Here is a 72089-nt window from a genome sequence, read left to right as displayed (position 1 = left end):
GAAGAATAGGGGAGGCCGAGTAATGGACAGCCCCTCAGGTAAGATCTGAGTTGTTTGGTTTCCTGGGAGAAATCGAGTGCTGTTTTCGCCCATAGTGGGGATCAGCTCAAGGTGGTTAAACCTTTTACAGTGAGCTTTCAGGCTCTGATACCACTTGTTGGTCCCTTATAACGTTACAAGTATAGTTCCAAGGGGGGTTAGGAACTATTTAAATTTTTTCTTTAGGGTAGACTTCTTTTTCTTACAAAAAAGGTTTTAACAGCGGCGCTGAGTGAATAGCAAGACACTGGCTTAGTCAACTGGTGACTAGGTCAGTTTCTTTATTTGAGTCAGGAGATAGCACTTAGGGTCTATTCCTGAGCTCAGATATTCAATGCGCACAACTCAGCTTGACCTCTTTACTTGGTCAGTTTTGTTTAAGCAAGCAATATATATATATATTAAGGAGTTTAAGGTTAGAAAGATATTACTCAGAAGATTTATCCAGGTTCGGCCTCCAAGCCTACGTCCTGTCCCCGGAACACGTTCCGAGATTTCGAATTCTCTACTGAGCTCTTTAACGGTAGAGCATCAAACCTTTTACAACTTAGAAGCTGAGTATAACAAAAGTACCTTCCTCTATACCTCTACTCACTCCTAATCTCTCGCTGAGTACTATAACCGAGTACTCAGCCTCTCCTTTCTAATCTCTAGAAATGATAAGTGTTTGTCCTAAACAACAATTGCTAAGACACCTTAGATGATTGAATAATCACTCTAGACTTTTACACGAAAGATATGAAATTTGGTGTAAGATTGCTTTGCTTTTTCTTACAGAACTTTGAGTAGAATTTTGGTCACCGTAATGGCTTATTCAAGTTCTGTATAGAATGAAGCAACTGAAGGGCTCTATTTATAGAGACGTCTGAGACATCGGTCATTTCGAATTTCGAAATAACCATTGGAGGGAAACGGCTTCCTGTCGTTGTCACTCAGTCTTGCTCAGAGCTCTCGGCCAATCAGATTTAAGTATCTTCTGTCCTTGGTCAGTGTTGAGAAGCTTTTAGTCAGCTCGGCAGATTGTCTCTCCATTTTTGGTAAGGTCAACTAGACAGCGTTCTGTGTCTTCTGAACTTTACCCAAAGTGGAAACACTTTATCTGGAAGTTGTTCTTGCTCAGCTGCTGTCTTATACTCTTTGTCGATTCAACTCAGCAGCTTTGTCCCGAAGTTGTTCAACGAAGGTCTTCTAGATCCTTCTTCCGCTGAGCTACATTTTGTACATAACGACAGCGTTTTGACATACGCGGGCCGAGTTGCCTTAAACTGTTTGACTTGGGCTTTGACTTCCGTATTGGGCTTTGGGCCTTTTAATCTTTATGTCTTATAAACAATTTAACTCAACATTGAACAAACACATTAGTAGAATAAATCAAAGCATTTAAACTTAGTGTGTTTAGAATATTTTTAATTACACTTAAACAATTTTGTCAAATCAAAATTATGTGGAAAGGTGTTTCAACACCTGCATGTCCTAAAAAGCTCATAACCAACTTTACATTGGTAGGAGGAGGCAGTTTTTCAATCACCTCAATTTTTGCCGGATCGACCTCAATCACTTTTCCTGACACCATGTGTCCTAACACTATACAATTTTGGACCGTAAACTGGCACTTTTCCCAATTGAGTGCCAAATTTTTATCTTCACAACGTTCTAAGACACAGTCCAGATTTTTAAGACATTGGTCGAAGGTAGGTCCTACAACATTAAAATCGTTCATGAAAATTTTTAGGAACTCTTCAACAATGTCAGAAAACATAGCCATCATGTAGCGTTGGAATGTGGCAGGGGCATTGCAAAGTCCGAAAGGCATCCGTCTATATGCAAAACTTCCGTAGGGACAAGTGAATGTGGTTTTCTCTTGGTCCAAAGGGTCCACGTGAATTTGCATATAACTGGACAACCCATCTAGAGTGCAGAAAAATTCATGCCTTGCTAAAACGTTCCAACATTTGATCAATAAACGATAGAGGAAAATGGTCTTTATAGGTAGCCTCATTCAATTTCCTATAGTCAATACATACACGACAACCCGTAACCTTTCTAGTTGGGATTAATTCCCTCTTTTCGTTTTCCATTACCATTGTTCCCCCCTTTTTGGGCACACATTGCACCGGACTTACCTATTGGCTGTCAGAAATTGGAAAGATGATACCTACGTCGAGGAGTTTTATGACCTCGGCCTTTACCACCTCTTTCATGTTAGGGTTGAGCCGGCGTTGAGGTTGAGCAGATGGCTTGATCTCTTCCTCAAGAAAAATCCTATGTGTGGATATCTTGGGGTCGATACCTTTGATGTCATGAATTGACCACCCAAAGGCTCCTTTATGTTTTTCAGCAGCTCTATCAGTCTTTCCTCCTGTTCAACTGTCAACAAAGAAGAAATAATAACGGGTAAATCTGTGGGAAGCTAAAGAAAAACATATTTTAAATTGTTGGGTGAGGGCTTAAGTTCCAATTCTAGAGGTTCCTCCAATGAGGTTTTAGGCTTAGGTTTGATCTCACGATCAATGTCCTCTTTTCTGCCCTTCACCCAGTAACATATTTCAGGTGGAAGATCTTCGAATGGTTCGTTTAGACTTTCATCTCCCTCACCACCAAAATCTAACTCTAAAGAAGCATCTTTTATGCTACAGTTAACTTCCTCAACACACTCATCTACTAATATATCTACAAAATTAGAGCTTTTGGAATGCTCTTGAGGAAATTTCATTGAATCAAAAACATTAAATGTTACCTCTTCGTCTTGCACCCTTAGGACCAATTTACCTCCATGGACGTCTATTAGTGTCCTACCGGTTGCAAGGAATGGTCTCCCAAGGAGAATAGGGACGGAATCATCCTCTTCCATGTCAATGACCACAAAGTCAACCGGGAAGATCAGTTTGTCTACCTTCACCAACACATCCTCAACTATACCTCTAGGTCTTGCAATTGACCTATCTACCAGCTGTAATGTCATGTTTGTTGGTTTAGGTTCTTGATGCGCCTCCCGTTAAGAAGGCTCACTAAGGGATAAGTGTACCCCGTCGTTATCAAGTAATAAAATCTGGAAAGTCCAGGTATCGAATCCACAGGATTTATTTCTGCAAGTATCGAGCTACTTGGTCTCAGGTGTTATCTAGACTGTGTGGGTTTTGAGGTTGGTTTTGATTAAGTTAACCTACTCCTAATTAAGTTACTTCTACTCCTATCTAAGTTATTCTACTCCTAAGTGATCTTTTACCAATGTAATTGCCCGAAGGGACATGAGATGATACAATAATAATGAAAATAGGTTGTTTAGACAACGGAATTAAAACCTAATCTAAGTCACTTGTGTACGAGGTGATTAACCCTACCTATCCTCCTAAGGTCCCTAGTTCGTGATTCCCTTGTAAGGCCGAAACTAGCTCTAAGGCTCAGCAATTTGGGCTTAATCTTCTATAGGGTCGTCAATCCTATAGGAACTGACTAGGTCAGATTCAGCTCGCAATATGTGCCAACTTAATTTGGGATTATCGAATGAGTTAAACCAATCAGACAAAGCGTAAGACAAAGATTTAAGCAATAGAACAATTGAATAAACAAAACTATAACATATATTAAAGATGAAAAGTATTGTCACGAAGATACAATGAGCCTATGATTCACAACATGGATCAGAGGCTAGATATAATATAAAAGAAGAAAAATCCCTTTCAGGGAACCTGTCTACCAATGCAGGCGTCTTCCTAGGACTTAAGGATGGAACTTGAGCAATCCTCGATGAACAGAGCTTCGGAGGTGTCTTCAATGGAGGTAAAGGAGATGGAGGAGGTGGAGAGGATTTCTCAAGTTGGAAGTTAGGGTTTTTACAAAGATAAAAGATGTCTAATTTACAATTGGAAATTCCTATTTATAGACGCGGTTCGGGCCCTCATTCTGACCTAATTCATATCCTTTTGCAGGTGGGAAGTCGTGGGGTCAATCGTGTCTTCGTGGGGTCGGGAATCAGTCTTTTGACTGATTCCCGCAGGGCAACTCGCCGAGCTGGGCGAGCCAGCTCAGCAAGCTGGCCTTTGCAAGCCAGCTCGTCGCGAGCTGGCCTCCAGCTCGTCGCGAGCTGGCCTCCAGCTCGCCCGAGCTGGCCTTTATAGGCCAGCTTGCCCGAGCAAGCCCTTGACGGCTATCTCGGTGAGCTGGCCTCCAAGGGCCAGCTCGCCGATCTGGCCCCAAAAAGGCAATTTCGACGAGCGGGATTGCCCAAAATGCCTTGCGCGACTGCTGGATGTTCTGAAACGCAACTTTCACCCGAACTTGTTCCTATTTTAGCTTGCACATGCACGAAAACTCCAAATAACATTAATTCCGAGGCTAAATTGACCCGCCAATCGCTCATTTTGAGTAAACACTCCATTTGGTGCGACTTTTAGCGGATCAATTAGCCGTAAAAGATAATGGAAATTTAACGTACATGCCAATTTGGCCATATTTGCCTAAAATAACCAGAAAACGAGCCTAAACAACGAAAAGTGAATATAACATATCCAATTTCTAACTAACTCACAAAAAATCATATAAATGCGAGAATTGCTCGCTTATTCATGAAATAACGCTAAAAACCGTCCTAAAACCGTACCCAAAGATAGGGGTTTTTGACCCCTATCAAACCTCCTTGCACTTAAAACTTTACTTGTCCCCAAGTAAACTAAAAAACTAAACCTGCAATCACAAGCAAGCTAGAAAACCTTCTGGTTTGACTAGGTGCTTGACACAATTTCGAGCATCTGTAATTACATGCATTCGGAATTACAAAGTAGAGACACGATATCCAAAAGCCGCATTTCAATTATCACAGGTCATATGTTTAAGAAAAAGGACACATGTTCAATTAAACGAGCTTAAGGGGATAGCTAAGTAAAACACCTCACCATAGGTAGTTCACTCGATTCACACAATTTTGGTGGCTAAAGTGGTTACTCTCGGCTTATGTTCTTGCTTAGGATTACGTTGATTTTGCACGTTCATCCGAGTTCCTCTACTATGCTATATGACTCCGATGATATCAAAAACAGCCTCGAATTGGGGTTGTAATGTGGTTAGAGGGTTAAAGGTACAACAAAGGTTAGGAGTTCTAGCGCTTAGAAAAACAAAGTTTAAAAATGGCTTTAGCAAATTGCGAAGTGATTGAGCTTTTTATTCACATATTTTTTTCTGAGATGTTCTAATTTTAAGAACTGGGAGATAGGGTTCTCCTTCTTTTGTTCGTCTCTTTTCTTTTCCTTTTCTGTTTTTCTTTTTCTCTTTTTTTTTTCTTTTTTGGATAGTAATGCTTATTCACTTCTTAGCCTTTTGGCTTGCTACTATGGTGCCATAAACAAAGATAAAGCACTAGAAGAAAACAAAGGCTCAATGTGAGCTTTGCAAAAACTCGGGTTAAGTAACAAACCAAGTAATGGTTTGTAAAAATTGGGTTAGAACGAAAGAAAAAATCTACAAGATACAAAAATACAGGCTCAAAGGGGCTTCCTAGAGTAGATGAAAAAGAGAAAATAAGGTAAAGAAAAGGTTAATTCTAATGAGGCTGATTCATCGTTTAACATCTCAAATCATCGCATGTAGGTTCAACTCAGTATTAGGTGCAAAATCTGTAATCTTTCCACAAGTCAAAGCATTCACACAAAAATGTCAAGAAAACGAGCTTTTTGATGTTCGCTCTTGGGCTCAAATTCAACTCACAGTTCTTGGGTTTCAAATTTGTGCTTACTAGTTCTCCACAAACTCAAGTTTAAAATCACATGCCTTCAATTCTTGAGTTATCTACCTAAGTAATGATTTTAGCATTTCTTCAAAAGTAGGGTCTAAATGCAAACATTAGCTCATGCTTTTACAGATACAAGGATTGTGTCCTACACCTAAACTAGTTGTCATGGAATCGTAGATTCGGTTCTCAGCCCTCAAGGAAAAATAACGAAGTTTAGATTCGAAGGAGGTTTACGGTTTTAGGTCCTAAACATGCAAAAACATAAATGAAGCATAAATAAAACCCGAAAACGTTAAACTAAACTAGACACGACGCAACAAAAATTTAAAATTTATACAAATTTTTGTAAGTTTGTCTACCCATCCTCCTCACACTTAAAATATGCAATAAGTTCCAACATTGCATCTAAAAACCATAAAGCACAAGTGTAAAAAGTTAGGGTGGAGAAGACAACTTACTGATCGGTCGGGGGGTATGGCCATGGCATGTTATAGCGCTCGCAGTAGTCTGCCGCTATGTACTCGAGACCCGTGAGTCTCCGATCCATGTTCTGCTCAAAATTGGTGAACTGTTGGTCCATTTTCTGAACAGTGTTGAAGGTTTGGAGGTTGAGATCCCGCATTTCTGCCATCATTGTGTTCATAGCTTGGAATTGAGCCTGCACCCCCGGCTCTTGGTACTCCGCTTGGTACCTTTTCTGCTACAGTTGCAGCTCCTTCCCCCTCAGCCCCTTCTTGCTCTTCCTCTCTTTGTTGTGGTGGTCTCCGTGCTCGTTTTCGCGTCTGGCTGCTTGAGCTTGCTCCTGCAGATGGATCCCTATGCAAAACTGCATGAAAAGTAGATCTTCTAAGAAAATTGGCGTTAAGTAGTGTAGGATGGAAACCTTCTTCGTTAATGACCAAGGTTTTGAACTAGTCCTCAAGGAAGTGGGTCACCAAATAACCAAGCCCAATGGAGCCGCGTCTCTTACTTGTTTGGCTCCGGAAACCCTCAAAGATGGTTTTAACATTGTCAACAGGTTTATTATTTGCAACACACCACAAAATAAGCACTTCTGTGCTAGAGACCTTGTTACTCTCATTGTTGCCTAATAAGTTATGTGCTACAAATTTGTGTGCAAGATTTAAGAGTGGGTCTCGAAGAGATATTGGGCTAGCAGTGCCGGAATCATAATCTGATGACCCGGTCAATTCGTACCAGGCGTCGCTCAAAGTCATGGGTTTTTCAAAACCCGAGACTGCATCACTTAGGCTATAAACTCCCATGCAAGCTGCTATTATTGTATCACTGAGGCGATAAGGTCTACCGTTCAGTCGGAAGGAGTATTTATCAGTACCTATGGGTGTCTCCTTTTTCAGGGTACTTAGAAACTCTACAGTGTAGTTGTCATAAGCGACAATCCTTTTTGTGGCTAGGTGATACCAACCTTGGAACTTTAGGATTTCCTTGAAATCCTTGTCCAACCCTATAGATGCTAAGTTTTTTTAGCCCAAGCCCAGCTCAGCCCGACACATGGACAAGTCTATATATAAAGAGAGAGATATAATCTGCGACAAAGAGAGATTATTAGGGATCGAGATTCTGATGCTTGATCATGTTCTTTACTCTCACGAGAGTTATAATATTAGTAAATAACAAAGTTGGGTAATTTTTATGTTAAATTTTGAAGTTGAATTGCAATAATGGTAACATGAGAAACGCTAAGTGGTCAGAAGTGTAATTTACCACAATAATTTTTAGAGACTAGGTGTTGGTCTCTAATTTGGAAGCAGAATATGACATATATCTTTTGCTACCAACTCGTTAATTAGGGACTAACATCATTGGCTAAATAGACATTGAATTTAGTTAGATCCCTAAAACGAGTCTTCAATTCACAGTTTTCTTATACTGTTAGGCTCTGTTCTTTATTACTTAATTTCAGTAATATCCAGTTCAGTTCAGTTCAGTTCAACATTCAATTTCAGAATTCAATTTCAGCATCCAGTTTAAGTATTCAGTAATTTATCATTATTTATTATAATTATAATTATTTATATATAATTTATTATCATCATTATTATTATTTATCTATAATTTATCATAATTTATTATTATTATTTATTTATAGTTTATCATTATCTATAAATTAGATAAAAGTCAAAAAATTATAGTTTATTAAAGTATATATCATTTAATAAAAATAAAATAAAATTAAAGTATGCATCCATATTTGAAAATTAGAAATTGCATCCATATTATGAATTATTTCTCAAATTTACCCAATTTATCAATTTTAGGGATAAAATTGCACCATTTTAGACGTTAGGGGTAAAATTACTCCTGACCCAAAACGTTAGGGGTATTTTTGCACCTTAACCCTTAATTGTAATAAAAAGTTAAGAGTTTGTATTCATATGAAAATTTGTATTGAATTTCACAGGTTTTAAATTATATGTAAATTTGTATTTTTAATTTGTATTTTTAATTTAAATTAGACTCATTTTTATTTAGTTTCATAGGCTTTTATCGAGCCAAGATTTTATCATGCCGAACTTTTATTTGATATTCAATTTAGTTTTATCTTTAATAATATATTTATTTATTATTGATATTATTATTATTATTATTATTAGAACCATTATTATTATTATAAACTTATTAATGTCCAATATTATCATTAAAATTATTTTAACAGGAATGTTCACATGCACCTTAATGACCAAATGAATTTGGTTATTCAGTGTCAGATCTAAGCTTATTAAATCTAAGCTGTAGGATGCTTTCAATCTTCACCCTACGATTCTAATAAGCCTATATCTAACGGTGAATGACCAAATATTATATGGTCATTAAGGTCCATGTGATCAAAACCGTTATTTTAAAGTCTAATATCATCATTATTGTTAAGTTCGGTTAAGTTCGGCAGCATTCAATTAAGTTCAGTAGCATTCAGTTAAGTTCAGTAGTATTCAGCTAAATTCAGTTCAGTTCAGTTCAATTCAGTTCAATTTAGCAGTTCAGTTCAGTTTTTTTCAGCGATAAAAAACAGAGCCTTATGGATACTAATAAGTAACTCGTTATTTTTTTGTTCTTATTATATAAAACTTTCAAAAGTAGTATCTCTTGTTATAAATTGGGAACAGTAAATAGATTAGGGACGTGATTAATCACTCACTTTAAAGAAATATTAGTCCACACTATCAATTGCTATTGGGTTTTTGACTAAGTTTCCTTTAGGATTTTCCTAACATGAAATTCATGATAGTAATTTCATTAATTTCCTTATGAACGTATTTGAATGAATAAAAAATGAAAATCTGAAATTTGATGGGTTAAGGATATTGATAACCAAAAAGTTGGTTACCAAAATTATTGAAAAACTGTTTAATCTTATCCGAAAACTAGCGGTTAATAAAATTTATCTATTCCTTCTTCTTCTTTCCATGCGGGATTCCCACAACCTCAATACTAAACTAATATCCAACAACCCCCCCTCCCCACTTAGGCCTTATCTATTGGTGTTAATATAAATCTTAATAGAGTTATGCATAAATGTAGGTATCTTGCGATTTGGACCTTCACTTAATGTAATTCTTTAAAGAATAAACAAAATTAATATCGGTTTGCCGCTGTTGAGCCATAATCCCTTTTGTTATATAAGAAGGATCACACATGTAACTTCTATATAATTGTACATTCATAGCAATAGTAGCTCTTTTATGGGCATGTGCTCATCCTAGACTTCATGGGCACTTATAAAACTAGACCATACTTTCATCAGGAGTTGCACCACGCCTCGTGTCCATATAGGTGAAGTTGAATTACAACACATGAAACTTCATTAAGAGTTTAAGGCTCATCCTAGTAATCATATAGTAGCTAATTATTATAACAGATAGTATATCAACGAGTTATCAACAACATGTTTTTACCACATTGAACCTTTACATATTGGTAATACTACATATATGTTAGGTTTCTGTTGTTGCTGATTTAATCATATGTGTCTTAAACCAATTACTTTGGATATTTTAGATATTATATCCATTGGAAGTCCTTTTTGTGAAAGAATCTCTCAAATTATTACAAGATCTAAAATATACAATAATTATAATCCCATCTACATATGAATGTCTTAAGCTAATATGTCCATACTTTTCATTATAAATCTTGTTATAAGCTCTAGACAAAGTATCTTCACTATCGTTGTTTAAAGAAATGGTTGACATTGGTTGTGGGCATAACTTAATGTCTAATAGCATATTCATCAGTCAATTGACTGATGGACTTTCTTATTACCTTCTTTTGGAGCTTTAGGAGCCATTCACACAAAAAGAGTAAAGAGAAAAAATGAAGAAAAAAAGAAGAAAAAACTTACAGGTTTGGAAATGGCCTTTCAAGACATGAAGCAGAAGAAGATGTGACAAGCCTTTTTGTTAGAATTTATAGCAAATGAAAGATGTTGAAACATTTTCCAGACATTATTACTTTGGGATAACCAAAGCATTTGGTAATGATGGATTTTAAAAAGGCGGTTTGCGTATGGAATTAATACGACGTCATTAATGTCAGATGCATTTAAATAATGTCCTCATTATTAGAAGAAGAAAGCCCTAAAGGACTTTCTGTTGGTCCCATGTAATTAGTTCCAAGGGGGGGTTAGGAACTAATGTAATTTTTTCACTTAATTATGCTGACTTAAAATAATTCTCTAAATTACTTTACTCAGTTTTGGTCAGCAAGGCCGAGCAAGATGTAAGACAGTTTTGGCCAGAGGCTGACTATAACCGTTTTACTTGTGAGTTGGGAATTAACACTTAAGGCCAGCTTCCAACTCAGCACTCTGATTACTCAGTGTCAGCTTATACAATTTATATCCTGAGTAATTTAAGCAAGCAACATATACATATATATATTGAGAGAAGGAGTTAGAAATTACTCAGCAGACTTATCCTGGTTCGGCCTCACCGCCTACGTCCAGTCCCCAGAATCCTTCCGGGCTTTTTCAATCCAATACTGAGCTCTTTAAAGGTAGAGCACAAACCGTTTACAAAGCAGTTGAGTATGCAAGAGTACCGTCCTCTATTCGTATACTCAACCCCTACTGAGCGCTATAACCAAACACTCAGATTTTCTCTACCGCTGAGTACTAAAACCGAGTACTCAACACCACTCTCTCAATCTTTACAATTGATACAAATTTGTTCTTTCTAGATGAAGAACACTTTAGATGAATATAAATTCAATCTAGACTTTTACACAGAAATAGGATTTGGGTGTAAGTATTTGCTTTTCTTGTTTGTATGTGCTTGTATGTATGCTTTTCTCTTTTGTATTTCGGCAAAGGATCCAAGTGAAGAGCTTGTCCTTTTATAGTGAATTCTGAGGCTGCAATCATTTGAATTCGGATGTATCCGTTGAATTCAAATGGTCTTCTTATAGAAGCTGAGTGACAGAAGATATGTGTTGAGGCTCAACATGGACAGACCCAGCAGCATCGGCATGAGATTGGTTAATGTCCTGAAGTAGTGATTGAGCTGAGTCAATGATTCTTCGCCCAGACTCAGTTGCATGCAAGTAAGCGTAAGTCCCATCAGGATGATGCTCAACGGCCGGAATTGGAATAGCACCGACAAGAAATACGGGCATGTTGAGTGGTTTGTAGGTCAGCATGTGCCAGATGAAGTTTTGCTCGAAATTGGAGGCTGATGAGGCAGAGTTGACCTTAGGGAATATGAAGTTGGTCAGGATGTAATGAGCCATTTTTTTATTCTGACCCATACATGTACTGGCTATTTCCCCTTTGTGAGTCATCGGTTTACAGAACTCAACAGGGTAGTCAAGTTTGACGTTTGTGGTTCTGAATTCTTCACCTTTGTTCGGCAGCTTTAGCAAAGTTGCTAGATAGGATGGAGTTATTGTGATGTCCTTTCTTGTGACCTTGGTGACTAGATGGTCGGCGTTTTCCTTATCCACTTTGAGATTTGAATAAAATTCTCTTACTAACCGGGGGTAAGTTTTACCGTACAGAGAAAAGAATTCTGACCACCCGTTTTTAGAGATCCATTCGCAGAACGGCTTCTCAGCTGTTACAAAACTTGGGGACAACCATCGGCAACGAAGTACCTCACAATTCTTTACACAGTTGTAAACTTGAAGAAATTCCTTTTCCTTAGGTTGCTTGTCTTTCTTTTCCTTCTTCTTTTTCGAAGAGGTTGCTTGGTCAGTATGAGGATTCTTGCTTGGAGTATTGACCTTGGATTGGTCATGCTGACCTTGACCTTGAGACTCACTGGAGGTCTCTATATATTCTTGCTGAGCAGGAGACGAAGGGTTTTCATCGGAGCGATTTTGGTCGTAATCGCCGTCGGAGATGTTTTGAGAATCAGACATGATTTTCTCAAGAATTTTAGAGAGGTTTTGGGATTTGAGAGAGAGAGAGAGATTGAATGCCAGAAATTTGAATGTAAAGAGGTATGAGTGGGAATTCGTCCACTATTTATAAGGATGCCAAGTTGATCGAAAGGGTTGGAATAGCCGTTTTACCTCGAGATGATCAATCGATAATAATTCTGGCATTTATGACACAATCGGTGCATGTGTTTTCTAATAATTGCGCTTGCATCATCCTAGGTGGCTATTAATGCGCGTGCTAGCATTTATTGTGCATAAGTGTTTTACTCAGTTTCCAGAAACCTAACCGTTTATGATTCTAGGAAGTCAGTTTTACATAGAAGGAATGTTCACGTGCTTAGTAACTCGGCTTATGTTAATCACTCAGGATGTGTGTCTACTCAGCATGGAGTGATATTGTTCATATTTAGCTCAGCATGCAATAGTTACTCATTTAGCACAAATCACTTAGCATGGTAATTACTCAACATTCAATTTAAACATATAATTTTAGTGAAGAGGATTAGACATACCGATAGCTTCCCTTAGTCTGTTAAATTGCTCACGAGCGAGAGGCTTTGTTAAGATATCCGCAAGCTGTTCATCTGTAGGAACGTAGGTCAGCTTGATCTCACCCTTGAGTACATGATCCCTTATGAAGTGATGCCTTATGCTGACATGCTTCATCCTGCTGTGTTGGATTGGATTTTTGGATAAGTCAGTGGCACTCTTGTTGTCACATTTGACTTCTATTGTTTCTGTTTTTACACCATAATCCTCAAGCTGTTGCTTTATCCATAGGACTTGAGCCACACAGCTTCCAGCAGCAATGTACTCAGCTTCAGTTGTTGACAAGGCCACTGATGATTGTTTCTTACCGAACCAAGATACTAGACAGCTTCCAAGGAAGTGACACCCTCCTGAAGTACTCTTACGTTCTAGCTTATCTCATCCATAGTCAGCATCAGTGTATCCAACGAGTGTAAAGTCATTTCTATTTGGATACCATAAACCTGCATTAACTGAGCTCTGCAAATATCTGAAAATTCTTTTTACAGCTATAATGTGAGATTCCCTGGGGTCAGCTTGATATCTTGCGCAATAACATACTGAGTACTGAATGTCAGGTCTACTAGCAGTAAGATAAAGTAAAGAGCCAATCATACCTCGATATAATTTGCTATCTACTGACTTACCTTTCTCGTCAGCACAGAGGATAGTGTCAGTACCCATTGGGGTAGATATGGGCTTGCATTCTTCCATATCGAATTTCTTTATCATTTCTTTGGCATACTTAGACTGACTAATGAAGATGTCATTCTTCCCTTGCTTGATTTGAAGTCCAAGGAAGAAGTTGAGTTCGCCCATCATAGACATCTCGAACTCAGTTTGCATCTGTTTACTAAATTCTTTGCACATAGATTCGTCAGTAGCACCAAAAATTATATCATCTACGTAAATTTGTGCCAGCAGGGTATTTTTACCCTTCTTCTTAATGAATAAGGTTGTGTCAGCTTTGCCTCTGACATAGTTCCTGGTCAGCAGGAAATTGGTCAACCTCTCATACCAAGCACGAGGTGCTTGTTTTAGGCCATACAAGGCCTTCTTGAGTTTATAAACGTGGTTTGGAAACTTTGGATCTTTAAACCCATGAGGCTGACTAACATATACCTCTTCGTTTATAAATCCATTAAGAAAAGCACTTTTGACATCCATTTGATATAGTTTGAAGTTCATGAAACTAGCATATGCACATAATATACGTATAGCCTCTAACCTAGCTACGGGTGCAAAGGTCTCACCATAGTCAATGCCCTCTTGCTAACTATAGCCTTGGGCTACAAGTCGAGCTTTGTTCCTGACTACATTGCCTTGCTCATCTAGTTTATTTCTAAAGACCCACTTAGTTCCTATGGTCTTTTGATTCCTAGGTTTTGGTACTAAATCCCATACCTCGTTTCTTTTGAACTGATCAAGCTCCTCTTGCATAGCATTGATCCAATGCTCCTCGTGCTCAGCTTCTGAGAAATTCTTTAGTTCATGTACTGAGACGAATGCAACATGGCTGAGATATTTTTTAAGCTGATCTCTCATCATCAGCTTGTTTTCAGCAGCATCAAGAATAGACTTCTCCGAATGTCCTCTTGGAATTTTGATTTCTTTGGGCAATGTTGAGTTGTCTGGAATAGGTGTTTCTACAATATCTGCAGGAGTAGATTGGTCAGCTAAGGTAATTTTGGTTTCGTGTTTACCTTTGGTTAGTCCTTGTACTGATGATTCAGTGGCTTTATTTTGGTTAGCGGAAGCTGAGCTTGGGTCATCTTCGGCGGACTGAGTTGTCTTTCCTGCAGGGTCAGTTTCATCGAACTCAATATGTACAGACTCTTCTACAACCTGAGTTCGCTTATTGTACACCCTATATGCTTTATTGTTAGTTGAGTACCCGAGAAAGATCGCTTCGTCAGCTTTAGCATCGAATTTAGCAAGGTTTTCTTTTGTATTGAGTATAAAGCATTTATACCCAAAGGCACGAAAGTAGCCAATGTTGGGCTTTCATCCTTTCCAAAGTTCATAGGGGGTCTTCTTAAGAATAGGTCTAACTAAAGCCCTATTAAGTATATAGCATGCTGTGTGGACAGCTTCACCCCAAAAATACTTTGGAAGCCTATTTTCGCTCAGTATTGTCCTAGCAATTTCAACTATTGTTCTGTTCTTCCTTTCAACAACCCCATTTTGTTGAGGCGTTCTAGGTGCAGAAAAATTATGGTCAATGCCACTGACTTCATAGAATTTGTCAAACTGTTGGTTTTTGAATTCTCCGCCATTATCACTTCTTATATGAGCTACTCTTAGGTCTTTGTCATTTTCAAGCTTTTTGATCAATGTTGTGAACATCTCAAATGTTTCATCCTTGCTACTCAGCAAGATGATCCAAGTATATCGAGAGAAATCGTCTACAATGACTAAGGAAAATTTCTTACCTCCCAAGCTGAGTGGCTGGACAGGTCCGAAAAGATCCAAATGGAGTAATTCCAATGGTCGCTTGGTTGAGACAATGTTTTTACTTTGAAAAGACTTTTTCGTTTGTTTACCTTGCTGACAAGCATTACATAGTTGATCTTTTTCAAATTTAAGTTTGGGCAATCCCTCAACTAATTGCTTTCTTGCTAATTTGGCAAGGAGGTCCATGCTTACATGACCAAGTCTCCTATGCCATAGCCAGGAGTTATCCTCCTTTGACACTAAGCATATATTTTTAGAAAACTGTTTTTCTAAACTCAACATGTACACATTGTCAACACGAGGGGCAGTTAAAATCAAATTGTTTGTTTTTCCCTCGATTATTCGACACTCAGTGGCATCAAATACAACCTTTCTACCACTGTCACACAGCTAAGCTACGCTCAATAGGTTATATTTGAGACCTTTAACTAGGGAGACTGACTCAATAGTAGGGTTACCTCCGATAGTACCTGATCCAACTATCTTACCCTTTTTATTGTCTCCAAAGCTTACGTTACCACCTCGTTTAGGCTCAAGTGTGATGAAGTGAGTTTCATCACCAGTCATATGCCTCGAGCATGCGCTGTCAATATACCAAAGCTTTGACTTCTCCACGCACCTCAGGCTCACCTGCATTTTGAATCATTCATTTTTAGGTACCCAATTCTTTTTGGGTCCTCGTTGGTTAGCATAGACATGTGCTACATCATGTTTTAATTTGTGACGGCAAATATTTATGGTGTGGCCTTATTTACCACAGAAGTCACAATGAGTTACCCTTTTAGGGTGACTTTGTCTTTGGTCAGCACCATTGTGCTGAGCACGCCAACATACCTTAGTGGTATGGCCTTTCTTTCCGCAGAAATCACATTGGACAATCCGCTTGTTATACCAACACACATCTATTGTGTGTCATCTTTTCCCACAACAGTCACACTGAGTGAACTGTCTACGCTGACCAGTACCTTAGTACTCAGCTTGGGATTTATTTTTAGTTGAACCTTTTATTTGGTTATGTAGGGTTGTGACATCCTTTCTCAGTTTCTTTGAATCTGATTGGACTTCCGAGACAAACTTGTGCATGATCTCCATGTTGTCATTCAAAGTTGAGTTGTCTTGAAGATATCGAAGGTAACTGAGTTTGACCTCTTCAATCTCGTCACACCTCCTGCTGAGTGCCTTTATTTTCTTGTTACACTTTTTAGTTAGTGTATATAAGTCACTCAGGGCGTTAACCATTTCATTTCTAAGAAAGTGTAGAGATGTTACCTCATTTGAGTGGTCCTCCTGTTCAGATTCTTCAGAGAGGTCAGCTTGCTCAGATCGAGTGTGGTCAGCAGCGTCATCAGCCATGGAGCATATGTTTGCTGTCTCATTTGTATCAGCTTCTGATGAGGTTGTCTCATCACCGTCACTCCATGTGGCCACCATTGCCTTTTTGCTTCCCTTCTTTTCTTTCTTTAAGTTAGGGCAGCTTGACTTAATGTGCCCAGTTTGATGGCACTCAAAGCACATGACAGGCTTGGAGCTGTCCTTTTGTATTTGTCACTGGACTCAGCTTTGTAACTATCGCCTCTTTTGTATGGCCTCTTGCTGTTCTTATCATTCTTTCTGAACAGCTTCTACATCTTTCTCGTTTCCTCATCATCTGATGAGTCAGCTTCGGTTGAGTCAGCTTTCATGACAAGTGATTTCTGCTTCTTGTCTTCTGACCTTTCTTTAGCTTCAAAGTTTTTCATAGAGATCTCATGGGTCAGCAGAGATCCGATTAGCTCATCGTATTTGTACGTGGTCAAGTCCTGAGCTTCCTCCACAGCTGTCTTTTTAGCTTGCCAGCTCTTAGGGAGACTTCTTAGGATTTTCTTCACCTGCTCCTCTTTTGTGAAGTTCTTTCCAAGTCTCTTAAGCTCATTTATAATATTGGTGAACCTTGAGTTCATCTCCGAGATGTCTTCATTTTCATTCATCTCGAATAGTTCGTATAATCTCATATGTTGGTTCACTTTGGACTCCTTGACCTTGCTTGTGCCTTCATAGGTCACTTCGAGCTTCTTCCATATTTTCTGTGCTGACTCGCAACCTAAAATCTTATTGTATTCTACAGCATCTAGCGCACAGTGAAGCATATTGATAGTCGAAGCATTGTTTTGTAATTTTTTAAGGTCATCTTCTGACCACTCAGTTTCACTCTTGACAACCTTTTCGTTGTCAACAGTTTTGTAAGGCACATATGGGCCTTGAACTATTGCAAGCCACGCACTCATGTTTGTAGCTTGAATAAAGTTCTTCATCCTGTTTTTCCAAAATGTATAATTTGATCCGAAAAACAAAGGAGGCCGACTAATTGATAATCCCTCAGGGAGTATCTGTGTTGTTTGATTTCCTGGAAGGAAACGAGTGCTGTTCTCAGCCATTTATCGGGATCAGCTCAAGATAGTTATATCTTTGAGTAGTGAGCTACTAAGCTCTGATACCACTTGTTGGTCCCGTGTGATTAGTTCCAAGGGGGGGGGGGTTAGGAACTAATGTAACTTTTTCGCTAAATAATGTTGACTTAATTAATTCTTTAAGTTACTTATCTTAGTTTAGGTCAGCACGGCCGAGAAATGTAAGACAGCTTTAGTCAGATGCTGACTAGAACTGTTTTACTTGTGAGTTGGGAATTAACACTTGAGGTCACCTTCCAACTTAGTACCAAGATTACTCAGTGTCAGCTTTTACAATTTATATCCTGAGCAATTTAATCAGACAACACATATATAGATATATTGAGAGAGAGTTAGAAATTACTCAGCACGACTTATCCTGGTTCGGCCTCTCCGCCTACGTCCAGTCCCCAGAGTTCCTCCGGGCTTTTTCAATCCAATACTGAGCTCTTTAAAGGTAGAGCACAAACCGTTTACAAGGCAGTTGAATATGCAAGAGTACTTTCCTCTATTCGTCTACTCAACTCCTACTAAGTGCTATAACCGAACACCTAGATTTCTCTACTACTGAGTACTTAAAACCGAGTACTCAGCACCACTCTCTCAATTTTACAATTGATACAAACTTGTTCTTTCTAGATGAAGAACACTTTAGATGATTACAAAATCAATCTAGCTTTTACACAGAAATGGAAGTTTGGTGTAAGATCTTTTTCTTGTTTGAATGTGTTTTGTATCTTTTCTCTTTTTCTCTTGTATTTTTCTTGGCAAAATCGGCAAAGGATCCAAGCATGAACTTGTCCTTTTATAGTTGAAATTTGAAGACACAATCATTTGAATCTGGAATTATCCGTTGGATTCAAATGGCTCTTTCTTGCGACATTGCTCTGGTCAGCTTCAGATTTGCAGGCCAATCCTGTCGTCTGAATTCCGCAGGCGTCAGACTTGTCTTCTTCCCGCAGGTGTGTCTTCTAGTGCGAGTTCGTCTTTTAGCTAACGGACAGTTGACCCATGCATCTCGAAATTGACTCTGTGCGTAATTCCAAGGTTTCTATTATTGGTGCAGACAGTTGTCGGATCTTGTCTTTTAGCAAACGGATCATTCATGCTGTCCTGACGAACACTCAGCTTGACTTTATTGACGTTGCTTTTGTTCTTTGTTTCTGAGTTACTCTTACTCAGCTTCCGTGGTCAGCTTCGTCTGCAAGCTTTAGTTTAGAGAAGGACTTACGTTTCACTCAACTTCTTTGGTCAGCTTCATCTTTAAATATTTGTTCTGGAGAGGGTTTTTCTTCTGTTATGCTGAGTTGCACTCCACTCAGCTTATTATGCTATGTTCTCATGCTGACTTCGTCCTGTCTTACTTTTTGATTCTGTTTTCATTTATACTTATACTCACCATTGAACAAACATATTAGTACAATTAAATCAAAGCACTTAAATTTAATTACCTCTTAATCATGGATTAACTTAAATAATTTTGTCAAATCAAAATCACGTGGAAATGTGTTTCAACAGACACGTGGACCAATAGCAGTCCAGATCCCAAAGGCTCGCTCTTAGCTCCCACAAATGAGGAACTTTATTAAGCTTGGGTTCCGAATACAATAGAAGGCTCCCATGTGTAAAGTACACAAACCTTTATGTAAGTTATTGATTACCTATAAATAGCCTTGAAGTAAGGGCCTTAAGTACGTCTTATTCTCATTACTTACTGTTTCCTAATCAATGCTTTCAAGTTCATTTCATACTCCTCAATACCATTATGACTTAAGCATCGGAAAGGGTTTGTCGGATTCCGTCCCCTTTCTCACTATTTATTGCCATCTCAGGTCACCAAATGTAGTTGAAATACAGAATTCAGTATCAAGGACATCAATTGAATTCGTTTTTGCAGTATTTTGGTTTTCACACCTTTACCGTTACCATTTTTCTCGCTTTTTCGTGTTTTTACCATTCATTTTTTTCGTTTTTTTGTTTTTAAGGTTTTTCATTTTTACTTTTTTTCGCGTTTTTACCTTTTTGTACTTTTCGTGTTTTTACTATTTTCTAAGTTTTTTTCGTGTCTCGTTTTTTTTTTCATATTCACATATTTTTTTTATGTTTTTCACATTTTTTTCAGAATTTTTTGTGTTTTTATGTTTTTGTGTTTCTGCGGTTTTATGTTTTTTTTTTCATTTTTTCAAATGTTGTCGTTCTTTTTTTGTTTTTCGTGTTTTAACCTCTTTACGCGTTTTTACAGTTTTTTATGTCTTTTCGCTTTTTACTGTTTTTATTAAATAATTTAGATTAAATAATTGAAATATTGATGATAATAGTAAAATTTTAAAATAAATAGTAAATTAAACTTTGGAATAAGGTTATTTTTTTTAACTATAAAACTAGTTATTTCATCTTATCTTATCTCATTCAATCAACCAAACATAAAAGTTATTTCTATTAAAAACTTGGTCTATTCTCTTAGGGTCTGCTTGGATTGGAGTTAGTGGAGGTTAATTAAAGGGAGGTTATTTAGATAAACCAAACAACACCTTAGTTATTTAGAACAATTTAGAATTGTTTAGTTTCTGATTTGTTCATTTTCTTTGTCCAAACTTTTATTTCGTTTTCTTTTTATTAATATCAGAGGGGGGGGGGGGGGGGGGGTGGGGGTGGTAAATAGAGGTGTCAACCTAGTTGGACCTCCAGCTTCTTCCCCCTCCTAGTTCATAATGTTTACTAAAAAAATATTGAATCATATTTCTGAAGAATAAAAACCTTACAACTTGAATTTTAATTTGTCACTAAAAGAAGAAAAAAAAGTAAATTTAACATAATTCAGTAAGAACTTTTATTATAATGCTGAGACAATATTAAACAAATTGGAAGTTACATTGCTTGGCATGAGCCATTCATGTTCGTATGCTTTCTATAAATTTAGACAGAAAGTTTGAAAGATAAACCAGATCCCTTTAATTTTTCTTCCATCACAGTTTCAAGTTTTTGCATCATTGAAGGGCTTAAAACATCAGCCCCATTCCCTACCTCTCCTTTCCTGAAGAAGGCCTTGTTTGGGTGTTTTGATAAATACATTCCACTCTTATTCACCTCTAAATCCTTCAATGTTCCCAAACTACACAACTTTGCAATTTCTTCAATGGCACCATTTCTCTCTTCCTCTTCAGAAAACGGATACCCAATAAATTTGGCTATTTTCTTCAAGCAAGGAACAATATCTTCCTTCATGTCCTCGTACTTAAGAAACAAAACCTTATCGGGCCTCTCCAAGCTTGCCTTCCAATATCCTAACACATGATCCCAATAGGGTCCGAACGGACTAATTCCTTTAAAGAACAAGTCCATAAACTCATCCATAGTCAATTGAGCATCAAGTTTGTGTGTAAATGCATTGCAAAAATGGCAAAGGGAGACTACAGTGTCAAAAGGATTGCGACAAACGTAAATAATTGGACAGTTAGAGTCCTTAATGGAGTCTGGTAATGCAGCATAAGGGGTGTGCATAGCGAAAAGCCGAGGAGATGGAATGACAGAAAGATCAGGAAGTTCATTCTGGGTAAAGAGATGGAAGTCAAGAAAGGGAACAAGTTCATGAGGGTTTGAAGTAAGCAAAGGGGTGTTAGAAGGGGTATAACGGGTTCGGTTAACAATCGAAAAGCTCAAAGCTTTAAGCCAAGTTGTGCCGGTCTTAGGATTGGAGGCAACAAGAATATCAGTGTCTTGAGCTTCGAAGCACTTTTGGAAAGAAATAACACCGCGAATGGGAGACATTCCGGTTGGGCACCAAAAGCCCTGGTATAAAGACAACTCAAAGGTAGTCCCCTCAAGTATTTTGGGAAGGGTAGGATAAAGCTCGTTAATTTGTTGGTTCAAATCCAAATCTTGAGCCATTGAAAAAGTGGTAAGTTAGGATATGAAGAGGAGATGTGTTTTCCAATATGAAGAATTAGTAGGATTTATGATGGATGGTATACGAAGTATTGTTTGGGTATGCATATATATATATATACAAAGTTTAGGTACTTAAAACAAAAAGAATATTCAAAGTGTAAATTTGGGACTCACAAAGTGTCATTTTTGGCTGCAGGTTTGGGTATAAATTAATATAAAGTTGACTTTGAATTCAATATAATATAGCAATGGATTAGGATTACTTTTCTAATTATGTTGAAATAAGTATGAATTGACTGACTTTTCTAATATTCTTCAACATCAATTTGCTAATAAGTAAGATCGACAATGAGATATCTTTTTTCTATTAAACTAAAATTATATTAATTCCTCAATTTATATATTTTTAACATTAATAACGAACTCAGCTTTCTCAATCTAACCATAAAGCCTATTTTTTTTTTTTAGAATGCTAAACCATAAAACCTAAATTTAATCTTAAACTTTTGGTTTTTGGGAAGTATGAGTGTAGGTTTCACATATAAAATAGCATCAATATAGGTTTAACGTTTAAAAAAGATACCAGTTTAATCCTTGATAACGTATGACTAAAATTGATATTGTTTGAAAACATTAGGGTTAAATTTATAAAATTTTATACGCTAGCTAGAGCTAAATATGTATTTTCCTTAAAAGGTTAGGTTAAATTTATCCATTGTAGCTTAAATATATTTTAGTTAAACCGCTACCAAATTGAATGTTAAAGCATAATTTAACATGAAATACTTAAAAATATTGAGTAGAGATTCTTTTTCGATTAATTCAATTCATTACCCAACTATTTTTTTCTAATATCTTTTCTCTTTCATAATAAATTTTTTTTGAAAATAATAAATATGAATAGTTCGTGAATTAATTTTATATCATATCATATATCAATCAATAAAAATTAATTATATATATATAATTAATTAATTATTTTAATTTAATTATATTTATATAAAATTCTAGATTATAAAATATAATTCTAAACTTTAAATATAAACCTTAAATTCTAAATTATAAACTATAACTTTAAAATATATGACGTGCCATTAAATCATTTTGCTTCACCACTTCTTCGTTGCACTATATTAATATTTTGATGCCATATATCACATCAACTAAACAAATTTAATATATTTAATTAAGTAATATTTTTTTTAATTAATTATTTACATAAATAGTAGACCCCAAAATATAAATCATAAGTCTTAAGATAAAAATTAGGTAAAATTACAAAAATTGGGTCTAATGAGAGATCCATTTACATATTTAACCAATTTACTCAATCTACTACATATTTAGACTATGTTCGTATGACTTTCCAAAAATACCCTTAATATATATATAACACTTAGAAATTTTTTAGTCTTTCGTTTTTCTCCCTCTCGTCTGATTTCGCAGATTTCACAATATACGAAGTCCGCGAAGATAATGTTTGGTTTAGTAAATGATTTTAATTCACAGATTTCACAATATTCGAAGTCTGGACATGTTTTTAACAAAATTAGCGAAATGGTATATAATAAAAAAGGCACAACATCAATGAATTCTAACATTAAATTCATAACATTATCAAAATTTACAACAAGATTGCTACAATAAACTCCTAACAAATCATTTTAATGTCAATATGACCAATCTGGATGAAAATTTCTCCCTGTATTGGAAGTCCATACCTTTTGGGATGAGAAATGGAAGTCTAGACCTTTTGGGATGGATGTTTCACAGGTTCCACAACAAGATTGCCATAATAAATTTCCTAACAAATCACTCCAAAGTCAATGTGACCAATCTTGATGGGAATTTCTCCCTGTATTAAAAGAAAAGTCATCTCCTCTGCATCCCAGTACACCGCCTTCCTGAAAGAGATATTATGTATTCAACCACGTTCAGAAAAATTTAATCGTGTTAGGTAGAAAAAAGGACGATTTGGCTTCGCGAAGTATGCGAATATAAATGTGCAAGGAAGATGATGATTTTACTTCGCGAAACGATGATTTCGCGAAGTCTGTAAGGAGAAACGTGACGATTTGACTTCACGAAAACGGATTACGTGAAGTCTGTGAGGGAAAAATTATGAAGTTTTCTCTTCGGAGACTTCGCGTAATCCATTTTGGCGAAGTCAACTCGTCACGTTTCAGGCTCTTTCTCCTCGTAGAACTTCGCAAAACCAGATTACGCGAAGTGATTTTCTGGAAAAAAAACATAGAGAAAACAGTAGATACTTACAGTTTTTCCACCTTTCACCATTAAAATCGTCAATAACCATATGATAAACTAGGAAAAATGATGAAAACAACGTAGAATAGCGATTGCTTCGATCCACACAAGAAGAAAGAAACCAAGAGACGAGCAGAAACAGGAAGATGAAGAACCATTGCGTCGTTTTCTAGTAATAGGAAGATGAAGAATCAAGAGATGAAGAGAGGAAGAAGAGAAAGACATGGTGATGTAGAGCAATGGTGCAGATTTCACGAAATATAAAGGAAGAGAGGAAGATCAAAGGTCTGGGAATCATCTAGGGAAGAGAAACCGTTCGCATAGGAAGAGAAAGGGGAAAGGGGAAGATGAAAGGTTAAGGGTATTTTGGAAAAGTCACACAAACATAGTCTAGATATGTAGTAGGTTGAGTAAATGAGTTAATATGTAAATGAGTCTCCCATTTGATCCAATTTTGTATCTTTCCCTATAAATTATTAGACTGTAAAATATATAACATGTCATCAAATCAATGGTTCGACATACGTCACCTACACGCCTAATATTGTATATTAAAATTTCTCATTTTAGTGATAATGAAAATACTGCTAGAAAAAAAAATTCCATGTTTTACCACGTAATGGGTGCGCTATGAAAATAATTTGATAAGAAATGTCACATCAACCAATTAAAAATTTGACATGTATAATTAATGAATGAAATATTGATACCATCCAAATAATACTAGAATCCATGTGATCCTCATTCTAAACCAACTGGGACGTCCGAAGTAAGAAAGATCGTCATATTAAACTAAATAGGAATAAACAGCTCTCAAGGCACATGGACTAATGGGACACTCTCTGAATTCTCTTCGAATCATAACCGTTTAGTCACGCCTAAAATTAAGGACTCTTAGTTCAGGTATATTTTTAACTACCCAAAATACATCCAAAATTCAAAAGCTAGCACTTGTCTTTCAAGGAATCTAAGATAAGTTTTAACATCCATTCATATTTTTGTCCATTGGCTCCCTATAAATAGAATGCGACTTCATAGTCAAGGTATATACACATATCTCGGATTTACTCTCAATTTCTTAGTTCTCTAACAACAAAGATATTTATGAGAATGTTGGGAAAGAATCCATGGTAGAGCTTATCCGAAGAGAGCTGAGGACTGCGTTAGGGGGCTAAAATCTGGACACTCAAATGCTATAGGTCACATATACTAGCTCACCTCTCCATGAACATGTCATGCGAGAACTGATGCCATGAGGGTTCAAATACCCCTCTCTAGAGAAATATAATGGGAGTAGAATCCAATGACCAGGTCAAGAACTTCAGAAGGGCACTACACACTATGTTATATTACGTTATATTACATTACGTTACGTTACGTTACATTATGTTATTTTATTCTAAGTTACATTATTACGTTACCTTAATTTATAGTAAGTTACACTACATTACGTTATGTTACGTTGCATTTTATTATGCTATATTGCATTATGTTACATTATGTTGCATTGCGTTGCGTGGGTCGTGCTACGTTACATTACCGTTACGTTAAATTACATTATGATAAATCATGTTATGCTAAGTTATATTATTATGTTACCTTAATTTACTGTAAGTTATGTTACCTTAAATTACGTTACGCTAATTTATGTTACACTAAGTTACATTACGCTAAGTTACGTTATGCTAACTTACATTACTTTATATTACGATACGTTATGTGACATGACGTTTCATTACATTACATCATGTCACATTACTTGAAGTTAAGTCACGTGATATTATGTTACTTACATTACATTACATCCCATCACGTCATGTTATGTTATATTACATCACGTTACGTTATGTTACGTTATGTTATATCATGTCACGTTATGTTATATTATGCCATATTATGTTGCGTTATGTCACGTTATGTTACGTTATGTCATATTATGTTACGTCATGTTACTTTATATTATATTACATCACGCGTTACATTATGTTATATCACATTACGCGTTGCGTTACGTCACATCACATTACACGTGTAGGAGATTCATCATAGAAAAATAACGAAGTGCAGTGGGAAAAGCTACCGTTTAAAATTTCTAGAATCCGTAGACTGTGTTAGACTGCCACAGATTAAACTTTAAAACATTTTTTTCAAGAAGAATCAGAAACTTACGGATTATGTCTCTTCTAAAGATGGCTGAAGAAATCCACAACTCGCATGATGCTCCAAAGGGCTCGTGCACCAACCATAATGGAATGAAAATGGTGCCAGCCAAATCAAGAATGAAATGGATGAACACCGAGATTAGAGAGCAAGGGGGTTGGCCAAAAATCTCTTTGTGTAAGCTAGGGTTAGAATAGTTCTTTTAATTAGACCTTAAATATCTTTCCTAACTTGGTTTAGTTTAACTTTGGTTTATTATAAATTAACCCCTAACTAATACAATCTCATAAATAAAACCTTAGAGTATTTATTTAATTCAATTGATACTAATTTGGTTTAATTAGAATAACCCATAATTACAATTAAGGTCCAAAAGAACTAAAATTGCATTATCAGTTCCATTAATAAAGGGTGTTGCTATATACCGCTCCTATTTTCCCACTTACCGACCTGTTTTTACCATTTTTGCCCCTTCCCCTTGTTTTACCTAAAAAATTAAAAATCTTTCTCTCAATTCCAAACAAAACAAAAATTAGAGGAAAAATGGACCCGAGAACCCCGGAGTACGAAGATTTCTTCCCAAACGAGGTAAAAATCGAACTTAAACCTTTAAATATGTAAATTTTAAAAAAAATGCAATAAATTTCAATTTTTTGAAAAATTTCTGGAAATTTTGTTGATGGCGGGTGATAGACCCGCCATCAACATAGTAATGGCGGGTCTTGGACCCGCCATTACTCGTATGCGGACGGGTCTAAAACCCGTCCACTCAAGACTAATGGCGGGTCTTAGACCCGCCATTACACTCAATGATGGCTGGTGACGGACCCGCCATGTCTCATAGACAGGTGGGTCAGTTACCCGCCATCTATTGAATACAGGTGGGTATTTGACCCGCCTATCAATGACTTGGGGCGCGTCCTTGACCCGCCCAAGCTAAATACAGCGGCTCCGAAAGCCGCTGTTTTAGGCGTATTTTGCCTATTTTTCTCATTTTGTTCAAATATTCATTCATTTTTGTTTAATTTCAAGAACCAGACAATATTTGGATTGGTGACGGGATTGATTATAGTCCATGTTTCATTACAAGCGTATTTTTCCACACAAGTATAGAAGCGATTCAGTGGGCTAAAGCTGTGGCAATTAAAAATGGTTTCGAGATTGTTATTTCTTCGCACAAACACGACGGAATTGAAAAGCTTCTAAGATGTTCACGTGGCGAACGATATAGAGGAAATACGAATCCTTTAGAAGATGATTCACGTAGGAAAACTAAAACTAAGGCATGTGGGTGTCCTTTTCGGATTAAAGTCATACAGTTGAAAGATTTTTCGGGTTGGGAGATCATTGTTTATGCCGAAGAGAAGGGTAAGCATAATCATGACTTGTGTGTTTATCCACAAGGACACCGATAGATGAGCGGACTCAGTCCCGCATCGAAACAAATTATGCGTGAAATGAGTTCGTATCAAGCAAAGCTGTGTGCTATTATGACGGCACTTCGTACACAACATCCCGAAGACAATCCAACAATAAAGCATGTATATAATAACAGAGACCGATTGAGGAAGGATGGGTTTGAGGGTAGAGATATGATTAGTCAGTTTTTCCATCTTGCGGTGGAGAATAATTATTCTCATTCTAGTGTTGCTAATCCGAAAACAGGTATGTTAACTCATGTATTTATGGCACATCCATCTTCTGTTAAGTTATTTCGAACATATTACTAGTATGTTGGAATGGATTCAACGTACAAAACCAAGAAGTATAGAATGCCATTCTTTGAAATTGTTGGGATGACTCCATGTAATGAAAACTTCAAGATAGCTTATGCTATTATGAAGGATGAGACAGAGTCGAGCTATCGTGGGGTCATGGAGAGGTTGAGAAATTTGATCGGGTTTGATGTTAACCTGACTGTTATTTTGACTGATATAGAGTTGGGATTAATGACGCCTGTTAGTGAGGTATTTCCAGATTCTGCACACATGTTATGTACCTGGCATATCACCAATGATGCAGAAAATAGGGTTTACAAACTTATGGGCAAAGACATGAAATTTGCATCTGGTTTTAAGAATGGAACATGGAAGAAACTAATTAATTCTCTAATAGTAGATGAATTTGACCTTAATGTGGCGAAGATGAAAGATCAAATGAGAATGTATGGTCATGTGATATCTTATGTTGAGAAGACGTGGTTATGCCACAAGGAGAAGTTCATTGTTGCGTGGATGAAAAATTTCCTTCATTTTGGAAACACAACTACATGCAATGGAGAGTGAACATTCTTCTTTAAAGAAATGGTTGAATTCCTCCACTGGAGCCCTCGATACAGTTTGGGCGAAGGTTCATCAGGTATTCATTTATTCTATTTTGCTACTGTTACCATTATATTTCCATTTATTAGGAGTTATTTTGATTTTTAATACAGTTTTATTCATATCAGTGGTAGTCTTGAGTCTTCAAGACAGCGTAAACATGTTTTGTACTCCGGATTTCCATTCAGCCACCTGTCATGTAAAGTGTCCCACCACTGTTTGGAGTTGCTCGGGAGTGAATATTTGCGTATGAAAAAGTTGATTCATGAAGTGGATGAACGTTGTGGCTGCATTTTGAGAACCTCTTAGCAGATCCCGTGTGCATGCGAGCTTAGCAGATTGAAGCTCGGATGTAAACCGGTTAGTATTTTGATGATACATAGATTCTGGAAGACACTTATCTATGGTAATTCTGACACTACTGACAATGTCGATTATGCTGATGGGACTAAGGATCAGGCATACTTTCACTCTCTTGTTGATGAAGTCGATAAAAGCGACCCAACTTTTATGCGCAATATTTCTCAATTGATTCATGATCAACTTCACCCGGACGAAGCTGGATCTTGTGAACCGGAAGTAAAAATTGATGTCCGAGGATGACCGAAGGGGAGTTTATCAACCAAACATATGCCGAGTGCGTGGGAGTACCGTGGCATTCGTCGTGGATGTGCTCAGTCTACCAGTTCGTCTAGAAGTCGTGGACGTAGCTCTTCGATCCGCTCTACTGGTAATTTTTACTTTTATTTTTAATTTACATACTCGTGTATTTTTCTTTAATGTTTCCATCCACTTATTGCCTATAAACTGTAAAAAATTAAATTACTATAGGTACCGATGTGACATCATATGATATTTCAGATTACCCGAATTGAGACAAACTCGTTGAATTTATTAAGCCGTATATTGAATCCTATCTCGATGTCGAATGCGATGGTAATTGCGGGTTCCATATTGTGGCGGACAAAATATTCGGCAATCAAGATAGCTGGTATTTAGTAAGAACGGCTATAGCAAATGAAATCATTGCTAAACGTAGTATATACCGGCCAATCTACTTTGACGGGATAGAAGCGGCAATTAAGCGAATTTCTTAGAATGGTGGTGGTTGTACTCAAGCACATTGGATGATAGTTTGGGATGACTTGTATCCTATTGCCTCATCATATACTGCGGCTGTATTTTTTTCGGATACGGTAAAGGTGATAGCTTATTTTCATGTGGTACAGTGCTACTGTTATATGCACCCTCGACTGCTACACGACCACAACATGAGATTATTATAGCTCATTTAGGTGCTATGTACGAACATTATATTCGGCTAGGTTTATCTAGTAATTTTTCGGTACCTCCTATATTGGTTAATTGGCGCACATGTCGGCAGAGTTCCGTTGAAGGATGGGATCTCTTGTATGCGGATCGGCGAGCATAGTGGGATAAACTTGCTATTATTGCGGGATATAGATAGTAATATTATGTTTAGTGAACTTAATATTTAGTAATATAAATGTTTAGTAGAGTTTCAATATTATGTTTAGTGAACTTAATGTTTAGTAATATTTAGTGAACTTAATATTTAGTAATATTATGTTTAGTGAACTTAATATTCAGTGATATTAATGTTCAGTTATATTAATGTTCAGTGATATCACTGTTCACTGAAATTACTGTTTAGTGAAATTACTGTTTAGAAAATAAAACGACTTAAACAACTGACGAGTAGCAAAATATTGGTAATACAAAATACTGAAGAGTAACAAATAGTCCTGAAATACTGTTTAGTAATAAAACGACTTAAAAAACAGTCCCTAATCATTTGGCCAGATCCCAATCACTCATAGCATGCTCCAGGATCTCTATCCAATCAGCTGACTTATCTGCATCGAACTGTTGTAAATCTGCTATCACGCCACGAGAGATGCTAGAAAAGCGTGTAACCCACTGGAAAAACAATAATTAATTGAGAATGTTAATTAACATTTAGTTTAAAATTAACAACTACAATCCAAATGACTTACAAGCTCACTGTTCGAACGACTGAGAACCTCCTGTGGCTGTGCCTGCGTATCGGGCAAGAGCTACGGATGTGAATATCGAACGTACCACGACATGTACGCCTCATCATATGCCGACTAAGTATCAGCGATAGTGTATATCAACATCATAAGTGTAGATGCCGCTGGAAAAAATTCCCAACTATCATGGGCAACCACAGTTGCATGCTCTAACCGATACTGAGAGCTACTCCAATCACGTACAACCCTCGTGGGTGTGAAAATCCGCATGGGCACGATCTGGACATACCCCAGCTGACGGAGGCATCGATCGGGCATATACGGCTCCATTATATCCCGGTACTATATCCATCCCCTATAAATAGTCCTAGGAGTGCGGACTACTATATCACGACCGTACAGGAGCCACATCACATGCACACATATACAAGTAAATTAATAAATTTTAAATACATTACTGATATAATTAAGTGATATATGTACCTCGGACGCAGTCAATCTGTCAATACGAAGACGTAACTCTCTCAACCACTGATCAGTCCTGGGCTGCTTTATCGACGACCAGATCCGAGCTCGTGGATCATCTGGTCGGGGGGTGTATCCCTCTCACTGAGGTCTGAAACATGGGAAATACTCGTATATCCACGCCTGAAGAAGAGTTAGGCATCCCGCGATCTGTGAACAATCTCCTCTACTAGCAATACCTAGCTGACGGTATAGGTATGCTAGTGTAGCTGAGCCCCATGAGTATCCACCCACGCCCTCTACCCCATCATGCACCTCCAGCAAGCATATGGGACGGATATGGTCGCCACTCTTGTCTATAAACAAAGTAGAACCTAACAATAAAAACATCCACCCAATCGCCTCAAAATCTGACATCCGACCTACGGAACACATAGAGACGATGGAATTGCAAACTACACCGCCGCCCTTCCAATGCACATGCTCCAGCTCCTCCTTAGTCACCCCCAAACAACTCCATCATTGCGGACTTAGACTGCTTTGTTCCACTCTCAGCAGACACAAGTTGCCCATCCATTGGGATATGTAAAATCTCCCACACATCATGCAGCAGAATAGTCATCTCACCAAAGGGCATGTGAAATGATGACGTATCTGGCTGCCCACGCTCAATAAAAGCACATATCAGGGGCATATCAATGTGTGGGTACATGATACTCGGGAAGTGTGACAGTCTCGAATCCCGTATAAGCTTCTTGACATGTGGACTAGCTGTCGAGTATCATGTCATCAGTTTCTTGCAAACATGCCCCCTAGTATGGCCCCTGAGCTGCGCCCTCATGTGCCCGTTCCATATCCTATAAGCAACATGTCCTTAAAAACTGGGAATCACAGAACCGTCTACTGGTCCACCTGGGACCGGATCCGTCACTATCCAATCCACTTCAGCATCCCTGGATCGTTTGCTGTTGCTCCCTACAATTATATTACACATATAACATTTAAACAATGATAGTCAAGTAATAATAACATAAAAAATAATTTAATTATTTACCAGATGACTCAGAACGAACAATACGACTGCCTCTCGCCTTCGACGACTGAAGAACTGGGACAGTATCGTCATCGGAAGACTTGGCTTCGAAAGACTCATTATCAGCATCTACGGCAACGTAATCCTCGTGCATGGGCTGATGCACTGTCTTGTGCGCCCTCTGTGCATCTGCCATCAATTTATCTGCTCTTTTGGTCCTCCGAACAGAAGCTGTGATACCACGCTTATTTGGTTCACGATCAACAGCTGAAACATCGGACTGCTAAAATGTATAACAAAATTAAAATTAAAAAACAAAATAAATATTAAAAAATATATATTATATTGCCCGGGCGGACAAAACACCCCGCCCAGGCGTAATGGTGGGCTAAACGGGTCCCCAAGATGGGGATTTTTCCTAGGGCAAAATCCCTAACGGATTTTGCCTAGGCGGCCCGGATTTTGCCCAGGGCAAAATCCCTTGGCCCGCCCCTTATGCCTGGATGGCGGGTCCGGAACCCGCCATCAGTGCATAAAGGGCGGGCCAAAACGCCCGCCTATTATACATGGATGGCGGGTCCACCCGCCATCCATGTATAATAGGCGGGCGTTTTGGCCCGCCAAGGCCAAAATCTCCTGGATTTTGGCCTTGGCGGGCCCGTGACCCGCCTCTACGATAAAAAGGGCGGGCATTTCTGCCCGCCAAGACAAGAAACATAAAAAAAAAATTAATTTTAAGTAGAAAAACTTACCGGGGGATGGAACAAGCCTTTTCCTCTACCTCCACGACCCGCCATGAAGTTTTGGAATTGAAATGTTCAAATGAGGAGACAAATAGGAAAGAGTTTGAAAAGTGGGGGGAGGGGTTCAAAATCTTTATTTTGAAAAAAAGGGGGAAAGGGGCAAAAATGTAAAAATAGGGCGGTAAGTGGGAATTTAGGGACGGTATATAGCAACCCACTTAATAAATTATTCAACGCAATCTAATTAATCAATTGATTAATTAATTATTTTAGAAAATTTATTAATTAATTATAATCAATTTAAATACTAAATTGATTAACTTGTTATTTAACAAATAATCAATTAGTCCCTACTATTAATTAATTGACAATTAATTAACACGTTCTTTCTGATTAAATAAAATACATGTATTTAATGATTAAGTTTCATTCCTGCATTTGTGTGTGCACGATCCTAAGGATTCGTCCTCGGTTAGTTATGGACCTAAAGCCCAATGACCGTAAGTGGGTTGTAGCAAACCATTACGGTCCTCAACTGATACGAATTATTACAGCCGGCTCAAGGAGATGTGAAACCCAATAGATGATATCTCATTATCTCTTATCAATTGCATATCGATATTATAAATCAGAAACATGGTGGCTGCCATTTTTCATACGGTTTATTATATTTCTTGATCGAAAGTGAACTAATGAATCAGATAAGTAGAACTACTTATCAAGTTATGGCCATACACTTCTTTAGTCCCAGTTATCAAGTGGCCGGTGATATCAGCTCACTGTTAGGTGAGTGGTAATTCCTTCACTTCACTTATCCGTAACAACATGTACACTGATTCACCCAACATACCCATATTTGGCATCCTGTTACAGACATGTTAGGAATATCAAAGTGAACTAGATTCCATATCGTTTACTATAATGAAATCAGGTATGAAGATAATAGAGTTCTACATATAGAAAGATCAATGACATGTCCAATATGAATCTTTCTAGAGCGGATCGACCAGTCTCCTATTAAGCTACATCAATACATACGTGCATCCACATCTAACTATACAAGTATTGCAGTTGTATATTTAACACCACTGCATATATACTGGACGTATAGACCGGTGGTTATATTCATTCCCACGAATAGAACATGCCTCAGACAAGTTTATGATTATCAATCAATGGATACTTCATTCATGTCTATAGCACAAGATATAAAGAGAATGAATTAATGCATTTTACTCAAATAACACTTATACAATATATTCCAACAATATACATAATGTTTAATACATAGTCTAGAACCAATGCCTAAAAAATAGGGCACACCAACAATGTGTTACTTTACGTTATATTACGTTATGTTATGTTACGTTACATTATGTTATGTTGCGTTATGTTATGTTACATTATGTTACGTTACTTTACGTTACGTTACGTCATGTCACGTTATGTCAGGTTACGTTACATTACGTTACACTATCTTACGTTACGTACGCTATCTTACGTTTAACATATGTCATTTTATGCCACGTCACGTGACCTTACGACACGTTACATTACGACACGTTATGTTACGTTAGGTTATTTAATATTACGTCAGGTTACATTACGTTACGTTGCATCAAGTTGTGTTACGTTACATTACATGATGTGATGTTACATTACATTACGTCACGTTAGGTTACTATATGTCGCGTTACATTATGCTATGTTACATCACATCACGATAAGTTACATGACGTTATTTATGTCACGTTACATTATGTTACATTATGTTATATTACGTTACGTCACGTCAAGTTACGTTACGGCATGTTACATTACATTACATTATGTTACTTCATGTTATATTACGTCATGTGATGTTATGTTATGCTATATTATGTGACATTACATTACACTACGTTATGTTATATTATGTTACATTACGTTACGTTATTGTGAGCACAAATGTTTTTTGATCCTAATGATGAGATTAAGTTTTATGTGCTCAACATATTACAGATGGAGAAAACATGTTTCATCCTGTTCTTCTGCTTTCGAGCTTGTTGCAGTTGGAGGTGCTTTAGTTATACCTGCGATTACTTCTCCCAGCTAGCCATTTTGAGTGCTTATCCGTGCCACATTTTAAGAAAGTAGGGTTTCTTAAGGGATGGCTGATCGGTCATGTGTCTTTTCTCAAATTCGGTTGAGTTTTAACAAAAGGAGAAATCTTCCCCATTAACCAGTTGGTGGTCGATCAGCCACTAGGGGTGGTCAATTGGCCACATGAGGTAGCCGATCCACTACCTCGACGATTTTCACAAAATAAATAGTTTTAGCTCACGGATCGAAATGCATACGGATGTGCTAGATTTCTAGGATTTAATTTAGTCCTATGTGAGCGAGTTCGGCGTAGTAGAAATAGTTCGAAAGACATGTCTCAATGTCCCGTGGCTAACATTTATGTATTTTGCAGATTGAATAGATTTTTTTTACTGGAGCAAATGTATAAGTTTTTTATGTTCAAATAGGGTTGTAATTTATAATTTATTTATTACTTTCAGTAATTTGTGTGATGGATGCTTAAGTACTGAAAATGAAGTATAGATATTTGATATTTTGACAAAAGTTAAGTCTACGATTTTATTATCAAACTCTTTATCTGTTTAATTCATGAACCTAATTCTAAAGAGATGTCATAGTGTTAGCCTATACATCATCTAATTTTATATTATCGGACATTAATCCCGAGTGGCGACTATGATATATAAAATTAGCCCAAAAACATGATAAAAGGCTAATAAATAATACATATACCGGAAGGGACACGCCAAGGTCGTCCTTAAAAACTTTAAGTGGCGGTGTATTGTAAAAACAAACATTTTTAAGTAAAGGATTAAAAGCTCACAGTTACATTACATTACGTTATCTCACGATACGTTACGTTACGTTACGTTATATTACATAACGTTACATCTCATTGTGTTACATTACATTATATTAACTCACGTTACGCCACGTGATATGATATTACATGATGTTACGTCATATCAAGTCACGTCACGTTACATTGTGTTATTTGCGTTAAATTACGTTACGTCGGGTCAGTGATTTGATGACTCATGACATATTTTAGAGTTTAGAGTTTATGTTTTAAGATTTAGGATTTATATTTTGGGATGTAGAATTTTATTTAAATAATTAACTAAAAAATAAATAAATAATTAATTACATATGTTAATTTTTTATTAGTTAATGTGTTACATACCATAAAATTATTAGCTGAGTGCACAGATGTAGTGGTGAAACAAAACAAAAAATTTAATTTTTTTCTAACATTTTTTCCATTATCACTCAAACGATAAATTTTAGTATACGCTCAATGTATAAATGACGTGGTACATCGGACTAATTTTATAATTTAGGATTGCGAGTTTAAATTTTAAGATCTAGAATTTAAATAAATAATTAAATTAAAATTAATTAATTGATTGTACATAACTAGTTTTTTTATTAGTTGATGTGTCACATAATATAGAATTAATTCAAATATATATTTTTAAAAAAGTCACTAACTTTTAAAATTTATTTTTTCATTTTCAAGAAAAAATTTATTATGAGAGAGGAAATGAATTAAAATAATATAATTGGATAATAAATTGTATTAATTGTAAAAAGAATTTTTATTTTTTTTATATTTTTCTAGGTACCCATAGATAGATAATATCTATTAATAGTGAATATATATATATAATTTATTAGTTTGTACGTTGTTATCTATATATAATTTATTAGTTTGTACGTTGTTATCTAATACTTAATCCTTGTATTTTCAATAATACATTACAAGGTCCTTTAATTTTTTTTATTCAACAGTTTCGTTCATCTAACCATTTAAATTAACGTTTTTCTATTTATTTATTAGGTAAATTACATTTTTGATTTAACACTTTCATACTTGAAATAGGTTTTTCAAACTATTATTTTAAATATTAAAAATATACTATATATATATATATATATATTAAAATATTCTCGATATCTCTTTCTGTCTCATCTCATATCCTCTTCCTCCTATCTAATTTTAATAAAAAAAAACATAATTTAAATATCTTATTATATACTGTATAAAGAAAAATATAAAAATAAAAATATTAAATATAGAAAAGTGTGTTTTTAAAAATTAAAATAATAGAATTATTAAATGGTAAGGACTCTGCGTTTAGGGAGCCAGAATTTAGTTAAAACAATTAGAAGGATTTGCTACTCTTTCGATTCTATCAACTTTTTCCATGTTTTCAGGGAGTAGAATCGGGTGACAGATCGGCCTGCTGCTGAGGGTCGTGAGAGGGTTTTGGGCGTCTCTATTTTTTCTTCTCCTCCTGATTTCCTGTTATCTTTGCTTTTTGAAGATATTGTGGGGTTAGTTTTCCTAGGCTAATCCCGAGTTAATTTGTTGTGGTGTTTGTTTTTTTTTTACTTTCTTTTCCCTAAAAAAATTAAATTAAATGGTAGATTGAAATTTAGATACAAAGTGAGACCGAGAATTATATTTCTAACATAACAATGTTTTTTTTCATTTTTATATACTACAAATTTGAATAAAAATTTGAATTATGTTTGTTGTTAAAATTAGATAGGGGATAGAGGAGAGAGAAAGACATGTTAAGAATAATTTTTTCTTTTTGAAAGAAATAAAGAATATAAAAATGTATTTTTAATATTTAACATAATAGTTTTTAACCTAAAAATAAATTTTTAGGTATCAAACTATAAGAATGCTAATATTTAGGTATGCAGAATGCAATTTACGGAAAATCAACCATTTAAATTGATTGGTGGACTAAACTATAGAATAGAATAAAAATTAAAAATCTTGTAATGTATTATTGAAAATAGGAGTACTAAACAATGTGTTAGGTAACAATATAGTAACTAATATATATTTAAGGGACAATAACCATATTTAACCCTAACCTTTTAGGGGGGAAGTACATATTTCGCCATAACTAGCATATAAAATTGTATAAATTTAACCCTAATGTTTTCGAACAAGATCAATTTTAGCCATACGTTATCGGAAATTTGAAAATATCAGGTTGACTGTTATTTCACTATAAGAAAATCATGAATTACCAGCGGAAAATTCCGTCGATAATTCGAATTACGGCGGATTACCAGCGGACTAAAGCCGTCGGTAAAAGAGCCGCTACTCCCGCACACCGATCATGATTTACCGATCATGATTTCTGTCCGCTGGAATTCCTACCCATTTTCGGTCAGAGCATTCCGCCGGTATATTTAGACACCGACCGACTTGTTCCAACAGATTTCCACTGGTCAAAAATAATTACCTACGGATATTTACCAGCGAATTCCATCGGAAATGTCATAATTCTACATTATTTTAAATTATGTTATATTATTTTATTTTTTTCAATTATATATTTTTATCTAACTCGAAAATATTGGAATAAATTAAAAGTGAATAATAAACTTGCCAAACCAAATATTTATATATATAATTAAATAATATTCAGTGGTAATTAACATAAACCTATATATATTCCGTTGGTGATTTCTCCAGCCGAAATAAATATCAATGCTTCGGCCGGAAGGATTAACCTTTTGGGGCAGATTTACTATTCCGCTGCTGTTCCATCGGTGATCAGTAGCGGCTATGGTGTCGCTGCTAATCCGCCGGTGAATTGCAGCAGAATTAATTCCGCCGGAGAATTCTCCCGGTAATTCACGATTTTCTTGTAGTGTTGAACTGTTACTTCAAACCTTCCAAACATCGATTATGTGTAATATCAATGACGTGTCTCATTCCGTTATCGAGGCCTAAATTGGTACCTTTTTTAAAACGTTAAGCCTATATTGGTGTTATTTTGTACGTGGATACTTCCTCAAAAACCATAGGCCTATTTTGGTACCTTATCCCAAAATAAATTGATGCATTTCAATTGGTAAAGACATCATCAAATTGCATTTTGAATATTCCAACTGAAAAAAACTATTATGATTCAGAACTCCTAAAGAGACAGCACATATGTTTATACTTCATGATATTAGATTTTTCTAACTAAAATTGCAGCATATGCCTGCATCAGAGATTATCTAATTCATTAGAACCAACTTAACTTAGAGTATATTAGAGACAACATTGTTCAAATTGACATTCCAAAATCCAAACCCTGCACTAGTATACAACTATAGGTCTATCTAACCACAGCGAAACCCAAGCTAACAAATGAGTCGCCTGATTCACTTACCTGGAACGAAATATGATTATCTTTCAGATTAATTTCACCTTTCTTTGATAGGTTCTCTGGATCTTCCGACTGCAACAAGTGTATTCCAATTCCGTACCCAAACAACCTATACAACAAACCACGATCAAGATTTTTTTCCATTTTAATTTGAAAAATACCAGATAGATATATAGAAAATTTTCTTGAAATTACCAAGCTCCATCGAAATCAAAAGATCCAGACCTCCTTATCGGGGAAAAATCCAAGAACATTCTGATAAAAAATCAATGGATTCCTCAACCGATCTACACACCAGAGATATATGGTTCACCGACTTCAGATGAAGGGGGTTTCCCATATTCTCCTTCATTCTCTTCTCCAAACACCGCCAATTATTAACAATCACTCAGGATTTTGTTTCCGGGTTTATAGAAATCGACAACATAAATTTTGAGAAAATAATCGAGGAGGAACAGATGGGCAAAAAGAAATTAAACAACTCATCATTGACGGCAAGGCAATTACGGAACTCAGTATGACCGACCTACCCTTGCCGTTGAACTTGTGAGTAATATCTTTCTAACCTTAAACTCCTTAATATATATATTGCTTGCTTAAACAAAACTGACCAAGTAAAGAGGTCAAGCTGAGTTGTGCGCATTGAATATTTGAGCTCAGGAATAGACCCTAAGTGCTATCTCCTGACTCAAGTAAAGAAACTGACCTAGTCACCAGTTGACTAAGTCAGTGTCTTGCTATTCACTCAGGGCCGCTGTTAAAACCTTTTTTTGTAAGAAAAAGAAGTCTGCCCTAAAGAAAACTTTTAAATAGTTCCTAACCCCCCTTGGAACTATACTTGTAACGTTATAAGGGACCAACAGCAGGGTTTTACATGCGATTCATAAAGGATTTTTGAAAAATCACTAAACCCCTTACTCAATTATTACTTAAGGATGATGATTTTAATTTTAACGATGAGTGTATGTTTGCTTTTAAATTGTTGAAAAAGAAATTAATTGAAGCACCTGTTATGGTAAGCCCGGATTGGTCCCTTCCCTTTGAATTGATGTGTGATGTCAGCGACTTAGCTGTATGAGCCTCATTGGGCAGAGGGTGGATAAACTTTTTCGCCCAATCTTTTATGCTAGCAAAACCTTAAATGATGCACAACAAAATTAGTCAATAACTGAAAAGGAATTGCTAGCTGTAGTTTTCGCCTTTGACAAGTTTATTAAATCGTATTTGGTGCTGTCTAAAGTAATTGTTTTTACTGACCATGCAGCTTTGAGATACTTGATGAGTAAGTAAGATGCAAAACCCAGGCTGATCCGCTGGATTCTACTACTCTAGGAATTTGACATCGAGATCAGAGATAAAAAGGGAGTGGAGAACGTGATAGCAGATCATCTATCCCGGTTAGAGTCAGATCAGCAATCTTTAGAATATGAAGAGATCAAGGAGTTATTTTCGGACGAGATATTATATTCGGTAAAAATTCTCCCCTGGTTTGCAGACATCGCGAACTATAAAGTCGGTAACATTCTTCCTCTTAATTTAGATGCAAGGAAAAAACGTAAGTTTATGTTTGAAAGCAAACAATATTTTTCGGAAAAGCCATATTTATTTCGATTCTACACAGATGGCATGATTAGAATGTTGAAACACCTTTCCACATGATTTTGATTTGACAAAAGTATTTAAGTTAATCCATGGTTAAGGGGCAATTAAATTTGAGTGCTTTGGTTTAATTGGTATTTTTTTAAACGTTAAACCTATATTGATGTTATTTTATATGTGAAACCTACACTCATACTTCCCAAAAACCAAAAGTTTAAGATTAAATTTAGGTTTTATGGTTTAGCATTCTAAAAAAAAAAATAGGCTTTTATGGTTAGATTGAGAAAGCTGAGTTCGTTATTAATGTTAAAAATATATAAATTGAGGAATTAATATAATTTTAGTTTAATAGAAAAAAGATATCTCATTGTCGATCTTACTTATTAGCAAATTGATGTTGAAGAATATTAGAAAAGTCAGTCAATTCATACTTATTTCAACATAATTAGAAAAGTAATCCTAATCCATTGCTATATTATATTGAATTCAAAGTCAACTTTATATTAATTTATACCCAAACCTGCAGCCAAAAATGACACTTTGTGAGTCCCAAATTTACACTTTGAATATTCTTTTTGTTTTAAGTACCTAAACTTTGTATATATATATATATGCATACCCAAACAATACTTCGTATACCATCCATCATAAATCCTACTAATTCTTCATATTGGAAAACACATCTCCTCTTCATATCCTAACTTACCACTTTTTCAATGGCTCAAGATTTGGATTTGAACCAACAAATTAACGAGCTTTATCCTACCCTTCCCAAAATACTTGAGGGGACTACCTTTGAGTTGTCTTTATACCAGGGCTTTTGGTGCCCAACCGGAATGTCTCCCATTCGCGGTGTTATTTCTTTCCAAAAGTGCTTCGAAGCTCAAGACACTGATATTCTTGTTGCCTCCAATCCTAAGACCGGCACAACTTGGCTTAAAGCTTTGAGCTTTTCGATTGTTAACCGAACCCGTTATACCCCTTCTAACACCCCTTTGCTTACTTCAAACCCTCATGAACTTGTTCCCTTTCTTGACTTCCATCTCTTTACCCAGAATGAACTTCCTGATCTTTCTGTCATTCCATCTCCTCGGCTTTTCGCTATGCACACCCCTTATGCTGCATTACCAGACTCCATTAAGGACTCTAACTGTCCAATTATTTACGTTTGTCGCAATCCTTTTGACACTGTAGTCTCCCTTTGCCATTTTTGCAATGCATTTACACACAAACTTGATGCTCAATTGACTATGGATGAGTTTATGGACTTGTTCTTTAAAGGAATTAGTCCGTTCGGACCCTATTGGGATCATGTGTTAGGATATTGGAAGGCAAGCTTGGAGAGGCCCGATAAGGTTTTGTTTCTTAAGTACGAGGACATGAAGGAAGATATTGTTCCTTGCTTGAAGAAAATAGCCAAATTTATTGGGTATCCGTTTTCTGAAGAGGAAGAGAGAAATGGTGCCATTGAAGAAATTGCAAAGTTGTGTAGTTTGGGAACATTGAAGGATTTAGAGGTGAATAAGAGTGGAATGTATTTATCAAAACACCCAAACAAGGCCTTCTTCAGGAAAGGAGAGGTAGGGAATGGGGCTGATGTTTTAAGCCCTTCAATGATGCAAAAACTTGAAACTGTGATGGAAGAAAAATTAAAGGGATCTGGTTTATCTTTCAAACTTTCTGTCTAAATTTATAGAAAGCATACGAACATGAATGGCTCATGCCAAGCAATGTAACTTTCATTTCAAGCTTTTTGTTAAGTTTTTTCTTCCAATTTGTTTAATATTGTCTCAGCATTATAATAAAATTCTTACTGAATTATGTTAAATTTACTTTTTTTTCTTCTTTTAGTGACAAATTAAAATTCAAGTTGTAAGGTTTTTATTCTTCAGAAATATGATTCAATATTTTTTTAAGTAAACCATAGATCTCTGTCTTCATTCCACAAAATGCCAATAGATCTCTGCTTAATGAGGGACACCAGATAAGTTGAATCACATTTGATATCTATAGAATTAAGGTATGAGCTTGGGCATGTGTACCAATTACAAGCTTCAGGAATAAAGCATAACTAATTGGACACGTGGACCAATAACAATACGAGATTCCAAAGGCACGCTCATAATTCCGATACTACACCATAAGACACGGAAAAGGGCAAGGAGCACAGAGCATGAGCCAATCAGCCACTCACACATGGAAAGGTCACTCAATGATAAGCACCTTCCGGTTATCTATAAAGAGCAAGTCGTGAGGTATCACAAGGTACATAACCACACACTCAAAACACTCTGCTTTCGAGTCTTTCTACTTTCTCTAAGTACTCCATTGACTTAAACATCGAAAAAGGGACGCGGCACTCCGGCTCCTCTCTGACCATTTGTTTATTCTACTGAGGTTTTCCGAGTTCAGCCTAATTGTAGCAGTATGTGGATTTACAAACATCATTTGGTGCGGTGAGAGTGGAGCCTACTTCGTACAAATGGCTCACTTAAATAGTTTCGTAGTTCATCCAATCCTTCAGCAAAATCCTGATATTCCTAGTACTTCGGCTACATATAATCGTGCCTTAGTAGATGCCAATAATAATTTTCTGGAGCCTCTACATATCACGCTAGTTTTAGATCTAGGAAATCGATGCTTGTTTAGGATCTTTAGATCACGAACAACGTCGATTCATGGATCGGATAACAAAGTAATTAATATACAATATAGGCTATGTTCACGCGTCCATGAATATTTTTAAGAGTTGAGCATGCAATGCAGATGGAGATGATGAGAGCCGATAAGAGAGGTGAATTGGCATGTGGACAGGCATGACTCTACAGCTTGTTTTATAGGAAATAACATTGTCGGAACATGTCCAAGGAAGAGAGAAGCCTAGGAAGAATCTCAACCTGAGATAATCAGAGAAAAATGTTAGTCCAACATACCGAAGACATTATCATTCACCCACACCTCCCAAGCAAGTACACCAGCCCGATGGCTCCATATCTCCAAAGCGACATTGAGGCTCTCGTCATGATTCCACCGAGTCTTTGGTACGTCACTATGAAGAAAATTGTCATAGGTTGGAAAGATCCAAATCTCATGCACATATAGGAATCCCCAATCTGATCCAAAGTCGGGAGTAGATGAGGCATCTTCCTTAAAGGAGGATGTATATAATCTCATCAGGAATGAGCTTCGGAAATGCCATGAAGGATGAAGGATTAGAGTCAAGATTATGAGAAACCACTAATGTAGATACTCCTATGAGTGTAGAGATTATGAATCAGCCCATGCCACGAGGATTCAAATATCCACTCCTCAAAGACTATAATGGTATGACTAACCCTACTTTACATGTCAACAAAATTCTCAAGGCATTCCAGACGGTTATAAATTCTCTCATGTGTCTGCTATTTTCAACAACATCAAAGGATTCCACGAATTATTGGTATGATCATTTATTACCACGTTACATCAGATCATTCAAGCAGATGTCAAAGGAGTTTGTCGGACATTTCATCACCTCCATTTTCAAGAGTAAGATGATGCGAGATTTAGATTATCTAGGTGGAACCTACAATACACCATAGATGACCTACCATAACACAAAATGAATGTGTTGCCTCAATTGTGTTACAATTTTGTCATGAATTTGTAACACTGTTTATGAAGTGTTACAGTAAATATGTTAAACTAATCTAAGTTTGATATATTGTAACATGTTTCGTGAGTGTTGCAGTAATTAGTTAAAATTGTAACATTTTGTAATTAATATGCTTGTTTTAATTTTTACAGATGCAAAACTAAGTAGTTTTGCATATGTAAGAATTAAAAACAATTGGGATAAAGGCCAGTACTTAATGTATGAAATTATGGAAATTTAACCCTAACATTTTCAAAGCAGATCAATTTTAGCCTTACATTATTAAAAATTTGAAAAAACAGGTTTCATTGTTATTTAGTGTCATTTCAGATTTTTCAAGCGTTAATTATGTCCAAAATTTGTACCATTTCATACGTGATATTAAATCTACACTTTTTTTAAAACAGTCTGGTTTAATTTGACATTTATCCCTAAAAAAAATTTGAAGCGAAAGAAATATATAGGAGGAATCCTTTTTTTTTTGGGAAATGCTTATTTTATTTCCCTCACTTTTTTTTTACGATGACTTAGAAAAAACACTTATCCAACAAACTGGCATCTATCTGTTCAACATTACAATTCCAACATGGTGAGAATACAGAGTCGGTTCTAGGGGCAAGCCGTATAGGCGGCCGTCTAGGACCTCCCATTTACGGGGGACTTCCGATAGGAATTTGTTTCAAATTTGATAATTATTAAGATTGTTATGGTTAAATTCCTTGGAACAACATTTTTATTCACATTTTCTCTTATTTTTTATTTCTTTCTTTTGACAACACATGTACTGATACTGATACTAATTTTTCCTGAACTTTTTTCATATTTGGAAACAATGTACAAACCATTATTTTGTTATTGTAGTAATTTTTAAATTCTTTATTTTTTATAAATTACAAGATGATATTCAGCATATGAATTATAATTTATAATTTGGTCTAAAATGTTATTTAGACTCTGATTTATTTAAAATTTTAATATTTGGCCACTAATTTATTATTTGGTCCATAAACTTTTCGAATTGATGAAATTTCACTCAATTTTGATGATGTCTTGATAAAATCATTATCCTTATGATATGTGGTGATATTTTGATATATGGACTTGACACCCCGTACGTTTTAAAGTTTATTTGCCCAATTATTTTCTTATACGAAAATAATTAATGAGATTAAAACAAGAAAACAAATCTATAAATTCTTCTCTTTCTTTCCATAGAATCTTGCTATATTAGATTCGAGTTCAACCGTCCAAGTTTAATTTCCAGAAATTAGTACTTTGTCATCTATTTGCTTCTCTCATGACTGGTGAGAAGAAACTTGATTTTACATATACAAAAGAAAACTCGATTTTATGTATACAAAAGCAAGAACAATAATAATTTCTTAGTTTTAGGTTATTATTATATGACTTGATCTGTAGTTAACAATATATTGGTTTTACTATTTAATATTTTCTAAAATAATATTAAATTTAGATATGAAAAAAAAAATACACAATGTGTCTAGGACACCCTCTGAGTACATAATTTCAGTAAAATCAATTTTTTTTGCTTCTAAAATTTGTTGTGATCAAGCCCACCCTCAAATCCAAAAATGTATCTTCTCATCTACCTATCTACCCTTCGCTTCCACTTTGCTCTTTTAGCCAAATTCGGCCTTTAAATCCGTTATTTTTGCAATTTTAGGTTTTTAGCCGTTCTTTAAGTTGTCCTTATTTCTTTAAGGTTTGTGTTTTATTTTCTATTTTGAATTCATGTTGCTTTTAGGACCCTTTTTACCTATGTAAAGGCTTACTCGCTTTGTATTCAATACATTATTATTAATAAAATTATGAGTTTCGAATTTTTAAAATTCTTGTGAATTTTGAGAGTTTCTAGTAGGGTATGCGTGCGTCGAATCAAGTATTAGCAACGAAATTGTTTTGTTTCGTTCATGATGCATCATATTCTCCAAGATTACAACAATCACCCTTTAAGCTACTATATCTAGATAATAGTAGCATCCTAAAGAGGTATGCAACATTAGAGCCCAATATTCTCATTGTCTGCAACCCTAATTTAACTGTTACTAACTTAAAGATCAAAACGGATTCACTGAACTCTTGTCTCTATGACATATTGTTCCTCCATTTCAGCTTATCCAAAAGGTTACTAAAAGACGACACATATTGACCGATCAAGAAGCTTAAGTTTGTTAACTGATTTAGTTGATAAATGTTGAATATGTAACTAAGGGGGTTAATTACTAGTGTTGCTTTTCTTACTTTAATATAAAAAATTCTTCATCTTCGTAATTACTAGTGTTGCTTTTCTTACTATATAAAGAATTTTTTTAGATAATGTTAGTGTTAAAAAATTAAAATTTTTATATATTTTTTATAAAACCTTATATATATATATATATATTGGGTTTAATTTTGTTTTTTTTTAAATCAGATTCATTTAATATTTAAGATAAAGTAAATTGTAAAATTACTTTTCCATTGTGACGGAATTGATAAAAACGTCTTTAAAAAAATCACTACATTGTGACAGAATAATTTTCGTCGCACATTCCATCACTCAAAACCGCGGGAATTCTCCCCGCCAATTCATTGCAATGGAAAATTTCATTCCATTTCAAATTTCCATCTCAAGTTTTGTCAAAAGGTTTAGTGAAGAAAATCCGTCTAAAACTTTTGACGGAAATAATTCCGTCATAACATTCCATTTCAGTTCGACAATTTCCTAGTAGTGAATTATCTCATCTCGCTTCTTACTGATTTGGAAATTTTTTTGCATAGCTGGGAATTTCATCGCGGTTATTATTGATTTGCTTATACTTATTAGCAAATGGATTTTGAAGAATATAGTTGTTCTTGGGAAAGTCATTCAATTCAAAATAAATAGAAAAGTAACGTCTCCAGACTTCATCCATTTGCTATATTATTTTGAATTCAAAGTCAACTTTATATTAATTTATACTAGCAGCCAAAAATGGCACTTTAAGCTGTGCTAGTTTGAATATTCTTTTTGTTTTATGTACCTAAACTTTATATATATATATATATATATGCATACCCAAACAATACTTTGTATACCATCCATCATAAATCCTACTAATTCTTCATATTGGAAAACATCTCCTCTTCATCCTCACTTACCACTTTTTCAATGCTGAAGATTTGAACCAACAAATTAACGAGATTTATCCTACCCTTCCCAAAATACTTGAGGGGACTACCTTCGAGTTGTCTTTATATCAGGGCTTTTGGTGCCCAACCGGAATGTCTCCCATTCGCGGTGTTATTTCCTTCCAAAAGTGCTTCGAAGCTCAAGATACTGATATTCTTGTTGCCTCCAATCCTAAGACTGGCACTACTTGACTTAAAGCTTTGAGCTTTTCCATTGTTAACCGAACCCGGTATACCCCTTCTAACACCCCTTTGCTTACTTCAAACCCCCATGAACTTGTTCCCTTTCTTGACTTCCATCTCTTTACCCAAAACGAACTTCCTGATCTTTCCGGCATTCCATCTCCTCGACTTTTCGCCATGCACACCCCTTATGCTGCATTACCAGACTCCATTAAGGACTCTAACTGTCCAATTATTTACGTTTGTCGCAATCCTTTTGACACTGTAGTCTCCCTTTGCCATTTTTGCAATGCATTTACACACAAACTTGATGCTCAATTGACTATGGATGAGTTTATGGACTTGTTCTTTAAAGGAATTAGTCCGTTCGGACCCTATTGGGATCATGTGTTAGGATATTGGAAGGCAAGCTTGGAGAGGCCCGATAAGGTTTTGTTTCTTAAGTACGAGGACATGAAGGAAGATATTGTTCCTTGCTTGAAGAAAATAGCCAAATTTATTGGGTACCCATTTTCAGAAGAGGAAGAGAGAAATGGTGGCATTGAAGAAATAGCAAAGTTGTGTAGTTTGGGAACATTGAAGGATTTAGAGGTGAATAAGAGTGGAATGTATTTGTCAAAACACCCAAACAAGGCCTTCTTCAGGAAAGGAGAGGTAGGGAATGGGGCTGATGTTTTAAGCCCTTCAATGATGCAAAAACTTGAAACTGTGATGGAAGAAAAATTAAAGGGATCTGGTTTATCTTTCAAACTTTCTGTCTAAATTTATAGAAAGCATACGAACATGAATGGCTCATGGAAAGCTATGTAATAACTTTCATTTCAAGCTTTTTGTTAAGTTTTTTCTTCCAATTTGTTTAATGTTGTCTCAGCATTATAATAAAATTCTTACTGAATTATGTTCAAATTTACTTTTTTTCTTAGTGAACAAATTAAAATGGTCTAAATCATAGGCAGCCTCTTGAACTTGTCAATTTTGGTCATTTTGCCCCCTGAACTTACGTGACCACCTATTTGCTCCTTCAACTATTTAAAAATGGTATTAGCAACCTCCTATTTTCATCATAACGGAAATAAGATGAAGTTCAAAATTAGTACAAGTGTTCATGAAAGTATTGGAACCAACCTGCATATATGTAGACGATTTAGAAAGAGTTAAAGCTATATGCAATTTTTACAAGAGAACATGTGTACTGTCTATATTAACTTTATTTGCAGCTTGTTTTAGTAGGGCATAACCCTTTTTATTATGATATTGGTGCTTGCAAAGAGAACATGTCATGATAGTTTCTCTTATAATGAAAAGAGGGGGTTGCTAATACCACTTTTAAATAGTTGAAGGGGTAAATAGGTCGTCCTGTAAGTTCAGGAGGTAAAACGACCAAAAGTGACAAGTTCAAAGGGCTGCATACGGTTTAGGCCAATTAAAATTCAAGTGGCAAGGTATACATTCCTGAGAAATACGATTCAATATTTTTTTAATAAACATTGGGAACTAGGAGAAGCAAGAAGCCAGGCATCCCTGTAAAGCCTTTAGCCCGCAGTATATTAATCAACTGAGTTGTAGAGGATACAAGTGAGAGACCGGTTTTCTTATGAGACCCATAAACAACAATAATGTCTCCCAAAATACACCAGGGCCAGAAAATGAACGAGAGATATAGAACCAGTCTAGTGAAAGTCCCCTGGTTGATTATAGAGAGTAATTTGGGATTTGTAGATAGTGAGAGCAAAAATATATATATGATGTAAAAACAATTGTACAAAAAAATCAATCGTAACATAAATAAATAATTTCAATTACAATATGTAAAATTAAATTACATAAATTAATATCTTTTATAATTGTTGTTTGCGTTTCTTTATAGGTTGAAAACCTTGCAAATATTTCTCTCTCAATATATGTAACAAAATAAGGGTAAATTACATTCGTGGTGTACACCTTTACCCCAAATCACACTTTGGTGTACAATTAAAATTTTATCACACTAAACCGTACGAATTTCAGGTGACCTCCGACTAAAGTGTACAGCCGGTTTTTATGACCGATCAACGTTGGTCAACTATGTCATGTTAGCATTTTTAATTGTAGAATTTAAAAAATAGGACCCACTCTTTATGAAATGACTAAAATCCCCATCTTCTTACTTCAACCCTTCCCTCCCATTTCTCTCTCTAAGTCTTGTCTCACTCCTCCCTCCTAACTAAAAATAACCAGACCTAAGAACCCACCTGCGCTTCCCAGAATCTGGTTGTCCTGTGAAAGGAAAAACGCTAACCCATAGCCGTAGGAGCTCGGATTGACATTATCAATGGAGAAAGTGAATCTTGTTGAAAAAGAAGCAGTGGTGTTAGACTCAGAATCAAAGAAGGGAATTGGGTAGTTGTAGATTGCAGTGTTCTCTTCCTGGACATTTATGCATTCCTTTGTAAAAAAATAATAATAATAATTCAGAAAAAAAAAATAGTTTTAACCAAGAATCATCAGGTGATTATTGACCATAACAATAAAATCCATATCCTGAAGTGATGATTACATGAAACTGCAGAAATTGGATGTTACTAGAAAAAGAAAATGAAACGTCACCATAACAGGGTTTTGATCTCTGATCTGGAAAAGGAAAAGGGATGGATGAGAGGTTGAGGTTGAGGTTGTCTGTTCTGGTATTGGTAATCAATGGAGAAACACGTAGAGATTCTTAGACAAAATCTCCATAGCCTGTATCACCATTTCCACATTACTTCTTCTCCTTCTTTTACTTCGAACCCCACAATCTTGCGTTCCACCAAATACCCCTATCACCAAACCCCACCTTAAATTTCCTTCATCTACATGCGATCCATCTCTCAATCGCCCCCATCTTTCTCCTGCCAAGAAACACCAGCGCCTTTTCTTGGGTCTGGTTATTTTAGTCAGGAGGGAGGAGGGAGAGAAGACTTAGAGAGAGAAATGGGAGAGAGGGGTTGAAGAAAGAAGATGGGGGTATTTTAGTCATTTCATAAAGAGTGGATCCCATTTTTTTTAATTCTACAATTAAAAATGTTGACGTGGCATAGTTGACTAGCGTTGACCGGTCATAAAAACTGGTTGTACACTTTAGTGAGAGGTCACCTGAAGTTCGTACGGTTTAGTGTGACAAAATTTTGATTGTACACCAAAGTGTTATTTGGGATAAAAGTTGTACACCACATATGTATTTACCCAACAAAACAATCATTTAGAATTCATCCCCTATGGTTTCCTAATGGAGTTTTCACGAAGTTCATAGTGGAAAATATTCTATCCACTGAAGCAGTAAAATTAGAGCTAATTTCATAAGCAATAAACAATAGGATACAAAACACTCTTCCTTATCTCAACTAAGCTCTTAGCGAGAACGCCAGTCCCTTTAAACTCAGAAAACCATCAGTCAGATCTAACGTCAAAAATATAAATTTCCAATTGATCTTCAAGTTGCATATCGTGGAATATTCGTAACATTCGAAAGCATATATACAAAATGTTTGGTCCTAATACGCAGAAAATTATCATCAGCAGAGATGTGGAGCGGTGGCCGGAGCATTGACAAAGAAAAGAACTATAGTTTTTATCCTTTCACTATGGATGAAAACAACGATCATGAGGAACCAATCATAACCACAAAACCAACTTCAAGTTCGAGAGTACCTTCTACTGGAGGACACAGTCTGAATGACAGTCCATGATAGAGGCCTCAAAAATTCAGAGATTTTGAAGATATCTATAATGTAACAAGAAATCTAAATGATGAATTAACTCTTTATTGTCATTTTTTTGACTGTGAGTCAATAGATGTAGAAGAAGTCATGAAAGATGAACAATGGAGAAAATGTTGGAAATAGGTGCATGTATGTTTTTATGTGCATAATAAATGAAGCATTTATTATCCAGGAGATGGAGGATTATGCTTTGAACCTAGTCAAGAATTTAAAAGGTTGTCTTGATCTCTACAACACATTAATTGAAGATGGAGATTACGAAGCATCACATTCTATTTTTAGGGTTCTTTGTTTCCTATAAATAGAGGCTCCATATTTCTGGAGAATTAAGAGAGGAGAGTTGTAAAAAGGGCTATGAGTGTTTGCTTAGAAGTATTGCAGGAATTCTCACTCTGCACACCTGTGTAAATTGTGTGTGATCAAAACTAAGTAGGGTGTACTTGGGTTTTGGGTTGTGAGTGAGTGATTGAGTGTTGTAATACTTGTACTCCATTCTCCTGTAGTGCAAAGGGCTTCTTGCAGTAGCTCCAAGGATTAGCCACTGATTTGGTGGTGAACCTTGTAAAATTCTTGTGTTCTTTCTTATTTGTTCATTTCTATATTCCATGTTTATTTCCGCGTTTTGTCGTTGTGTCCTGGAAGAGGAATTTGGTATTGTGATCGTTTATTTTATAAATTCCTAACAACTAGTATCAGAGCTATCTGGTTTGGACAATGACAGGGTCAGACGGAATAAGTTCTGGAATAAGCAAGTTTGATGGAACTGATTTTTCATTCTGGAGATTACAGATTATAGACTATCTGTATAGCAAAAAACTGCACTTGCCGCTTTCAGAAGTGAAACCAGCAGATATGAGCCAAGAGGATTGGGAACTTCTCGATCGACAAGTGTTGGGCGTAATCAGATTGACGCTAACACGGAATGTTGCTCATAACGTAGCAGAAACCAAGTCAACGGCTGAAATGATGAGACTTTTATCAGATATGTACGAGAAGCCTTCCGCAAATAACAAGGTACATCTGATGAAAAAGTTATTTAATTTGAGAACGGGTGATAGTGCTTCAGTTGCAGAACATATAAATGAGTTCAATACCATTGTTACTCAACTAACGTCTGTTGATATTACCTTTGATGATGAGGTACATGCTTTAATTCTTTTAGCTTCATTACCTAATAGTTGGGAGCCTATGAGGGCTGCGGTTAGTAATTCTGTTGGCAAGGGAAAATTGTCATTTAGTGATGTCAGGGATCGAATTCTTGCTGAAGAAGTGCGAAGGATTGATACTGGTGAAGGTACATCGACAAGTTCTGCCTTAAATGTTGAAAATAGAGGTAGAAGCAATGAAAGGAATTTTAATCGAGGACGAGGTAGATCGAAGTCGAGGAATGGTAGATCCAAATCAAGAAATGGATGGAAATTAGAGTGCTGGAATTGTGGAAAGCCCGGACATGTGAAGGCTAAATGCAGACTTCCAAAGAAGGAAGACAATAAGAAAGCTGCAAATGTTGTAGCTGATGAGGTACAAGATGCATTACTTTTATCTGTTGATTGTTCCATTGAATCTTGGGTATTAGATTCAGGTGCTTCTTTTCATACGACATCAAACCGTGAAATCATGGAGAACTATTCAGTTGGAAACTATGGGAAGGTGTATCTCGCAGATGGTGAGCCATTGGAGATAGCCGGAATTGGTGATGTTCGTTTGAAGTTAGAAAATGTAACGGTGTGGAAAATCAACCAAGTAAGACATGTGCCTAGGTTGACAAAGAACCTGATTTCAGTTGGACAGCTTGATGAAGCAGGTCACAGTGTGCATTTTACTAATGGATCTTGGAAAGTCAGCAAAGGAGCAATTATTGTTGCTCGAGGTAATAAAACTGGTACTTTGTACATGACCACTAATTGCAAAGATACTCTGGCAGCTATTTATGTAGGTATAAACTCAAGTCTATGGCACTGTAGACTTGGTCACATGAGTGAGAAAGGGATGAAGTTGATGCTAGCAAAAGGTAAACTCCCTGACTTGAAAGGTGTAGAACATTGCATATGTGAAAGTTGCATCTTTGGCAAACAGAAAAAGGTGAGTTTCTTGAATGGTGGAAGAAAGCCTAGAGAAACAAAGTTGGAGTTGGTTCACACGGACGTTTGGGGGCCATCTCCGGTGCCATCCCTTGGAGGTTCAAAATACTATGTTACATTCATAGATGACTCAAGCAGAAAGGTATGGGTTTACCTTCTCAAAAATAAATCTGAGGTGTTTGATACCTTCAGGAAATGGAAAGCTTTAGTAGAAAATGAGACGAATTTGAAAGTGAAGTGTCTGAGGTCAGATAATGGTGGAGAGTATGAAAATAGTGAATTCAATAAGTATTGTACACAGATGGGCATCAAGATGGAGAAAACTATCCCAGGCACACCTCAACAAAATGGGATAGCAGAGCGGATGAATAGAACACTGAATGAACGTGCCAGAAGCATGAGGTTGCATGCAGGTTTGCCAAAATATTTTTGGGCAGATGCAGTTAACACTACAGCTTACTTGATAAACAGAGGTCCCTCAAGCCCGCTTGATTTCAAGATACCGGAAGAAGTATGGAGTGGGAAAGAGGTAAACCTTTCTTTTCTGAAAGTGTTTGGTTGTGTATCTTACGTTCATGTGGATTCTGCAGATAGGTCTAATCTTGATGCTAAATCAAAGAAGTGTTATTTTATTGGCTATAATGAAATTGAGTTTGGCTATCGCTTTTGGGATAATGAAAATCGAAAGATCATAAGGAGCAAGGATGTGATCTTCAATGAGCAAGTCTTGTACAATGACAGTTTGGCAGAAGTTGTACAAACTGATTCTGAAGTTAAAAAGTCAGAAATAATTCTCCCTGAAATTCAAGTGAATATGCCAAGGCATGAAAATGAAGAGGTGATCATAGAAGAGGAGCCACGTACTCCTGAGGTTACCTTAAGAAGATCTTCTAGAACCATCAGACCACCTCAGAGGTATTCTCCTGCACTTAATTACATTTTATTGACTGACAAAGGTGAGCCAGAAACCTTTGATAAGGCAGTACAGGTGGATGATTCTAGCAACTGGGAGTTAGCCATGAAAGAAGAAATGAATTCTCTATTGTCTAATAATACGTGGGAGTTGACAGAACTACCACCAGGAAAGAAAGCCTTACAAAACAGATGGTTATTTCGGTTGAAAGAAGAACATGACTGTTCTACAAGGTACAAGGCAAGGCTTGTTGTAAAAGGATATCAGCAAAAGGAAGGTGTTGACTTCAATGAAATCTTTGCTCCAGTGGTAAAATTGAACACAATCAGACATATGCTTTCTCTTGTAGCAAAAGAAGATCTGTACCTGGAACAAATGGATGTGAAGACGGCTGTTAGACGAGGTGTCGCGGCCTAATCTCCCGGGCGGACCGGGGGGTGGACACCTCATGGCGACGTAAGCGGTGATTGGCGCCGAAAGCAACCAATCGTGGAATCAAGCTGCTCGGTAGGATCGGAGCTCGGAGTATGGAAGAGTCGCCACCCACGAATGGGAAAATGAATACCGATCCCTTGCGGGAGACCGGTGAGGGTTCGGGAAACTTAGGTACGAGCCGAGAAAGCTAGCTCCTTTCCGGAGAAAGGCTACTAGGCACCCCGACATCGCCCGGTTATGAACCACCGGCCTCCTACTCAGCGTGTTAGGCGATAACGGACTAATCGCATATTTCTTTAAGTTTAAAATTCATTTGAAACCTTTTCTTTCTCGTTTTGAAAACCGTTTTGAGCATATATTATTGAAAGCCATTTTGGTAAAGAATCACCCATTTACATCAGTTCAAGATACATAAGAGAGAGAGGGGGGAGAAGAAAGAATCGATTTGTTTACAATGTGATTTATGCTTCATATTACACACTAACTCTAAACTAAACTCACTTCCCAAAAACGAGTTTATTTACATGGTTCGTACCTTAATCGCCGTTGGAACGATTTAGGTACGTTTCAAAACCCCGTTTAATGACGTTTACTCGAATCGCCGTTGGAACGACTCGAGCGTTCGAAAATGTTGAGATAAAAGTTTTAACAAGAAAACGTGATTAAGCATACAAGTCAATTTATTTTGTTCAAAAACCATTTAGGAAAACGATTCAAAAACTCTATTATTTACAATTAAAAGCAATTTTAATTACAAGGTTCGCTTAATCCGTCGTTGGAACGAATTAAGGTTTTAAAACGTGATGTTTTAAGAAATGGTTTAAAAATGTCAAGACGACGTTATTTACACTTAGGAATATCTAGAAAAACTTAAGTTTAAATAAGCAAATTGAACTCTCTTTTTGTGATTTTATTTTCCCTTTTTCACTCAATCAACTCTTTATTCACACATAATTACACTAATGAACCAATTAAACCAAAATTCACCAAGTAAAACTCATTTGGAATATATACATGTATACAAAAATAAAATAGAAATACATATATATATATGATTTTATCTAAAAATAAGGATATATTTATATATAAAAATAAGTGAGAAATACTATATGATATAATAAAGAAAATGAAAAAGAATACAAAATATAATACATTTCCATCCTAACTAAAACTATGTAAAAGTAATGGAAGACCATAAATGCAAAAAAATGATATAATAAGTATATAGAAAACACCCTCCCAAAATAATAGCTAAACTCCACATTTTAATAACCCAAAGATATATATACATATATACAAATAATGAATCAAAACAAATTAAATTTCAAATATGGAATAAATAACTACATAATAGATAATTAATAGTTATATGACCCCAAAAATAATTTTTATAATCATATTACATAATTACATACTTACATATATAAGAATCAAATACCAAAAGGTTGAGAAAATGGGTTAAAAATATGAATTTTCGTTTTCCAGCAGATTACCGACGGAAAATCCGTCGCCAATCTGCTATTAGTGACAGAAAATGGAGAATTACAGCAGCAGTCCAAAACTTTCCAGATTCGTTCAAAAGCTTTAGATTAAGTCTAATTCGATCGTTTTGGACCTCCGAACTACCGAGAGCGGATCATAGTCTATAACGGAGGTTCCTAAACGATGTTTTTTATTTAAAACGTTATTTAGAAAAATTTTGAAAAACTTATAATTACAACGTCTTTATTAATCCCGAACTACCTTTGAATCGGATCACGGTTCGAATTGGGATATTAAAACGAGGTTTTTATTTTAAAACAAAACCGAACGTTTATCTAATACGAGACGAAAATTAAATAAACGCGAAAAAATAAATAAAACGTGATAAATAAATAAATAACTAAATAAATAAAATTATAACATAAAAATAAATAAATAAAGGAAATAAATTAAATAAAATAAGACGAGTCTAGTCCTCGGATAATACCTCAAGATCGGTATGTGTCGGTCGAAGTCGGTCGATTCCACGAATTGTGATTTTCCGGTTTTTTGTGTTTTTCTTTTTTTTAGTAAACATTTTAACTTTTGGGAAATTCGGACTTTTTGAGAAAAAAATATTTTTCTCAAAAAATTTCACTTTCTCTCTCTAAAAATGTCTAGAGTGAGAAAGCTATCCAAGAAAATCCCCCTCCTTTCAAATGCATGGGGATACGTGCCTTATATAGGCAACGGATCCCCGGAAACTTTGGGCGACGCCCGAAGAAAATTGGGCGTCGCCCAAAGCCGGTTGGGCGAACGCCCAACCTAGTTGGGCGTACGCCCAACTTCAGTTGGGCGCGCGCCCAACTAACGTTGGGCGTTCGCCCAACGGTCGTCGAGTGCGCGCTCCGCGCTGCCGAGCGTGCGCGCCCAACGGACGTCGAGCGTGCGCCCCGCGCTGCCGGGCGTGCGCCCAACTGTCGTCAGAAACGCGTCGGCTGCCGCTAGGCGCTCGCACCACGTCGCTGAGCACTCGCGAGCCGTCCACTTGACGACCACGACTCACATTAACTTTTCTTTTCTTATTATATATTTTTGTTTTAAAACTTCCGGAATCAACCGCTTCGACCGTCTTGTTTACAGGTTTTCGTCACAGGTCCTCCGACTCGGTGTCTACAGTTGCCCCTACTTTCCTATTTTGACAGTGATGTGTGTGTTTTCAAAACGTTTTTTTTTTTGCTAACGCAACACATGCAATGTAAAACATATAAAAGTAAGAGACACGTAAAGAGTAGGAGGAAGAATACCTGATCTCCATGCCGCATGCTCCGGCCTTGTCTTCGATCTTCGCCTTGGTTGTCCCGTCCTTGCCTCTGAATCGACTGCAGACGAACGCTCCTTCCGGCGACCCTAGTCTCTAAATCGACCGCAGGTGTATAGCTCTTTCTAGCTACCCTAGTCTCCAAATCAACCGTAGGTAAAATTGCTCTTTCCAGCTACCCTAGTTTCTAAATCAACCGCATGTAAAATTGCTCTTTCTAGCTACCCTAGTCTCTAAATCAACCGCAGGTAAAATTGCTCTTTCTAGCTACCCTAGTCTCTAAATCAACCGCAGGTAAAATTGCTCTTTCTAGCTACCCTAGTTTCTAAATCAACCGCAGGTAAAATTGCTCTTTCCAGCTACCCTAGTCTCTACATCAACCGCAGGTAAAATTGCTCTTTCCAGCTACCCTAGTCTTTATCTTGACCGCAGGTAAAGTTGCTTTTTCTAGCGACCCTAGTCTTTATCTCGACCGCAGGTACTCTTTCATTTTTCATATCTGAAAATCCATCGTTCTACCCTAATCTCTACATCGATCGCAGGCGTTTTCTTGTATTGTAGATCTCCAAATCGAACATTCGACCCTAATCTACACATCGATCGCAGGTGTCCTTTCGTTTGTATATCTCCAAATCAACTGTTCGACCCTAATCTATACATCGATTGTGGGCGTCCTCTCGTTTTGCATATCTCTAAATCAACCGTTCAACCCTAATCTATACATCGATCGCGGGCGTCCTCTCGTTTTGCATACCTCAAAATCCATCGTTCTACCCTAATCTCTACATCGATCCCAGGCGTTTTCTTGTATCGTAGATCTCCAAATCGAACATTCGACCCTAATCTATACATCGATCGCAGGCGTCCTTTCGTTTGCACATCTCCAAATCAACCGTTTGACTCTAATCTCTACATCGATGGAAGGCGTCCTTTGTTGATGATAGCTGGGCTTTATCACTCGTCCGAGAGTTTTTGACCGCAGTCGCTTTGATATTTGGGCTTTATCACTCGTCCGAGAGTTTGTGACCGCAGTCGCTTTGATATTTGGGCTTTATCACTCGTCCAAGAGTTTGTGACCGCAGTCGCTTCTTTTTACCAGGATCGTCTGTGTTTGACCGGAGTCGATGATGCCGTAGATCGAAGTCCGTAGCAGGGCCTGTGCCTATTGATGATGTCGTAGACCGCAGTCCGTAGCGGGGCCTGTGCCCATTAATGATGCCGTATACCGCGGTCCGTAGCGGGGCCTGTGCCCATTGATAATGCCGTAGACCGCAGTCCGTAGCTGGGCCTGTGCCCATTGATGATGCCGTAGATCGTAGTCCGTAGCGGGGCCTGTGCCCATTGATGATGTCGTAGACCGCAGTCCGTAGCGGGGCCTGTGCCTATTGATGATGTCGTAGATCGCAGTCCGTAGCGGGGCCTGTGCCCATTGATGGTGCCGTAGACCGCAGTCCGTAGCGGGGCCTGTGCCCATTGATAATGTCGTAGACCATAGTCCATAGCGGGGCCTGTGCCCATTGATCGAATTTTAATTTATCTATCGGAGCCTGCTTAAACTTGCACGGATTTCTTGGAGCTATCCGAGTATTTCTGCATGCGGCTTGACTTGAGTCACGCCCATCACCTGGTGAATATTTTTATGGTATGACCTAGTGTAGTGATATGTATGCACATGATTATGAATGAATATTTTTCTCTCTTTTTCTCTTCTTCTTTTTTTAATACATTGCTTCCCTCCTATTTTCTTTACAGGGAGACCTCCATTCTATTGACCGAAGATTACAGGAGAACGTGGCGGTTGGGCAAGGGGAGTGGCTACTGGATGCTGACGCTCAGATCGGACGTCGTTGTTGGGATAGGGAGGATGAGCGCTCCAACTGGGAGGAGCGAGGATGAGCAGCTGAGGAGAGGAGCCATGTGGATATAGAAGCCCAGCGAGCTGCTGAGGGGAGTTTGCAGATTGCGATGGAGAGCCGCCGAGTTGCCGAGGAGCGGGAACCTTACTTCGGAGGCTTTGATTCGTTTGAGGGCTTTTGGGACTTTGGGATTCCTTCTCATTGATAGTCCCGTCATTATTTCGGTTTACAACTTTATTAGTACTACCGTGATGTATGGCGGGTATATGTGAAAAAGATATTTGGGTAGGCTTTTTATTTGGTGGTGGGGAAAAGAAATGTATAACTCATGACTTACAATACCATGTATTCAGTCGATCATAATAATTCCAATCATTCTCTTCAAATATATTCATGTCTTTATTTATTTACAAACAACAGAAATACTTAGCCGCTTATACACTATTTTTTATAATTGCTCAAGATATAACTGCTGTTACCAGGACCCGCCTTTTTTCGGTTTTCAGATCCCAGCGATTTTTCAACTCTCCTTTTATTATCCCAGAATTTTCAAATGAGCGCCCTTTCGGGTTTTCACCCATTGGGATGTCCCTTATTGTTGCATAGGTCGCCCTTTGCGGGTTTTCAACCTATCGGGAATTTTTATTTCTTTCTCTTTTTTTTTTACGAAAAGTATTTCTTAAGCCTATCCAGATTGGTAGGTTCGGAGAACTCCATGCCGTCCATAGTAGTCAGCCTCACCGCTCCCTTGCTTATCATCTTCTTCATGAGAAACGGCCCTTCCCAATTTGGCCTAAACTTGCCCCTAGGGTCGGCGTGCGTCAAACGGATCTGTTTTAGCACCATATCCCCTTCTTTGATAGGGCTGGCCTTGACCTTTTTGTTGAAGGCTCAGGTCGTCCTTCTCTGATATAACTGCACATGGTAAAGGGCCTCCATCCTTTTCTCGTCCACCAACGCCAACTGTTCATATCGCTTCTTCACCCATTCCGTCTCGGGAATCTCTGCTTCTACTGCGATTCTCAACGATCGCTTTTCAACCTCAATTGGGAGAAAAGCCTCTGCCCCATATACCAAAGAGAACGGTGTTGCCCCAGTAGACATTCTAAACGTCGTGCGATAAGCCCATAAAGCGAGCGGAAGTTGCTCGTTCCAATTCTGATGCGACTCCACTGTCTTTACGAGAATCCTCTTAAGGTTCTTATTTGCGGCTTCTACTGCCCCATTAGCTTGCAGACAGTATGGAGAAGATCTATGATGCTCGATATTGTACTCCTGGGAAAGACTTTTTATTTCTCCTTAAAACTGGACCCCATTGCCCGTGATCATGTGATGAGGCACCCTGAACCTGGTGATTAGATGCTTTTCAATAAACTTCCTCATGGGCTTTGATCCCAGCTTACTAAACGATTCTGCCTCTACCCACTTGGTGAAGTAATCAATGACAACTGCGATGAACTTGTGTCCATTTGATGCATTAGGCCTCACCTCACCGATGATACCAATGCCCTAAGCTGCAAACGGCCAAATGGGTGCCAACACGTGCAGTTCTATAGCTGGCAGGTGATTATAATCGCCGTGGATTTGACAATCGTGGCATTTCTCCACACATTCATTGCAATATATTTCCATGGTGAGCCAATAGAAACCTTGCCTTATGATTTTCTTTGCTAGCACTGCTCCTCCCATGTGGGCTCCACAAATTCTTGAGTGCACTGACTCCATCGCTTCACGGGCTTCTCCCTCGTCTAAACATCTCAATTGTAACCCATCGGTGTGCCTTTTGTAGAGTAAATCATTGTGGATGACGAACTGCTGAGCTAACCTTCTAATCACAGCTTGATCCCTAAGTTCTGATTCTGCCGGGTATGTTCCGCTCTTCATGAAGTTTACGATATCGAAATACCACGGCTTTTCATCTGCCCCTAACAGCATGGTCTGTGAGATCTCTTCAATACCAAAGGCTTCGAGGCAAGGTTCCGAGGGTTGTCCCAAACTGACACCAAAGTGGCCAAAGCATCCGCTGCCTGGTTCTGTGCCCGAGGGATATGATAAAAATGACATTCATTGAATCTTAGTGCCAACCCTTCTAGCTAGTCTAGGTATGGACGTAACCTTTCTTCCCTCACTTCCCAGTTTCCTTGTGCCTGTTCGATGATCAGCTTTGAGTCACCCCAGATTTCAACATATGATGCTCCCAGTGCTACTAATGACTCCAACCCGTAGATGCACGCTTCATACTCGGCCATATTGTTAGTAAGAGGGAAGGATAGCTTCTTTGCCATCGGGATCCTTTCTCCTTCCGGTGAGATGAGTAATACTCCTACCCCGGCTCCATTCGAGTTAACTGCCCCATCAAAGAACATTTTCCATGGTATGACTTCTATTGCGTTCAAGTGCTCATCGGGAAAATCATAGCTTATCTCTTCTTTTTCTGCGTTCAGAGGCTGATTGGCTAAAAATTCTGCCACGGCTCTCCCTTTAATAACTTTCTTTGTCATATACTCGATGTCGAACTCTGATAACAACAACAACCATCGGGCCAACTTCCCAGTTAAGGATGGAGTTCGGTACAGATACTTCACAGGATCCATTCGAGAAATAATGATCACTTTGTAAGATTGAAAATAGTGTCGTAGTTTCTTTGTTAACCATACTACCGCCACGCACGTCTTTTCAATCATGTTATATTTAAGCTCGTACTCCAGGAACTTCTTACTCAGATAATACACTGCGTGTTCCGCACCAGTGTCCCCTTCTTGGGCTAGCATTGCCCCAATAGATCGCTCTTCGATTGCTACATAGAGGAGAAGCGGTTTTCCAAGTTTAGGCGATCTCAAAACTGGCGGATTAGACAAGTAGTCCCGGATCTTCTCTAAGGCTTGCTGACACTTATCATTCCAAATCGTGGGTTGATCTTTCCGTAACAACTTAAAGATCAGCTCGCAGATCGCAGTGAGTCGTGCTATGAACCGACTGATATACTGAACCTGCCCCAGAAATCTTCTCACTTCTTTCTCATTCTTGGACGCTGGCATTTCCTGTATGGCCTTTACCTTGTCGGGATCCACCTCAATCCCCTTGTTACTGATCACATAGCCTAAGATCTTCCCCGATGAAACGCCAAAGAAGCACTTTTTCGGGTTCAACCTTAGCTTGAATTCTGCAATTCGGGCCAAAAACTTCTCGAGTGCAGCGAAATGCCCCTCTCTCGTCTTTGACTTGACCATCATGTCGTCCACATAAACTTCCACCTCCTTGTGTATCATATCATGGAACAGTGCCGTAGCCATCCGTTGATAAGTTGCCCCGACATTTTTCAAACCAAACGGCATTACCCTATAGCAGTACGTTCCCCACTCAGTTGTGAACGAGGTCTTTGCCTTGTGCTTTTCTGCCATTTGAACCTGCATGTAGCCCATGAAGCCGTCCACATTTGTGTGCAAGACGCTCGATGTTGCACTGTCGATTAATACGTCGATGTGAGGCAATGTGAATTCATCTTTAGGGCACGCCTTGTTAAGATCTCTATAATCGACGCACATTCTCACTTTGCCGTCCTTCTTCGCGATGGGCACTACATTTGCGACCCAAGGGGGATAGTCGATTACTTCGATGAACCCCGCTTCTAACTGTTTCTTCACTTCTTCTCTGATCTTATCTGCCCATTCCAGGCCTCATGCGTCGGAGTTTCTGTTTCACGGGCTTAGCATCGGGGTATGTCGGAATACGGTGAGTTACGATTGATTGATCGATTCCTGGCATGTATTCGTATGTCCAAGCAAACACTATTTCGTATTTTTTAATTATTCTCTCAAATTCTTTCCTCTCTTCAATAGTTAATTCTTGAGCAATTTGTATAAGTTTAGGATTTTCATCCGTGCCAAGATTGAAAGTTGACATTTCTATTGTATTGATTTCAAATGTAGGCATGTTATATGAATGAGAATGCATGGAATGATCACGATCAACATCAAGCAAGTAAGCAAAATCAGAATTCATTTCATTGATAGTGTTGGCGAGTACATCATCGGATTCAAATAAAGCAGTAATACAATTCTCATCGTCAGGGTTCTCGGGTTTCTCATGGGCTTTGGAGGTACCGGGTTCATCTACCGCTCCCACAGTGGCCTCAATAGTGATGACCTGCTCCTCGGTGTTTAAATCTGACATCATGATCTCCTCGATGAAGCAGCTCGCCTTTCCTTTGCCCCAGCTGGTTACATCATTGAAGATCTCAAAACCTGGCAGAATCTTTCCTTCGGCGCTAATAGCCACTTCCGACTCATCATCAGACTCATCCCAGATGTTGATCGGAACCCTCTGATTGATACCTTCCTCGTCGGAGGAACTTCCCCAAATGTCCACGACCATCAGATCCATTATGTGAGGGACATTCGGATTTATGTAGGAAGGGTCCGACGATCCATACCGAGCCCAGCCTATCAGTTCCTCATAGTCCTTGAGGAACACTCCATTCATTCTTCTAGCCACGAGTGGAATAGCACCCTTCCGGATGCACATGAGTTGCTCCTGATCACTCAAGGTGACCCGACACGAGGCATATTTGAACCTCCACCTTCTAGCATAATCCACGAATGCTTCTTCGGGAAATTTCTTGATCCTTTCCAAATCCTTCAACGACCCTGTCCACGGAATGTACATCTCATACCTCTGCACAAAGGCTTCCATGAGGGATCCCCATTCCCCTTTTGTCTTTGCCGAGAGCATTCGGTGCCACATCAAAGCTTCTCCTATGAGTGTCTTTGGAAAATGCTGGACTAACTCACTTCGATAGAGTCCCGCGTCAAACATGTAGGCACGGAAATGGTTTATGTGATCAATGGGGTTCTCATCTCCCTTATACTTAGACATGGTTGTTACTGCTTCAGGTGTCTCCTCTTCGGGTAATGCAGGCATTTCCTCAGGACATTCCCGTGCGGCGTATTTCTTGATGAATCTCTTAGTCATTTTTGCCCAATCTGCTTTAACGTGCATTGGAAGAGACATGTACCACACTAGTGACTCTCCTGCCAATGAGTTGCAAAACAAGCTCGTGATCTCCTCTTCGAAGCCCAAAGGACCCATAGCGGATAGGTAAAAATGCAAGTGCTCCATGGGGTCCTTGCCTTCATTATACTTACTGACAGTCGGAAACGGACGTTTGATAGGCCCAATTTGCATCGCGCTATGTTCCCCTGCCTGTGTTTGGGCTTTTCGATACTTCACCAAAAACAAGCTTGACATCAGTGACCAATCATGCTTAGTCGAGTCAGGTAGCGATTGAAACCACTTCAAATGTTCGCCCACCAGCGAGAGATAGAACCATGGAGTGACTTCTTCCACTTTGTATGGCTCCCCAAACATAGGGCACACGTATCCATACAAATGAGCTTCGGGGTCTTCTACCCCACTAAACAGTTTCGATACAGGCATGATCCTCCGAGATGATACTTCCTTGGTTTTCTCAGTTTTAGTTCCATCATCCATCACTTCTTCCGTTGGCTCTTCCTCCAAAACAGACACATATAAACCATTTCCCACATTATTTTTCTCATTGGAGTCCAACAGCTCCTCCTTAAACTCGCAGAATGACTCCATCACAAAGCTCTCTTCCAACCCAGATCCAATTGCGCTCACCCTATGACTAGGTGATGGATTGCACCTAAGGGGAGGGTTTGCTAACGATGGGTCGACTATTTTCTTTTTCTCAATCAGATCCTGGATCTCATGCTTTAGCCTCTCACAATTTTCAATGGTGTGCCCGTAGTTACTATGGAACTCGCAATACCCCCTGGTTATCATCCGTGGTGTGGGTCCTATCTTGTTCTTGGGAGTAAGGGCTTTCAGCAACTCCCTTTTCTGCAATCGTTCGAAAACTTTCGCATAGGTTAGATCAAATTGGGCGAACTGCCTTTTCCCGATAGCGTTAAGTTCAAGCACTTTCACTGCGGTAGGTTCTATATTAGTACTTGGCCCTCCGGCACTATACCCCAACTTCGTCCATTTAGTACACGCTCTTTTCGGCTCTCCATCCCCCTCAACTGTCAAAGCATAGCCATACATCTGATTAAAATCGGTGAACGGTATGCACCGCAACTCATTCTTAACATACGGCAAAGTGTTGCTGATTACCACTCGGATCTGATCCTGCTCCGACGGCTTTTGCTTCATAACTGCTGCCTTAGCTCTCCACCTACTCATAAAATCGGACAAAGACTCCCCAACCTGCTGCTTGGTGCTCTCTAGCTCCCTCAAAGTAACCTCAAACATAGTGTTGAAGCTAAATTAGGTGATGAATACCTTCGCTAGTTCTTTCCAATCTCTCTTCGTTCCTCATGGCAATGCATGAAACCACATGAGGGCAACTCCTTCCAGATAGGCACTGAACAACCCTAGGATTTGTTCCTCCGTCAGAATTACATGTTTCATTGCTGCCTCATATTGGTTCACATGGGCGGTAGGATCCCCAGTTCCATCGAACTTCTTCATGTTCGGGAGCTGGAATTTCAAAGGCAAAGCATTCGCCGATAAGCAGTTCTTCAAGTTATAAAAATCCTGACTCCCAGAGCCTACCACACATAGATCATGCACTTCCTGAGTGATGTGCTGCTTCCATTCCTCTTCCCTTTGTTTTCTCTTTCCCAAACTACTTGTTACGCAATCCTGATAGTTATTTCCAAAACGAGGACCCGTGCTCACAATGCTCTTAGCTGGTTTACTGCCGCTCTCGTTACTCTTAATTGCAAGCTCGTCCAGCTGGACTAAAATCTCGGTTAACTGATCGTTGAGGTTGTTTACCACTCTTTCTAACCCTGATATTCTCTCATCTGGCGTAGACATACTGACCGAAGACTGAGCTGATTCGGACAACGATGATTCGGACGTTACAACTGCTGATTTAGAACTGACGATCCGTAACTGATCAAACTGCCTGACTAGCCGATTACTCTCGCGGAACCACAATCGCTTAATGATGAAGTCTGCGTGAACGGCGTCCATTAGTATGTATGCATGATTCGTGGTGTGTGCGTTTATTATTTACGGATATATAAGATAAGAAGAACAAACGTTAGTCTAATTTACACGTATCACAACATCTCTCTTCCACCTTTATTCCTCCACACACTCGATGGTCCAAGTCTCTTTCCTAGGATTTTGGTTTGGGGCTCACATTGCGGTCCAGGGGACGCGTGATGTCGTCGATTATTGCGGAAAAGGTAAATCATCCATCAGACAATACAGTTCGTTTTGACGTATCAACGTCTAGTGACTAAGATATCGACCAAATGGATTGTCCTTTTGAATAACTCGTCTTTTGTTATTTCACGAGACGCATTCGTTCGGGTTTTGATTCCCTTTTGAGCATATCTCGGATTTAGACGCGGTACGAGTTATTCTTCTGGTTCAATCGTTCGTTATTGACAATGACCCGTTCCTTTTTATTCGCGTGGGTTCGTGTCTCGATTTTTGGATTACGACGGGATCTTTTGGAGCTATCGAGAGACGCAACCACGTGTTTATTTAGTGATGAAATCACTTTTAAGGAACAGACTCATCGCGTAACGTGTTTGTTTTTAGCGTTAAGAATCTGTTTGCTCGTTTTTGCTACATGAAAAGACGACGAGTCTTATTTGAGCACACGATAATCTTTCGGCTAATAACAACTCTTTATTTCTTCCAATTTACGGGATATATCATCCTAGCGTGGTTATAGAAAATCAATGTTTCGTTTAATCGCATGCTTATTCGAAGAAGGGATATTACCGTTCTTTTTCATTTAGGCGCGAGTTAAGAAAACACGCAGATCGGGCCATATTTCTTGTAGTTTTGGTAACGGTCGAAATGATCGAGCCATTAGTCAAACCCACAGTCTCGTCCATATGGTGCAATCATGCGGTTTAGCTTAATTCGGCTTTATGATTTTAAACGGCGTACATACCGGCTCGAGGCACGTATTTAACGGCATTGGTTTATTTTCTTTAACTACCCTCGGGATGGATATATATCGTAGATACAGAATGACTTTGGTCATTTTGTTTATTTTTGCTTTTCTTTTATTTTCTTAGTCACTTTTTGCGGATACGTCCATTTCTCTTTAGACCAACGCAAGGCATAACGTAAGAGCTCGTCTTTTATTCGGAAGGGACGGACCACGTTTTGCGAAACTCTTTACGTTACAACGGGGTCATTCGAAACAGAAATGTTCTTTGTTTTCGTTTCGTCATAATCTCGTTTCCTCCCAACCTATTTAAAGAGTGTGAATAACGGCTACTGTTAATATAGTCTTTTGAATCGAGATATAACTATCCTTAATATCAAAGCGACTTGAACTAATACGTGCTTACGTCACAACGTATTTCCTGAACCGGTGCCTTCTTCGGGACACGGAAAGGGACCAGGCGGGTCGCACAAGTTCATTCATATGAGATGACTAAGTCGTCTTTAGTTTGAATCGTTTCGATGTTTTGGGGTAGTTTGTATATCGGTTTAAGAGTATATATTAACGTATCGTTTCATTTTCTTTACATATTTTAGGATTAGACACGTATCATGGCAATTTGAAAACACGAACTGATTCATTTATCACATCAAAAATGGTAACGGGTAATCCTATGGCAACTTTTAAGGCTACTATATGCTGACACGACTGATCGCGGGACCTCACAGGACCGCACAAATTCGCCCCTAACGAATGGATGGGGACCCTTTGGCGCCTTACTGTAAGGGGGAACTTACACTAGCCTCTTTCGAACGACGAATGGACTCTCGCTAGAGGTTTCGCGGAAATTACCCAAAAGGTTTGCAATAATGCTTATGAATGCATACGAAAAGAAATAATACGATCCGTCCTCGTTAAGGGCTTAATACACGCCTTTCGGAATCAAATTTCTCGCTTCCCCAGCAGAGTCGCCACTTGTTAGACGAGGTGTCGTGGCCTAATCTCCCGGGCGGACAGGGGGGTGGACACCTCATGGCGATGTAAGCGGTGATTGGCGCCGAAAGCAACCAATCGTGGAATCAAGCTGCTCGGCAGGACCGGAGCTCGGAGTATGGAAGAGTCGCCACCCACGAATGGGAAAATGAACACCGATCCCTTGTGGGAGACCGGTGAGGGTTCGGGAAACTTAGGTACGAGCCGAGAAGGCTAGCTCCTTTTCGGAGAAAGGCTACTAGGCACCCCGACATCGCCCGGTTATGAACCACCGGCCTCCTACTCAGCGTGTTAGTCGATAACGGACTAATCGCATATTTCTTTAAGTTTAAAATTCATTTGAAACCTTTTCTTTCTCGTTTTGAAAATCGTTTTGAGCATATATTATTGAAAGCCATTTTGGTAAAGAATCACCCATTTACATCAGTTCAAGATACATAAGAGAGAGAGGGGGGAGAAGAAAGAATCGATTTGTTTACAATGTGATTTATGCTTCGTATTACACACTAACTCTAAACTAAACTCACTTCCCAAAAACGAGTTTATTTACATGGTTCGTACCTTAATCGCCGTTGGAACGATTTAGGTACGTTTCAAAACCCCGTTTAATGACGTTTACTCGAATCGCCGTTGGAACGACTCGAGCGTTCGAAAATATTGAGATAAAAGTTTTAACAAGAAAACGTGATTAAGCATACAAGTCAATTTATTTTTGTTCAAAAACCATTTAGGAAAACGATTCAAAAACTCTATTATTTACAATTAAAAGCAATTTTTAATTACAAGGTTCGCTTAATCCGTCGTTGGAACGAATTAAGGTTTTAAAACGTGATGTTTTAAGAAATGGTTTAAAAATGTCAAGACGACGTTATTTACACTTAGGAATATCTAGAAAAACTTAAGTTTAAATAAGCAAATTGAACTCTCTTTTCGTGATTTTATTTTCCCTTTTTCACTCAATCAACTCTTTATTCACACATAATTACATTAATGAACCAATTAAACCAAAATTCACCAAGTAAAACTCATTTGGAATATATACATGTATACAAAAATAAAATAGAAATACATATATATATATGATTTTATCTAAAAATAAGGATATATTTATATATAAAAATAAGTGAGAAATACTATATGATATAATAAAGAAAATGAAAAAGAATACAAAATATAATACATTTTCATCCTAACTAAAACTATGTAAAAGTAATGGAAGACCATAAATGCAAAAAAAATGATATAATAAGTATATAGAAAACACCCTCCCCAAATAATAGCTAAACTCCACATTTTGATAACCCAAAGATATATATACATATATACAAATAATGAATCAAAACAAATTAAATTTCAAATATGGAATAAATAAATACATAATAGATAATTAATAGTTATATGACTCCAAAAATAATTTTTATAATCATATTACATAATTACATACTTACATATATAAGAATCAAATACCAAAAGGTTGAGAAAATGGGTTAAAAATATGAATTTTCGTTTTCCAGCAGATTACCGACGGAAAATCCGTCGCCAATCTGCTATTAGTGACAGAAAATGGAGAATTACAGCAGCAGTCCAAAACTTTCCAGATTCGGTCAAAAGCTTTAGATTAAGGCTAATTCGATCGTTTTGGACCTCCGAACTACCGAGAGCGGATCATAGTCTATAACGGAGGTTCCTAAACGATGTTTTTTATTTAAAATGTTATTTAGAAAAATTTTGAAAAACTTATAATTACAACGTCTTTATTAATCCCGAACTACCTTTGAATCGGATCACGGTTCGTATTGGGATATTAAAACGAGGTTTTTATTTTAAAACAAAACTGAACGTTTATCTAATACGAGACGAAAATTAAATAAACGCGAAAAAATAAATAAAACGTGATAAATAAATAAATAACTAAATAAATAAAATTATAACATAAAAATAAATAAATAAAGGAAATAAATTAAATAAAATAAGACGAGTCTAGTCCTCGGATAATACCTCAAGATCGGTATCTGACAGTCGAAGTCGGTAGATTCCACGAGTTGTGATTTTCCGGTTTTTTGTGTTTTTCGTTTTTTTAGTAAAAAATTTAACTTTTGAGAAATTCGGACTTTTTGAGAAAAAAATATTTTTCTCAAAAAATTTCACTTTCTCTCTCTAAAAATGTCTAGAGTGAGAAAGCTATCCAAGAAAATCCCCCTCCTTTCAAATGCATGGGGATCCGTGCCTTATATAGGCAACGGATCCCCGGAAACTTTGGGCGACGCCCGAAGAAAATTGGGCGTCGCCCAAAGCCGGTTGGGCGAACGCCCAACCTAGTTGGGCGAACGCCCAACTTTCGTTGGGCGAACGCCCAACATGGTTGGGCGAATGCCCAACTATCATTGGGCGCGCGCCCTACCAGCGTTGGGCGCGCGCGCCCAACTGACGTTGGGCGTTCGCCCAACGGTCGTTGGGCGTCCGCCCAACGTCGCTGGGCGCTCGCCCAGCGGCCATCGGGCGTGCGCCACGCGCTGTCGGGCGCGCGCGCCCCACGGTCGTCGAGTGTGCGCCCCGCGCTGCCGGGCATGCGTCCAACTGTCGTCGGACACGCGTCGGCTGCCGCTAGGCGCTCGCACCACATCGCTGAGCACTCTCAAGCCGTCCACTTGACGACCGCGACTCACATTAACTTTTCTTTTCTTATTATATATTTTTGTTTTAAAACTTCCGGAATCAACCGCTTCGACCGTCTTGTTTACAGGTTTTCGTCACAGGTCCTCCGACTCGGTGTCTACAACGGCATTTCTTCATGGTGAACTAGAAGAAGAGATTTACATGAAGCAACCACAAGGTTTTGAAGTGCATGGCCGTGAGACGATGGTATGCAAACTGCAAAAAAGCCTTTATGGGCTTAAACAGGCTCCGAGACAGTGGTATAAGAAGTTTGACGGTTTTATGATTGATAATGGTTTCCTGAGATGTCAAGCTGATCACTGCTGTTATATTAAAAATTTTGGAAGTCATTACACAATTTTGTTATTGTATGTAGATGACATGTTAATTGCAGGGGCAGATAAGAGGGAAATTGACAAGTTGAAAATGAAGATGTCAGGAACATTTGCCATGAAGGATTTGGGAGCTGCAAAGCAAATCCTTGGAATGAAAATCTCAAGAGATAAGGTGCAAGGTACATTGAAGTTATCTCAAGAAGAGTATGTGAAGAAAGTTTTGCAGAGATTCAATATGGATGGTGCAAAACCTGTCAGTACACCACTGGCTAGTCACTTCAAATTATCCAAAGATCAGTCACCCTCAACAGAAGAATAGAGAGCTTATATGGCAAAGGTTCCCTATGCCTCCGCTATTGGAAGTCTCATGTATGCTATGGTAGGCACAAGGCCGGATTTAGCCTATGCAGTGGGAGTTGTGAGCAGATACATGAGTAATCCAGGGAAACAACATTGGGAAGCAGTGAAATGGATTTTGAGGTACTTGAAAGGTACTTCTGATTATTGTCTATGTTTCAAGAAATCAGATATAGGTCTGCAAGGATACACAGATGCAGATATGGCTGGTGATTTAGATAACAGAAAAAGTACTTCCGGTGGTGTTTTCACACTTGGTGGTACAGCTGTGAGTTGGTTCTCAAAACTCCAGAAGATAGTTGCACTATCAACCACGGAAGCAGAGTATGTTGCTATTACGGAAGCTAGCAAAGAGATGATTTGGTTACAATCATTTCTTGAAGAGTTGGGACAGAAACATGAGACAAATATTTTACATTGCGACAGTCAAAGTGCTATTCATTTAGCAAAGAATCCAACTTTTCATGGAAGAACAAAGCACATTCAGGTGCGATATCATTTTATTAGATCAACATTAGAAGATGGAGCTTTGATGCTTGATAAGATTCTTGGAAGTAAGAATCATGCTGATATGTTAACAAAGACTGTGACTGTTGAGAAGTTGAAGCTGTGCGCAGCTTCGGTTAGCCTCATTGCATGAAGAGGTTGTTTGAGCTACTGCTTTGTTTCGTTGCCGTTGCACTGAAGTTGATGTGAAGACTAATTGA

At 37.7% G+C, this 72089-nt stretch overlaps 2 protein-coding genes and 1 pseudogene across 2 annotated transcripts; 2 read left to right on the top strand and 1 right to left on the bottom strand.

Moving 5' to 3' along the window:
* Positions 1–20323: 20323 nt before the first annotated feature.
* On the bottom strand, positions 20324–21543 carry LOC136223503 (cytosolic sulfotransferase 15-like). The gene has a single exon (XM_066011532.1). It carries the CDS (start codon positions 21454–21456, stop codon positions 20485–20487), a length of 972 nt encoding a protein of 323 aa, XP_065867604.1. The 5' UTR covers positions 21457–21543; the 3' UTR covers positions 20324–20484.
* A 19403-nt stretch (positions 21544–40946) lies between these two features.
* On the top strand, positions 40947–42136 carry LOC136223420 (cytosolic sulfotransferase 15-like). The gene has a single exon (XM_066011386.1). The coding sequence runs from the start codon at positions 41025–41027 to the stop codon at positions 41994–41996; it is 972 nt and encodes a 323-aa protein (XP_065867458.1). The 5' UTR covers positions 40947–41024; the 3' UTR covers positions 41997–42136.
* A 4896-nt stretch (positions 42137–47032) lies between these two features.
* On the top strand, positions 47033–48202 carry LOC136222789 (cytosolic sulfotransferase 14-like; annotated as a pseudogene).
* The last annotated feature ends 23887 nt before the right edge of the window (positions 48203–72089 follow it).

Source organism: Euphorbia lathyris, chromosome 3, assembly GCF_963576675.1.
Source record: "Euphorbia lathyris chromosome 3, ddEupLath1.1, whole genome shotgun sequence".
Lineage (NCBI taxonomy): Eukaryota > Viridiplantae > Streptophyta > Magnoliopsida > Malpighiales > Euphorbiaceae > Euphorbia > Euphorbia lathyris.
The sequence above is the reverse complement of the archived record's forward strand: the minus strand, read 5'-3'. Positions and strand labels throughout refer to the sequence as shown.

What these genes read in the sequence shown, in the direction of transcription:
- LOC136223503 (XM_066011532.1), bottom strand. Translation starts at nt 21,456, where the DNA reads ATGGCTCAAGATTTGGATTTGAACCAACAAATTAACGAGCTTTATCCT.
- LOC136223420 (XM_066011386.1), top strand. Translation starts at nt 41,025, where the DNA reads ATGGCTCAAGATTTGGATTTGAACCAACAAATTAACGAGCTTTATCCT.